Below are 62,270 nucleotides of genomic sequence, written 5' to 3'. Positions count from 1 at the left end.
TTATAACATTATTTGAAACACATTTGAATACCTTAAGATTATGTGAATCTCTCTTATAGTTTATAGCATTATTTGAAACACATTTGAATATCATAAGATTATTTTGAATCTTAATCGGAGTCCATACTTGAGATTATGTGAATCTCTCTTGTACTGTATAATATTATTTGAAACGTATCTGCAGTCCATGAGGTTTCCTGGATCTGTATTTCATACTGAATTCATATTCTTGGTTTATTTTCAATGTGTGAATGTTTGTGCAGAGTGACTGGGTCAATCGTATGTTGAGAGCGTGAGAGAATCATTGTATTTTTACACCATATATTTTTCTTTATTGATTCATTTCATAAATTTCCATCTTTCACACATTGTGTTTGTCTTATTCATTTAGTCCAAAAACCCACTCGGTTTCTATTCTGCGACAATCACGGATGCGCAATTCTTGTAAATATGATGCAAGATAAAGAAGTTACAGATGTGACCGTAAACTACTACATGCATGACACACAGGTACACAAACACTAATGCAATTTGAATGTAATGAACAATTAATAAATGGACTGTTGACGTATTTTATTAATGTTTTGCAACGAAATCTAAAAGAAAATGGCAGTTTTCCAGACGTAATATAAAAGTATGGGCTTGGTTGTAATTGTTATATTCTCAAGAGCACTTTAGAAAAGTTTTAAAGCTTGGATGGTATGAACCATTTAAATCTAACTTTACCCGTCTTATTTACACATAATGGAAATGTTGGGCCAACGTGATTTTCACAGGCACAGAACGATTGATTATTACGCATCAGCACTGTTAGACTATTTAGTGACATACAAAAGGTTATATGTATAATTAGTTAAAAGAAACCAAAGGCTTCTTACAGATCACGCGTAATTAGGAGATCGTAATAATTTATCATAATGTGCTTTAACAGTGAATAGTTCATTGCAAGAAACGCACTCTGGTGGTTTTCGGCTTTTAGCATGTGGGAATGGGTTATGCAAGTATGACCAATTCTAATTCTAGCAATGTCTACCTCATCCCTACGGATGGTTCTGTAGGAAGGGGCCCATTCTTCTAGGGTAGGCATGATTGCATGAAGTTTATTATTCATTGCATAATTCCATGATGCCTACCACTTTTGACATAAAGACTCTTTGATACTTGGTTTAAAATCAGCATACGGTATTTTCAAATCAGATGGTTCTAAGGATAGTGCCCTATTAGCAGCGAGATCTGCCTTTTCAATACCTTTAATACCAATAGGGCTGAGAAACCAACACTATACTATATTGGGCGAGGTACAGTTCAGTTATTTTGATGAAGATATTGCTTAATAATGGATGTTTCAGTTTTCTATTCTGTACTGAGAGTGAGTCGAAGAAGATGCTGCTGTTTAATGTATGTATGCTTTCGATATATTGCAGAACAAGGTCTATTGCTCTGATTTCGGCTGAAAATATCGATGTATCATTTGGTAAGCGAAAATGTGCTGTTTGTTTTCCTCCAACAAATTTAGCCTTTTCCTCATCCTTTGATCCATCAGTATAAATTCTTGTATAGATTTAAATTCGGTGAGGAGCTCATAAAAGTTGTGAAAGATAGAAGGGTTTGTCAAAAATTTGTTTCCATCGTGTAGCGTGAAAAGTAGTTTTGGTTGATTCAGTAGGCAGGGAGGTGTTTCGGAAATGGATGTTTTCTGAAGTTCAGAAAGATCAAATTTTATACTGTCAAGGCTGGTTGACATTCTAATTCCAAAAGATGGTATGGTGTTTGGTTTATTTTGGTATAAAGTGTTGTATTTGGGTTAAAAGACCGCCGAGAAAAGCAGGGTTCAGAGGGTTTGATCATAATTTGAGAGCTTACTGTGTGGAAAGCGTTTCTCTACGATGTGATAAAGTTGGTTAGTTCGTTTCAGTGAGAAGGCTTTCGCATGGGATGTCTTAAATGCTCCCAGAATGAATATTATTCCTTGATGATGTAATGGGTCAAGCATCTTCAAATATGACTTTCTGGCGCTACCACTTTAAGTAAATCTAGAGCTTTCAAGCATTTAGCTTTCAAGTTCATTATATGTAGAATAAAGGTCGGTTTGGAAGATAATACCTAGAAATTTTATTCCCTCAACAAATGGTATACGTGTTCCTTCTAGTGTGAGCTTAGGTTCGTCATGGTGTCTTCATAACTGACAGAAATGCATACATACTATTTTTGAAAATTTAAATCCGTTGGTATTGGTCCAATTTTGAATCTCGTTTATATTTTGTTATAGGTGTCTTTCAAATGTATGCATGTGCTTTAATCGGTAACATATTAAGAAATAGTCATGTATAGAGGACAATCCACACCAGGAGCTACACGCTTGGTAATGCTATCAATTTTGATGTTGAAAAGCGTTACAGATGAAAGACTTGCCATGGAGTACACCCATCTCTTGCTCGTACAAATCTGATAGGATATAACGGAATCATACCTTGAATTCCATGTTTGAGAGAAAGCTTGATATTAAAGAGGGCAGACTGCCTTTTAGACCCAGATTGTGCAGGTAATTTAGTATCCCGTACTTGCATGTAGTGTCAGAGGCCTTTTCTATATCAATGAACATCGCCACTAAATGTTCCTTTTTGATAATGTCGCGAATAAATGTTTCCAGTTTAACCAGATGGCCACTTTGACAATGAGATATTAAATTGTTAGCCTCCGAGTACCATACAAGCCGAGAATTAATGATTCGTTCCATTGTTTCGCACACACAGCTCGTCAGTGTAATGTAGCGATAGTTTGTAGGATCTGTGCTATCTCTACCTGGCTTGGGAACTGGTATTACTGTTGATTCTTTCCAAATATTAGGTCATCATCATTATAGGCGGCTGATTGTCGGGAGAGCATGCGAGTTGTGCCATTGGAGTGTGGTCTGTCTCTGTGGTTTTGGCATCGTCTGCTGTGTCTGTGCAGGCCTATGCGCGAGTGACAGTGCCTATTGCAGCCGTAATGGGTAGTCTTAGTTGCTGAGGTTGCTTCCGCACTCTCATTTCTCTCAAGTTTCTCTGCTGCCAGCTGACCTCTCCTTACATCAGCGACTGCTATGCCCCTGCCGACCTTCAGTCTCTAGGTGCCTCGGTCCTCGGCCTGCACTTCCCAGTCATTTGATGAAGTGTCGCATGCCTTCATGTTCCTCTTGCACACGTCTTTGAAACGGAGTAAGGGGCGACCGACTCTTCTGATGCCAGAGGCCAGCTTTCCATATAGGATACCATTTGGCAGCCTCCCATCCTCCATGCGTAGGACGTGTCCCAGCCATCGAAGGTGGTGTTTGCTCAGCAGGGAGTACATGATGAGGATACTTGCACGCTGCAGGATCTCGCTGTGTGGGGCGCGGTCTTGCAAGGTGATTTTCAAGATACGTTTTAGGCACCGTATGTGGTAGGAGTTGAGCCGGCGATCTTGCCTCATGTACGTGCTCCAGGTCTCACTTTCATATAGCAGGTTGCTGATAATGCAGGCCTGTAATACGTGGATCTTGGTGTGCTCTGTCAACGCGTTGTTTTCCCACACCCTCTGCGTTAGTCGGGCCATGACTGTGTTTGCCTTTCCAAGCCTTCTGTCCAGCTCTACATCGAGCGAGAGAATGTTACTGTTGGTTGATCCCCGGTAAGTAAAGTTGTTGACTGCTTCCAGGGTGATAACGTTGATTTTGATGGAGGCAGTTGCGGCATCTTGCGCGCTGACGTTTGTATTTTTCAGGCTGATGGTGAGCTCGAACAGCTTGCAGGCATCAGCGAAACGGTATCCATTCTCGGGAGGGCATCTTCGGTGTGGGTCACCAGAGTCACGTCATCAGCAAAGATCATCTCCCTGATGATAATCGACTTCACTTTGGTATTCGAGCGCAGTCGTGCCAGGTTGAGTAGCTTCTCGTCAGACATGTTGTGCAGATATACGCCATCAATGAATGATTCGATGGAGTAGGCAAGGAAAAGGGAGAAAAAGATTCCAAAAAGAGTCAGCTGCCGCAGGCAGCCCTGCTTCACTCCGGTGTTGATGCGGTAGGAGTCTGATGAGTATCCATCATATAGGAATGTTCCCTTCATATCGGCATGGAAAGATATTGCCATGCTGCGGCGGTTGTTTGTTATTTTTTTTGGGAGGGGGGAGTGAAGCCGATCTTCCTGAGAAGTTCAAATGGGCCCTTCCTGCTAACCAGGTCGAAGGTCTTGGTGAGGTCAATGGACATCATGTAGAGTGGCTGACCTTGTTCGCTGCTCTTCTCTTGGAGTTTTCGGAAGGAGAAGATCATGCATGTTGTCAACCTGCCTGCCATGAAGCCGCACTGGGATTCCGGGTACACACGTTCCGCAAGCAGCTACAGCCTGTTGAGGAGGATGCAGGCGTACACTTTGCCAACGCTGGTCAGGAGCGAGATCCCTATGTAATTGTTACAGTCACTGCGGTCAGCTTTGTTTTTGTCAAGGGTCACAATGGCGGCGTCGCGTATGTCTTGGTGAACTGCTCCTTCCTCCCATCAGGGACAGAGTCACTGTGGTCACCCTTGTTTTTGTCAAGGGTCACAATGGTAGTGTCGCGTATGTCTTGGGGAACTGCTCCTTCCTCCCATCAGAGACAGAGTAGCTGATGCAGAGGCTAAACCAATATTGTCTTCCCACGTTTTATAGATTTAGGCGGGATGCTGTCGCTAACTGGTGCTTTCTCGTTTGAGAGGGAGTCGATGGCTTTGCTGAGCTCCTCTAAGGTGGGCACTTTGTCGATCTCCTCCATGGTTGGCAATTTCTATATGTTGCTAAGGGACACAACTGTGACTGCCGTTTCTTGAGAGTACAGTCATCAGTAGTTCTACACCCATCTAGCCATCTGTTGGTCACGATCTGTGATCTTTTTTCCGTCAGAGATTTAGGTGGGTGTGGGCGATCTTTTCACTGTAGGGCCTAGGGCCTTCCTGATGCCACTGTACATGCCTTTGATATTTCAAGACTCGGCACTGCGCTGGATTCCGCCACACGGTTGCTCTCAGTACTCGTTCGCGCACTGTCTAGCGATGCGTTGGGCACTTCTGAGGACAGCAAATGTCCGTTTATTGGGGCATTTTTTTGTAAGCTATAATGGTTTTTAGTTTGTCCTTGATTCTTCTGGCCAAACGTGAACATGTCGGTGCTGTAGATAGCACCTACATGGCGTTCCACTTGGCTGTGACATCGTGCTCTGGTAGGTACTGGAGAACCTGGTCCAGGGCGGACACATACTCTTCGACCTTGGAGGTTACCAACATCTGCGCAGTGTTGATGCAGGGGCGACCTTTTGGATTTGTAGTGTTGGTGGCTATAGGCGCACCCTGCTGCTCACGAGTGCGTGGTCGGAGTCGCCGTCTGCACTATGGTAGCTTCAGGTGGAGAGAACGCTGTTTAGTGCAGAGCGCCTGGTGATGACAAAGTCAAGCTGGTGACAGCTACGAGTCCTGGGGTATTTCGATGACACTTTTTATTGTGGCTCACGCTTGACGAAGGTGTTTGCAACGCACAAGTATTGGTAGATGCACAACTGCAGCAGTATCTGACCGTTCTCTTTGGTCTTTCCAGTACCATGAGGTCCGAGGCATGTATGCCATGACTCGTGGTCCACATCTACTCTGGCATTAAAGTCACCGAGGAGAAATAGTGGCTCGTCTTTAGGGCATTCTTTGATCTGTTCGTGCAGCTGCCCACAGAACTGATCCTTTTGGTCTTCTGGAGACGTAAGGATAGGGGCGTAGACATTGAGGTTATTGACAGGACTTTCAGCAGTGGCAAGGCGGATGGACAAGATACGCTTAGTGCCACCCGAGGGAGGCACAACCGAGGCCAGAAGGGTGTTTTTTATGGCGAAGCCAACTCCGTGCTGGAGGACTTCTCAGGTTCTCGACCCTTCCATAAGAAGGTGTAGTCTTTCTTCTCTGAGGGAGCCGCTGAAATCGAGCATGGTTTCCTGTAGGGCAGCTATACTAAAAGTTAGTTTGTTGAGCTCTCTGTCGATGATGATCGTCTTCCTTGTGTCGTCCTACTCCATAAGGTCGTCAGAGATGCATGTGTACATAGTGGGCACGTTACAGCTTGCGAATCGAGTAGAAGGTTTCTTTTTTGGTTTCCTGTAGTTTTTTCTGGTGCTGAGTTTTCGTCTGTTTGTCATCCTGAGCAACACACTGAGCTCCAGGCACCCACTGGAGCAGGCAGACGTTGGCGGGCCAACACCTTACTGACTGGAAGCTGCCCGGCTTGAAGCGGGTGTTAGTCGGTCAATAGGACGCGATGATCCCTCACACCGTCGATGCTGTCTCGTGGCGCCCCTTCCCTACTCCAATCGGGTGGGACTTATAACCGGTAGACAGACAGCTTTCGTGTTGATTCATCACTCAGCGCGAGGCTGGAGTGGCCTCTCCAGGGCGCAAGCCTGGGCGTGGTTTCTGGAGATCCTGTGTTGCCCAGACGTCAGGATCCCCCTTTACTCCTTGTTAGTGGGGTCCAAAGGAATCTGAGCATGACAGTTGGCACCAGCTGGGATACAGGAGCTGCCGAAAGGACGTCGTAGTTGACACCCAGCCGCCTTAAGGGCTCCACTCCGAATTTTCCGTCTCTGTTTACTCCCGTAGCCCTTCCTTCTCCCAAAGATATCCACAAGTCAGCAGAGCAATCATTCAATAGACGAGGAAGGGATGCTGAATGCTCGAGGCATCCTTGGACCCAACGTGATCAAGCCCTAAGACTGTCCAGCACTCCTTGGCGCTTCATGGGTTTGAACTCAAAGTTTCCTTCTCCTAGACGAACTGCCTGACCAGGCTAACAAGCTCCATCTGCCCGGGTTTGAAGTCAGAGTTTTCATTCTCAGAGAATGACTGCCTACCAAGGCTAACGAGTCAAGTTTGCCCACTCATTTATATATCCGGCCACTTGGTCGCGCAACACAGCAGGCTCTGTGAAAAGAGGGACCCCCGCATGAAAGTACTGCTGTGGACACAATAGTGTAATGCGCGTAATCTCCCGCAAAGCACAGCCAGACAGGGGTCCTGCGGAGATCACTACACCTGGAAAGGAGAGGCTGTGAGAGACGCTTCAATTTCCCTTGGCGAGCCGGACATGAGGCCCAGACCCCGCACACCACCTAAATCTTAGATACATTACCAGTAAACCTTAATTCATGGAGGACTTTCAAGAGAGATGTTAATTATGGTTTTTGATGGTATTTCGTCAGGTCCAACGGATGTATCATGTGCCCTTTTTAAAGCCTCCAAAAGGTCCGATAGTGACACCAGTTGGTTAGAACTTTAAGTTGTTGGATGTGAATTTAAAAGGTTGCTTTTCTTTTTGATGCTTTACTCTTCGAAAGACTTCCGAATAAGTAGATGATGAGGATAGTTTCGAGAAACTGTAGGCAAGAATGTTTGCTATGACACGTTTTAAGCTAAAATTGTATTGTTCAATTTCAGATGTATGAAAAAAATGTTTTCTCTTTCCATTTATTATGCGGATAATGTCGCAAACATTAATAATAGAGGAACGAGAGTTCAAATACGAAACATATTTCTTCCATTAATCTCGTTTGTTCTCTTTGATCGTACGGCTAGCTTAGGCACAGAGAATACGGTACTTAATTAAATGTTCAGGCGTCGGACGGTTATTAAATTTTCTCAGTGCTGATTCGCGTTGTCTAATGGCCTCTCTACATTCTTTTGTGACCCAAGATTTTGGGGTTCTTTTACAGTTCGGTGAGGACTTGGGAATGTAAATTGTTCTGCAATCTCAATATAAATAGAAGTGAAATGCTCAATATGGTCGTTAACGTTGAATAGGGTATCCCTGTTGAGTCTAGTTTTACAGAGTGTTTCAAACATGGCCCAGTCGGTCTTCTTTAAATTCCACTGTGATTAATTACAGAGTGAACATTTTCAAGGGAGATAGGAAAGTGATCAGGAGGTAACGAAAATGTGCTTAATTAATTCAGTCGATTACATATTTATATAAGATAGCGACTACTAATGTATCCGAGGACAGCCATGTACATCGTAATACTTAGGTCTGCAGTCCTTGTGAAGATGCCGAAATTTTAAAAGTAAATTTCTCAAATGGAATAAATAAATAAAACATTGAAGATCTGAAAATTTATCGTGAAGTGATAATTGGAGGATAGTAAAATCAATTATTACTACAATATTTAACATTTCACATCGTTCTGTCCCGTTGTAGTGCAATAATATGTCATCGATAATTCAAATGGTGCTTTTCATATCACTCAATCTAATAACGACGTTGCGAAAATTGTATTTTTATTCGAATTTCTAACTGTATTTAAAAACTATTAGTTTGCTGAGTCATCGTACACAGACTGACTAAAGTAAAAATATCATGAAAATGCACCATAAAGACAGGCAAAAACAACTTATTTGTGTTTAAGAAGTAATTAATATCTGCGTCATACTTCAACTAGTTCGTTATTATTTTGCTTTGCTTTAGAGGTTTGAAATTTAAATGTCATTATCATTACAATTATATTAATTTCGTCGTTTATTTACAACAGCAATTTAAATTTTTCACGAAAAGGCAGGGCAGACTGATGTTGTTGTTTTTTTCAAAAAAAAATTCAATCACGTAATTTGCTAGATACTAGTATAAATTGATGCTTTTATTTAAAGATCGTAATTTGTCTTATCTTCGACCACAACCTTTACTTCACCCAAACTTAAAATTAAACAAATATTTTCAGACAATGGAGAAACCCACACCTTTACCTTACAAAAGGTCGGAAAATATTTACACCATTTATCGAATATCAATGATAATAATTTAGCTCATGCAATTCTGCTTTGCTGTCATTTCAGTAAATGTCGGCATAACCTACTTACCAGAATGGAAAGGAAGAATTAGTAGTAAATTTTTATAGCGATCCTGAAAAACATGTTGCTTATTCACAATCACCTGTGGGAACAAAGTAGACGTGAGGAAAGGAAAAATGAATACTCTGGTTTATTTTATGTTAGGCAGTGAAAGGAAGGATACAGTCTGCTCTGGACGGTATCTCCCTTCAAACAGAAGAGAGCAGCCAGTATCTTGTTTATGATACTGAAGACAGACAAAAACAAGACCAATACAGGTTTTAATGAAATAAATACAAGAATGTGCTGGATCATTGCAAATACTTTGAATAATGTTGTTTCTGTGATTAACACCAAACCCGGACAGTCCTTGGTTTAAAAATATTCACATGGATATCAATATGGTATATGGGATCATGGGTGAAATGATGGCTAATGCATGACTCTCTCCCACTGATATGCGTATAACAGGTAAATTCTAAATACTTAATGATGACAAGTATATATCATAATATTTAAAAAGAAGCAATCTAATTGACGTAATCGTCTTAAATTCAGGATATTTAAGTTAATATTTGCTAACCTGACATTCTCATCTACGCCTCATCAAAATATGAAGTAATAAATCTCCAGTAAGGTAAAAAGAGAACCATAGTAATAATGAAGTATACATGTATAGCAGGTACGTTAAGTCAAGGTGTGTAAGAAAGTAAAACTACTGTGGTGTAATCTGTGAACACATATATGGGTACTAGGACAAAATGTTTGCGGACAAAATGGTACGGACAAGATGGTATGGGACAAAATGGTACTAGGATTAAATGGTATAGACAAAATGGTACGACTACAATTTTATTAATACGAAAATGTAAAAAAGACAAATTTTGTTTTTAAAGCAAGGAAAAGTATGGAAGCGTGACACAAACACTAGATCAAGTTATTCCTAGGTTTCATGGTAAATGCTTAATTTCAATGCCAGAAAGCTAGTTTGATGAAGGTCATCATAAAGTTTTGATTATTTTTGATGATTTAAAAATGAGACCAACATAAACTCTATCTCAGATGATATGAATAACCATTGTCCATTAGTTTATGTCTGGGTTAAATGCACAGGTATAATGACATAAATTTCTTTTAGGTAATGTCCCATACCATTTTGTATGCAACATTTTATCCATACCATTTTGTCTATACCATTTAATCTTAGTACCATTTTGTCCCATACCATTTTGTCCGTACCATTTTGTATGCACCATTTTATCCATACCAATTTGTCCAATACCATTATGTCCACTTAACATTTTGTCCATATCATTTTGTCCGTACCATTTTGTCCGCTACCATTTTGTCCGGTCACCCATATATGTACATACCAATGGCACATATGTATGTATAATGTTTTCAATTTATAGTATTTGGAAACACTTCATCCAAAAGCTAAATGATGAAAGAATCCGCCAAGTCAAGTAATATAAATATCAGGACATAACAAACATTAACTCATTAAATAACTGCATCAACTTATTCCCCTGAGCAAAGTAGAATATTTCAAATATTTTGTCCAACGCACCTGCATTATCATCTGTCTTCCGCCCTGCCACAAGTGAAATAGACCCACCAGCGATTGTTAGCTCCTCTGTAAAGGAAATCACAATCAATTCCTGGTTATGAATTTCCTTTTTCTTTTGCAAAGTTTAACGGCGACGTCCATATAAATCTTCATCAAAGAAGTCAAACTTGGTCGCTATCACAGACAGCAGCCCAAGGAGACGTATTATTTTTCTTTTAAGTGACACCAATAGTGACTATAATAAACTCGAAATGTACAATATATCTTGTATACACGTTTAAACATTGCTTACCTGTTCTTATATTCTTGTCATTTTTGCCAAAACAGCTTCATTTACTCGCCTTTCGCACATATTCGAATGATCAAAAATGGTGCTTTGTCTATCTCACTTCGGTTAACTTTTTTGATATTCTCTACGCACTAGTAGGAAAACAACTACATTTTCATAAATCACTTGTGTTTTTCTTATCAATAAACCCTGCTATCCAGAAACTTGTAGTTTCTTAATATGGTAATTATTGTTTAATTAGTATTAATCTGATGAGGATTGATTGATTGACTGGTTGACTACTTTTACGGGACACCAGCACATTAAGGCTATTTAGCGCCATAAAAAGGTTATTCGTATAATTATTTACAGTTGATAAAAGGTTTATTATCGAACAGCGATAATAAAATCAAACAGTTAAAAGCAAAACGATGAGATCGTGAGGGTAATGTATAAAACTCCCCGATCAACGGGAAATGTAATGGTGAGTATCAATTGTTACTAGTATATTACTTAAAATAAGTAACAGAAAATATTGAAGAGAACAAGCTTTACAAAATTCGACAAATAATTGATTTCCCTAGAATACAAAGCAAAAATGAGAAAAAAGAATTGCGAATTAAATCCAAACATAATCCAAGACACAAGTCCTAGCAGTAAAACGTCCTGAAGACGATGACGTGTCTGTTATAGTCTACGAAGTATTGATGCGTCAACAGTTTATTTTTAAATCACTGAAATATTATTCCAGGTTTGAATTCAATATAAATTCCAATGAATGTCTTTATCCAAGAATTGTATCAGAAGACTTTGTATTTCCAGAGAAAATAATCACTTGAATTTAATAATTTGAAGAAAATAAAATTCAGCCCGAACTGGTTACAACATAATACTACTTAAAGTGCCAGATGTTAAAGCACGACTGGTTACATCCTCACAGTCACAAGGTAATATAGATCTCTGCTTGACCTCAGGTCACATTAACATTTTCTAAAAGCGACCATTACCTAATGGAAAATAACCTTCTAGAATGATCTAATGAGCCTTGTTTACTTACAAAACAATAGCCTATAAAATTCACATGGGAATCTCCAGAGCCGGGGATCAGTGAGTCCTGTGTATGTCATATGCATGGTGCTATAGTTATTGTAGTTATATTCACTGTGTATGTGTAACGACTGAATTAAAAAAGGATCGAATTATGCTAATAATTTTCTTTATTTATTCAAAGACCTATCTAAAAAAATTAAAAATAAATTTTGCTAGGGGCCCATGATGTGGAGCTGACATATAGCAATGTCGCAGTCTCTCTAATGGGCGAGGCCATGCTTCCACCCCAGAGGTCGATCCCTTCGTCCCCATGCAACTTATCCCTATCTAAACATTCTGTGATGATATGATAGACAAAAAAGAAAACTGAAACTAAAAATAAATACAAGAGGGAAATAAAATGAAAGCTGTTATGTTGTACAAGTGCGTGCTCTGTATGACGAATTTGCTTCCTCGCAGGTGTTAGTAAAGTGTTTGTGTACCTCGTTGCAGTTATTCTTGTTTGTTCCCGATCTTTCAGGGAGATCAGGTTGGTCTGTACTACATCGCGTTAGACACGTAGCATTAGCATCACACCATCATGTGCTCCATAATCATTTAGGCTCAACTCCCTGTCCCACATGGTTGCACTTGTTTGTCCCAATATGGCTATAGCTATGTTAGTTTCTGCGAGGTCGCATGACAATAGATTGTTTTTGTTAAAGTATGCATGGATGGCCTCCTTTCTCTGTACAAAGAAGGAGGGGAGTCAGGCCAGGGAAGCCAGGTCAGCCCCTCTCGGGAGCCAGCCTTACTGAATTGATATACCTATATTACTCCCTCTCCCCCATTCGAAACAGGCAAAGGATACCGTCCGGTAGCATTCAAATGTTGGTCCATTATTCCTACGCCACAGGTTTATATTATGCAATGGCTTTTCGATTTCATAACAAAAATGAGTATTGCTAGTGGGCATCCCTGTCTTACTGATCTCCCAACTGGAAATTACTGGACTTATGCTCCGTTTATAGATGAATTTCCGATACTAGTTTTAGCTGACCAAACCTATCATATAGCCGCATTCGGTACAGTCTTGCGCAATTAACGTAGGGGTAACTCAGTGACCTACATGGCTTACATGAATATAGAATTTGTCATTTTAGATCGTCAAAGATAGTACTAAACAGAAATATGCCAGCCCATTGTAGCTGTGTTAATTGTAATATCCGACAACAAAAGGGACGCGACATAAAAAAAAGTCAGGATTCCAAAGGGTAAATTGTTGAGGAATAAGTCTGTTGCTGCCATCTGCAGAGAAAACTGGACGCCTACCGAACACACGAGGATTAGCAGTAAACATTTTATAAAGGGTAATATATTTGTGAAAAATTTGCATAGAAATGAATGTGTATATGTGTAAACATCGCGTGTCTCTATCAGGTATTTTTTTTCTTCGTTTCCATCTTTAAAAGACCAGTTTAATCATTGTGCTTAAGGCGTGAGTAGGAGTGGCTGTTTTCAGGAATTATGCGTTTCCTCACTCCAGATTATATCGGCAATCAATACAATCTGGAGTGAGGAAACGCATAATTAATTTAAAAGAAAACAAAATTCATAAAACGTAAACATGCATTTAGAATTCATCAATTTATTTTGTCTATATTGTAGCAACATTTTCTTCTTTCTCTTTCTTATGCACAGGTGGTCCATTTAGAGATCATGGCTTTGTGCCACAAATATCCAGCTACACATCTGTGTGCAAATGTAAAGACCACATACTCCATGCCAAAATTGAGCGGCTTGGACGCATGGTTGAAAGGGACGATATTTTAAAAACGCGCTTGCTGCTCATGCTCTGCTGTGTCTACATAGTGATGATGTTGATGACGATAGTTTGCCTGGTACAAGGACTCAGAAAGGAGGAAGTTGTTTGATTCACCAATGTGGATATTGCTGTTTTACTTATGCAAAGGATATTTGCAACGAAAATAAATTTTAAAGCCCAGCTCGAGGGACTTAAGGAAGAGAAAGGTGTGCTTTTAAAGGAATTGGCATCAAGGTTACAATAAGTCAATGAGGTAAAATGTAAAATGAAAACCGGTTGAACTATTAAAGAAAATAGATGCAGAAGAAAAAAGTGAAGAACAAATCAATAGCATTTGAATATATGCAAGATTCTGGCAAGAAAATACCATTCTATACAGGGATTCCAAACTGACACCTTTGTTGCTTTATGTGATGAAACTTATATTCATGCCAAGAGGCACAAAACAAAACTAAAGCACAAGAACGAACCAATAATGCCATTATTAAGTTGTTTTGAAACATGGCAATGGAGCATTTAGTATATTAATTTGATACCAGTGTGTCTCAGATAACAAAGATGTTTCACGCCGGTTTAAGGCATTGTGCATTGCTGTTGTGGACTGATCAAGTGACCAGAAAGCGATGAAATGGAACTCCCTGAAGTATTTCAAAATGACCAACTTAAAAACGGTTCATTGGCAGGCCCAGTGGATGTATTATGGGCCTTTTTCAAAGCTTTCGTTAGTTCCAATAATGAATACGGTTGATTGTAACATTATGAGTTGTTTGATGTATTTTTGTTCTTTATGAGTTTTTAATCTTTGGAAGGCTTCTGAATAATTAGACGATGAGGAATCTTTAGAGAACTATCTGCAATTATAGTTGCGATGTCATGTTTCGAGTTGAAATTGTTATTGCTTTTAAATTTAAGATGTCAGAAACAATTCTAGTTTCCCTTTCCATTTATTGTGGATTGTGTCCCATACTTTCTTTATAAGGGAGCAAGAGTTTAAAGCAGAAAGGTATTATTTTCCATGATGCTCTTTAATTTTCTTTGATGCATCGGCGAGCTTTAGCCCGGAGAGTACGGTACCTATTTAAAGTGTCGGGCTTCAAACGATCATTATATTTTCTCAGAGCTTTTCGGCGTTGTCTAATGGCTTCTATATATTTTTTTAGTGAATCATGGTTCTTGGGTTTTTTAATGTTCGGTGAGGACTTATGAATGGATTCTTCTGCAATCTCGATTAAAATAGATGTAAAATGTTAAATAGGATCATTAACGTTTAAAACGGTATCCCTATAAGCCTAGTGTGACAAAGGGTTTCAAACTGGCCCAGTCAGACTTCTTTAAATTCCGTTGTGGAATAGCTTCATAAATTGTACAGTTAAAAGTCTTAAGAGAGCTTGGAAAGTGGTCACTGCTGGGAAGGTCAACAGCGACCTTCCAATCATAGACAAGAAGAAGCTAAGGAGAACATATTGTCAAATCAATACACTCGGATGTACCCGTTCCTGGATGAAAATAGATCGGAGTTTTGGTGATATAAAGACGCCAATCGTGCCTAGGAATGAAGTCTTCTACTTTTTGGTCTCTATCACCTGTTTGATTTGATCCCAATAAAATGTATTAAAAACCCCGAGTAGAACAAACGGCGCATGAAGCTGTTGAACAATGGCGTCTAATTCGTTTCGCAGTAGGTACGTGTTTGGTGGTATATAAACCAAAAAAAGGTAATCACTCGATGTAGAGTGACGCTTACAACAATCGCTTGCAAATTTGTGTTTGAAGGGATAACACTATGAGGGGCCCCATTGTTCACAACAAAAGAAACTCCACCTGAGGCCATGTCAATATATTTAGAGTAGATGTTTACAAAAGGAGTTGCTTTGAAGTGTGATGTTGTCCCCTATCTTTCAATAATGTTTCCTGCAATCATAGTACTGCACGATTATGTTCTTTTAAAATCATAGTCCAAAAGAAACGAAGGAGAACAAATTGTCAAATCGATACACGTGTTTGTACCCCTTCCTGGGTGTACGTATGCGTTTTTTGTGTTATATAGACAACAATCGTGCCTAGAAATGATTGTTTTAACTTGGAGGCTTCTGTCACTTATGTCATTTGATCCCCATAAAATGTTCTGGGTATTAAAATCCCAGAGTAAAACAAATGGCACGGGAAGCTGTTGAACAAGACTGTCTTATTTGTTTGGTACTAGGTTGGTGTTTGGTGGTATATGAATAGAGCAAAAGGTAATCACTCATTGTAGAGTGACACTTACAGTAATGGCTTGCAAATTTGTATTTAAGGGGCTGACGTTGTGGGGAGCAATATTGTTCATAACAACAGAAACTCCTGAGGCCAAGTCACCATTTTTAAGGTAGTTGTTAAAAAGGGAGTAGGATTTAAGTGTGATGTTTTCCGTGTCTTTCAAGAATGTTTTCTGCAGGCATAGCACTGCATGATCGTGTTCTTTTGAAAGCAGAAAAATAGCATTATAGTTAGTTGGTTGTAAGTCTTCGACAGTTCCATTGTATGATAGTGTTCTTAATTGTAAATGTAAGGTCAGGATGGTGCAATTAGGTTAGACCTTTCGCGAGGGGAATCTATGAGCCTATTTATCTGGAGGAAGGATGGGGTTGACATTTTTGCTCATGGAGCAGTTTCTTCTGCATCCATGTTCACGATGTGGCCAAACTGATTGTACAGCTTGATGGGTTCATCGGACCCCTTTCGTGTCTATTTGTTTGTGATCTTTCTTTACTGCCTGGTGACTTTGGTGGCGGAGTGTTGTTGAATGTTGTTTGAGTATAAATTGTGTTTATCTGAGCTGTATAAATGTGGTGTGTTGGAGCTTGATGGTGGAACAGGTCGGTTAGTCTGTTTTTGTGCGTCCTTGGTTGTTTTTCACAACTGTTGAAGAGGCTGGGCCAGGAAGGGATCTTCTAGCTTGTACATGCTTTCTGGCCTGGGATGTTGGAAGTGTATTTTACCCCCTGTGTTTTCTTCTCTTGTTTCCAGGTTTGATAATCTTTGGAATTTGCGTTACGCTCTTTTCCACAGTTAACGCAATGCGGAGTTGCTCTGCACACGGATTCCCGATGAGACTGGTCTGCACACTGGCCACATATTTGGCTTTTTGAGCATAGGTCTTCCTTGTGATTGTAATGATGTTGATGTCTTGCAAATCGTTGGAATATCGTGAAATGTATTAAAAAATTTTATAATATATTCTCAGCATGCGCTTTGCGATCACATTCTACAAGGAAACCACCTGATTATATATTTTTTACACTCTTGGGATTGCCGACTAGTCCAGGTATAGTCTTTCCAAATATAAATGGTGATAGTGCGGCAAGTGGTTGGCTTTCATCTTTGGATTAGATGACTATGAAGCGTGGGAAAGATTAAACGCCACATGGTTCATCATTAGAGTCTGATATGGTTATGGTTCTCTTGAGATAATTTATTTTTGTTTTGATTTAAATTGTGTTGCTTTTTGGGTATTTCATCATCTGTGCTCGCCCAGCCGATATGGACTCTAACAAGATGACACTTTTAAGTGCCAGAGATACACATGTGGTATATTCAGTAGGCAACATCACCTCTCGATTCATCCCTTAAGACCAGCTCAGTAAACAAAATTACCTTCCAATCGACCCGTTAAGCTACTGCCATCTAGGAAGTTTTTCTGAGAGTAGGAGAAAGGACAAAATAAAAGGGTAGACTGAAGGGCAACACTGGTATCAAGAAAGATTCAAGGAAAGAGATAGAGAAGGTGAGCGAGTGAACAAAGACCTCGTAGGTCTCGGCGTGACCAACCGAATTTTTGAGACCTGATCAATCCCGACCACCCGTCTAGAAGAAGCAGAGGCCAAATCCGTGTATTGCATTGGAAACCCTCTGCTCAACTACCAGGATCCTTTCCTCCCTGACACGAACAACAACCCACGGCAAACAGGTTTCCTTTACTTAGTCGCCTCTTACGACACGTATCGAGGACATGTCGGGCGAATTCTACAGCCCGGAACCGCAGTGAATGTCAGACTTTTAGATAAATCTGGGCTGAAGGAGAAGCTACTTCGTAGTGACACTCTCCATGCTGACAGTGGGTTCAGAATGGAGAAGAATTTTCTTTCAGAGGAGCAAATTTGATGGTGCCAGCTTGCACCAAAAGCTAAACAACTATCGGCAAAAGAGGTGGATTGTCTACATTTATGTCACGTTCCAGGATACATGTTGAACGTGTTATAAGTCCGATCAAGGATTTCGAACTTTTGCAAGAAACACTTCCACTGACACTAACCAAAATACCTTGCTGTAATGCAGAAACAACGTGTTTTGAAATTCTCATGGTAATCAGTGGCATCGTCAACATGCATGACCGCTTGTTGTAAATAGTTTGTCTACTGTACATAATAATTACCATGGTTTCTTTGTTATCTACAATTTGATAGTTTTCATTGTATTTTATATGACACCATATATTTGTGTTTCCAGTATTTTTCTTTTGTATACAATTAACCTGTGAAGAATACTTGTTTTAACTTTTATTTTGCAAAGAAAACTAACACAGTTGTAACATTTTGTATTTTTTATTGAACATGCTCTTATGTGATTTTGTGTTTCAACTAGTCCATCAACAGTCATATGCATTTACTTTGATCACTTCATTAAAAGATGGTGCAATAGATTAACATTTAGTTTCGCTCAGATGTTTATTTATGTACATACTTATTTTCTTCAAATTGCATACCGTGAACATAAGACAAATATCCATTATGAACAACAGTGCTGTAATATAACAACTTATAGGTGTAAAATAAGTATGTCACATTGAACATTAAAAATAAACAGATTCCAGTCAGTTATTTCTTTTTCCTTTGGATAAGTTAGAATCTTTACATTTTAAACAAAACCCATTTTCGTTTAGGTAGGACAGCTCTCGTTATCACATGCTATCATGTCATCATGTTTCCCATCAAAACCACAAAACAGTAAACGTTTTTCATATCAATTTCAATTCTGTCTTGAGTATTTGAGTCAGAAGTTCAGGAAAAACAATGCTGAGGAAATGTTGTCGAAAATCTTTCTCGATTTTGAGGAAAACATTCAGGATCAGCTCAACATGCAATTCACGGGTTGTCCAACACACAAAGTCACAATCGTCCAATTTAGTATAAGCCATTTGCCCATGGAACTGAGTCTAATATTTGTGTGAGCATTTCAGTGATTGGGGGCACACGTTTGTACATTTACAACGTTTTGTCAAGGAATATGATACGTCCTCAACACAACACTAATCAATCTCTCTCTGTGAGAGGGGGCACTTTACTTCAGTCGCTCTTTTACCGCAACAGTCACATGTAATAAAGGCATCAGGGATGCAGCGAGGAGTGGATAATCCTTATGTATAATTAGTCAACTGGATATCTGTACTTCTTGATAAAGTTTTCATGTTTAAATCATCACGTTGTTTCTATAAATGGTGAAGAAATCTCAAACCTTGATGTCTTTGTCAGAATCTTTATTCACTAACATACTCTTTTAATGACAATCACTTAAAAGTTGCCCTACGCTGATTGCGCATGCGTCAAAAATTGACATGGAAAACCCCAGATTCGACTTCCGGAAAAAGGTCTGTATTGCTTTTTAAATAATATTTATGTTCATTGATTTCAACCGTCTGCAGAAGTTGTGCCCAAACCTACATGTGTTCAAGATAGTTTAATGAAGCCATTAATCAGGCCCCCTTTTACCCATTGCTGGTTATTAAATCAATAATGGCACTTTCTTTAAGAGTATTATTTAATATATTTCTAACCCCCTCACCGCAACTTTGATGTTAACGAGTGATCCTATACTTGTTTTAAATCTATTTGTAATAACCTTACTTAGAATGTTGTAATCAGTTAATTAATAATTAGGAGGGTGATAGGACGCCAGTTCTTAATACCTTCACACTCTCCTTTTCCCTTACAAAATGATAATTCCTTCTCTTATAGATTTCGACATTTCACCCTTAAATATAATATTAAAATGAAGTACAAGAAAGTAAACTAGTTTATTTTGAAACTTATTTAAACTTTAGTGGTTATGCAATCTGACCCAGGGGATTTCTCTATAGATAAGCAATTCACGAATTTCATAAATGGGCATATAAAAGTCGATAATCAAAAAGCTGATTTTCCACTGCTCCGGTGGCCTAGTGGTAAGAGCGTCCGCCTCAGATGCGGAAGGTTGTGGGTTCGATATCCGGCCGCTTGTACCAAAGACATAAAATTAATAATAACAAAAACTCTTTTGTTTGTATGTCTCTGTCAAACAAAACTAAAGAGTGATCGTATGGCGAGTATTTTCCAGAACAAAACATTGACATTATATTCCCTTCTTTAGATTTGTTGAACAACTTTACGTTGTCTTTATTTTAATCTTGCAGGTATGTTTGACATTCAGAATCAGTTTATTGGAATACCGTAGAAAAGACACACATGCATATTGTGCAGCATACAAAAGGCGTACACAAAGCAGGAAGACAATAAATATGGAGGATAAAGAAAGAAGAATTTTGCACAAACTTGTTCTTGATCTCTACCATCAATTATAAATGTCAAACACAATAAAAATTAAATATGCATAACGGTCAGCAATCAATTCATTTTTTACTGACAACAAACTAGTGTTACATGTACTTTTAAATCTAAAGTCTGATATAATTTTAGGTTTTTCTTTCTATAAATGTTTGCGGTTTTTACTTCTGTTTAGTGTCAGCTATGCTTATCATTTGTAAACTCGTACAAACTAAGACCCTATAATGTCTCAGTTTATGTGCTACATTTGTATTTCAACTATGGTTTGTTCTGCGTACCACTTAACACAAACTGTTTAGGACACATATTTTCATCAATGAAGTTGACACAGTGGTTGTATGATGAAGGACAGCAATTATAAAACTATGTTGTTTTCTTTCGTGTGCTTGTTTGGCATTCCTTATATACAGTAAGATACGCACATTTTATGTATTCTTATTGTATCACAAGAAGTGTTTCCTTGTACTCATTATTTTATGTTTTTCTTGTATTTGCCTTTGTATATTTGTATTCAAATAGCCGTAATAAATTTATTTTCTGACAGTCTAAGACTTTTTTGAAAATGTCTCGGTGCTTGATAAGAATATTCCCTCATGTTCTGAACACTGTATGTTGGATATCAAAACAATCATCATAAAACATTTGATGAGAATATCGGACAGTCATGGGTTTTCCATTTTTTTTTTGTTGTGTAATGACTGAAGTGTTGATAGCGAATGGGAGATGATAGTGTTTAAAATATGCTTGATTTCAGTATATTGCAGGGCAAGATATATTGCTTGACCCAATTCACCATCAAGCAAAACAACACACTCTGGAAGAATTTAGGACATACACATGGGCAAAGTGCAAGCATTTTGGCTGAAGAAAATGAGCCACATCTGTCACATCGTAAAGAAATACTATTTGTCCAATATCTCCCTCAAGTTAACATCAGCCTTTTGAACCCTCAATTCCAAATAGAAAACATGGCAAAAACATACCAAATGCCACACCTACCTTTGGCATTAGAATATCATCCAGCCTTGACAATAAACAATTGACCTTTTAAAAATCCAAAACACGTCCGTATCTGAAACACATCCATGTCTACATAAACAACCCAAAAGAAATTTAAGTTGCACCACGGAAACTAATCTGAGACGAATCCTTCCATTTCTCATAACTCGTATAAGGAACTACACCAGAGAATGCGGAAAAGGTTGTTGCGGTTTTCAGTAGTAGAAATAACACTAAAAACTTGCACTTGCCAGATGGAGCATTGATATTGTCAACCGAAATCAGGACAATATACCTGAAATATATCGAAAATAAGCATATTGAATCTCTATCGTCTCCGATTCACTATCGGTATGCTATACTTTAGACAATGGGAAGTTGGAAAACCCTTTACGGACCAATATTTTATCAAAGATGCCGGGCTGTGTACCTCTCTCAATATAGTATTCTAGTGCACTCGTACGACTTAGCTTTATTTGATAAATTCAACTGTCTATGATTGATTTTGTAAAGGTATTTTGTCAAATACCTCATCAATAATCAAAATAATGAACACAAAACATTTATTTTTTTATCGCTGGAGGCACCACGCTTCTAGCCGATTCCGCACTTCACAACTCTGAAGTGACGTGCTTTTTACTTTAATTGTAGTTGCGTTGAATAGTTGGAGCCGTGTGAAACAAAATGGTAAAAAGGTGTATTGCAAAGGTTGTAGCAATAGAACAAGAGAAGAATAAGACTGCACTAATTTCCTACCAATCATGTTACAAGGAAACAATGGATTACGAAGGACAAGAAATGACAGGACTGAGCCGACCAATGAGAAGTCAGATAATAATCCAGTTGTCTGTAGTGACCATTTCAGAAACGATGACTTTGATACAACCTATAAAAGTAAACAGTCAAATGGTATTAAGACCATCAGACGACTGCCGCCAAATGCATTTCCTAGGTTTCTTGCCCGATGACTCCGTGCACACCGGATCAGAACAAGAGAAGGGTTACGACAGGCATAACAGCATGTAGACCTAGAGAAGCTTTTCAGAAGCGATGGTTGGCAAAGGTAAATAGTTTATAGATTTGTTTTAAAGCTATACTTAGTTTATCCCCATAGGGGTGCAAGACTGAGAGTAAAAAATCTCCTTGGTGTCAAAACTGGAGCTCAGACTGAGTATATAAAAAAAACTTTGGTATTAAAACTGGGGGTCAAATTAAAATTCTTGGTGTCTCTGAAGCGCAAATGAGGGTAAAGGGAGGCATTGTATAATATTGGTTGTCATCCACTACCTTTGTACCCCAAAAATACCAAGCAAAGAAGGATGAATGCGAGAGGGTTGTTTTAATGGGAGGATGTTTGCAAATCATAATAGTTCCACCACTACCCGCATAAATGAATCCTGCTTTATCATGCCTTTAAGTCTGGCTTTGCCCACCCTCCCTTATTATTGTTTGACCTTTACCCCAGAAAAATGAATGTAGATACCTATGCTTGTTTCCTGTCTGTTCTATTTTCACCAATAATAATAATAACTATGACACAAATAAAGGTTTCTGCTCATGCTGAAATTAGGTGAATAGTTTATTGTTTTAAATTGTAAAGGCTAACTACCCGATAGTATTTATGCACTGGGAGTAAATTACTTTCCTTGTCTAGATATACACCGTTTCGTTAATGGATGCTGGTCTATATCAGATTCAAACCCACAACCCATTATTTGTGAATCTGATTTGTAATATTTGTTCATTGTGTAAAGAATGGTATTGTTATTCACAATGTTTACAGAATCATAGAAAGGGATCTTTCGTTTAAAATACCGTTTAATGTTGTTTGTGTAAGGATTTTAGCTTATAAAGGTGCTCTGTTTATACATTTTTATTAGGTATTGAAAGAGAATATTGTGAACCATCACCCAGAAGATAATGCACTATAGAGAACCCAAGAGACACCAATCAAAACAGTTAACAGATTATTGTGTGGCATATCCTGCTGTGCATTTCTTTGTCATCGAGTACTTTCCAAGTGTTCCCGAAGATTGTATTGGTATGGTTTTTCCTAAGGTGTCATACCTGATATTAGCATACAAGTAAATATATGAAGACGAAAACTTAGTTATTGCAGAAAACTGCAATATATTGGTAATATGTCAAACTTTATGATCAGCAATAGGTTGCAAAAGTAATGAAAGAGGTTTGATGCATTTGTCAATATTGTTCGAAAATACCCAAGACTGAATGTGTGACTCATATCTAATGCAAAGACACGCACTAGAAAAACATATTTCAAGTTATGCTTTTATTACAGGGACTAGACACACCATCATGCAGTATTGCTGTTCAATGTCAGACTGACATGATACTTAAGAGATCAAAGAGAGTTCAAGTATTAGTGAGAATAAATCGAATTGACTTTGGTAATTATTGTACATATATAACTATTTCAATGAATAAATTAACAACTCACCTCCAGATATTTCAATTCGTCCAATATAGTACTTCTTTCATTGATGCTATGCACGTTTAATGCCGCACTTCACTGATGTAAAGTGACTAAATATTATGTTAACCTCACCATTAAAAATGAACAAGCGGACGAACCGTAAAACGTTTTATTAACTAAGTTCAGTATCAGCATGTAAGCGTTTGACCCAGTAGACGAAACACTTGTCGTCCTTTTATTACTGAGCAATAATTTGCCTTTATTGATAAACGTGTTCATGTGAATTACTTATCAGTGTAAAAACCATAATGATCAGTATACACGTGTCTCTGATTGCACTTATTTTGCAGGTTGCGAGGTAAATGTCCAGCAAGTAAGCGAAGGAGCAAAGGATTTAAGTTTTAGAGATCCCAACTGATAGTGAAGTGGAGGACACAACAGATAGCTTTGATGAACCTGATAATGGCATTGTTACAGATGTTTATGAAATTGATAATGAGTGTTCTGTAATAAGGGATTCGGATGATTCAAGTTACAAACCAATTGCGAGCGACCCGATAGATTCCAGCTGCGAGTCAAATACCTCTCAAAAAGTTAATGTAAAATTCACAACTCCAGCACGTATAAAATGACTTCTGATTTCATAATGCTTTACTATTCTTAATAGTGTTATTAATGGCCTATATAATTCAGAAAGTTTATCCATATACATATTGAACAGGTTATTGTTATGATATAAATTATTCCTAAATACAAAATTTATTATATGTTTCAACAAAGGATTTAATGCTAGAGTTCTAAAAGCGTGTCCCCATTCCATTTTAACTTTCCAGTTGAGAATAACCATCCACCATACTTCTGACTGTGAGAAAGGTGTATGTGCTTGAGGAACAGCAGTTGTGATAATTCCAGACTTGTCGCTACTGCCTTGGACCAGCCTAGTAATAGTGACCCACACATATGGTACTTTAATAAGTTATACAGGAGTCACACACTTTGACAAATCATGGACTTGTAACAGCCATCATTACCTTAGAGACATACCAGCTGGTAACAATATCTTGTCAGAAGCCATCATATTTGCAACTGCAACTCAATCAAAAAATCTTCGGTTGATGCACCACATATGCATAAGTGTTACACTTTTCCACATTTTTATGACCAGTGAGTGTTTCTCACACTTGCTATAGGTATAGAGAGAGCACGAAGGTACATAAGGATCGAGACTTTGGAAATTACATTGTGTTCAGCAGCCAATTGATATCGCTGGGGGTGGTAAATGTGATAGTCCAGTCCACAGTGCAAAGTATGGAGCCAATAATGTGATTGCGGTTAATTTGCATCATGTTCTGGATATTGAGCTGATACAGTTTAGTTTTGTGCTTCTTTACCATTTGGAAATTCAGATATTTATATACCAGAATATTCTGAAAAATCCTTCCATTTTGCTACAGTGCAAAGTTGTTTCTTGTACATTTAAGCATTCATACATGTCACTCGTGCAACAAAATGAGCATACTTTTTTAATGTTACTTCTGCAAACGTCCATAATACAAATTTTGGTAAATACATTTTAGCTATGCCTAAGTGATATTCCTAGAAATAAAAGTAATGTTACTTTTGCTCAACATAATATGTTTTTCTCTTTTTCAGAGCAATGAAGTGAAGAGCAGTTATTACATGGAGAAAGAAATTGTTTTACAGCCTTAACACGTATGGGGAACAAATCACATAAGTGACAGGCCAAAAGGTAGAAGTCCTTATTGCTAGACACGACTTCTGTCTATGCAACACACCAAATCTCCGACGTACTTACGCCAATGAACGGGTACATAACGTGTATCGATTTGACAATTTGTTCTTCTTCGCTGCTTTTGGACTGTGATTGGAAGGTCGCTGATGACCTTCACAGTAGTGTTCACGTTCCAGTCTCCCTTGAAAATATTAACTCTGCAGTTGATGACGCCATTCCACAAAGGAATATTAAAAGCCGACTGGGCCAAGTTTGAAACATTCTTTAAAACTAGGCTGAATGGGGATACCTTTTGCAACGTTAATGACCCTATTCTGCACTTTACTTCTATTTTAATCGAGATTGCAGAAGAATCCATTATTAAGTCCATGCCGAACTGTAAAAGAACCCATAATACATGGTCACTAAAGAATGTAAATAGGCCAGTAGACAGCGCCGAGAAGCACTGAAAAAATGCAGCAATCGACTGACGCCCGAACATGTAAGTAAGTACCGTATTCTCCAGGTCCAAGTTCGCCGCACCATCAAAGAAAGCAAACGAACATCATGTAAGAAATATTTTTCTTCCTTAAGCTCTAGTTCCTCCATTAAGAAAGTTTGGGACACTCTCCGCAAAATAAACGGAAATAGAAAACACAATTCTTTCTGACGTCTGAAATTGAACAATAAAAATTTTAGTTCAGAACGTAACATAGCAAATATTCTTGCTGATATTTCTCGAAAAAATTACTCATCATCTAATTATTCAGAAGCCTTCGGATGATTAAAAGAATTATAAAGAAAACTCACGTTTAAAATTCACATTCAACAACTCGGAAAGTTATAACCAACTGTTCTCACTACTGGAGATTATGGGGGCTTTAAAAACGGCCCATGATATATCATAAACGTCTCATTTATTCTGGAGTTCCGGAAAGAAATAAACATGTATTCTAAGATATAACGTTTATGCTATCACTTTGAGTATTTACATGTAATGTAAATAACGTCGTTCATACTCAATACCTTTTCATTTTAGTCTTCAATAACACACCATTTATATTTCCCTTTGATCGGAAAGCTTTATAAATTACCCTTGCCATCTTATCGTTTTGCGTTTAACTCTTTGATATTTCTATCGCTGTTCGATAAGAAAAACCTTTAATATATTTTAAATAATCCTACATATAGCCTTTAGTATGGCGCTAAATAGCCTAACCGTACTGATGTGCCGTAAAAAATACGACCAATCAATCAATCCCTCCCCTCAAGTACAAACACATAAGGGAGCAAATAAATATTTTGAATCTTTTTATTTACAGGTGTGAAGGAGAAGCTAGAACACATAACCAGAGAAAGGGAATATGAGGATATGGAGAAACTAATTCATAGCATTTCGAATAAAAAATACTGGTTCGCAGCTTCAACCGAACGAGGAGATAGGTAACTAAGTGTTTTCAAGTGGCAGTCTGCAGCTAGCCATATCCAAAACAGGCATACACATGAAAATAGTAAGTTTCCGTTCTTTCTGCATTGTTGCTTACCTGAGGACAATGCATGTTACAAATGGTTAAAATCTGGTATGAATTACATTTCATTTTGAACTGGATAATCTTCAAGACCTTTGCAATACTATATTTGGATTGTAATTTCAAATTTCCTGTTTTACTTTTTTAAAAAGACCTTTATTATTAGCTTTCTTTATTTGGGGAAGCTGGTTTTGTTCCTATAAATAACAAATAAGAAGAATTAGCGTCTGTTTTGTTATGATTTTTCAGACTACAAACTTATTAATCTCTCTTCAGGTAGAAAGACTTGTGTGATGATTGAAAAGATGTACTGCGTAAGAAGCTAGCAAAAGACATCCAAATATTGTCACTCTTTCACATGATTTTACATTTAGAAGCAGTGTTATTAACCATTTTGTACCAAAAAGAGTGGCCTTTTCCACATTGTAGAATAAGGAACGGGTAAATAATGTGCTAGGTATGAAACTTCATTAAAACTGATGCATTCAAGCATAAACATTTGTGCATATTATCGTTGTTTTTCATACTTTATCGCTCTTTAATAATAAAACTTTTTTGACTATTCTTTTCTCTCAGGTAATTTTTTTGTGACGCTATACAGCCTTACAGTGCTGGTGCGCCAGAAAATCCACAATCATCCAATTAATTTGATCCTCTCGCATGGTATATACTGATTTTCATTCAGGTCGAGGTTTACGCTTAGCAAGAAGAGGATCTGTTAGGCAGGGCTTCTTGCCACCAGAAGTACGACATTTCCGACTCAAGTATTATAAAACACATGCTAATTAATATGCTGATCTTGGTTAATGTTCTAACCACTGACGAAGCCCAATGCTTGAATTGTCATCAAACTTGGTAAATAACATCAATATTGTCATGATGTCTGGTTGTGATCAAACAAAAAAATAGTAATGAGATGATCTTGCATCTAATCGACTAAGCATGTCAGCACACGAATGACTTGATTTCTACACCGAGTTTGATCACAATTGTTGAATCAGCATCTATTATAATGATGTTCGCTGACACTGAGTATGAGTAAGATTGATGATTTCAACCATGTTATATATTAAGTGAGATGCGCACATAGTAAAAAGGTGATATTTGATATGATCGGTTGAACGTGTAACTTCTCTAAAGGTTATATTTCTCCTTCGACGTCAACAAGGCTTTCCAAATTTGGTTTCGTATCACATTAAACGTTTTGTATAGTCAAACCCTTGACTGAGTTCAATTTTGAGATAGATTTACGTATAATAAATATGTCATTATCTTTGAAAATATGTTTGTAATGGATAAAATGGATAAAATAAAGGTTGAAAGATAAATTACATAGTTCTTGCATCCCTAAATGAGCCTGCGTAGTGACATGGTTTGCTATTCAGCTAGTCTATTCTAAACTCCTTTATATCATCGACGTCTCCTGAAATTGCTTTTCTTCTTTTTTCTTCATGACATATAACTGCATATGATCATTTAATCTTAAAATATAAGGACTTTATACATAACTCTGCTAACAAAATTTCATTTCAATCACTTTGCCAAAGTCTCTTTCGTCAGGTATCAGTCATTGTCACATATTGACATAAGATGAAGGGGGTATATATGCCGTAGAATTCCTAAAATCAAGTTCCTTATAGTTCCTGCTTAGAATAGTATCTTCCATTAGACATCTTTTGACATTCTCCCTCTAAAGGCAGAGTCATTCAGTATAAATAATTGTAAAGACAATCGTGTACTAATCATATGTGGGGATCCAAGACTACTGACCTATAGAGAAAATGCTGTAATCTAAATAATCCTCTGTTTGAAAGATTTATTAAGATAATTTAATTTACGACAGAGATAAATATGAATACAGATATGTATTGCAGACTAAAAATCTAGTCTTTTGTTGTCAACACAAGTTTAAAGACATGTCGATTGTGATTAATTTGATCCATGGTAAGTTAAAAAAACACTTTTGCCAGCTTCTCTGTCACAGTTGTGGTTGCACATATAGCCGCATCACGAAGGATAACGAAGGTAGCTGTCTTCAAATTTCCAGACTTTCGTTTTGGTAGTATCTGGCTTGTATTCTGCACACTTTCTCCACCATCTAAAAGAGTAGAGAACCTTATTATCTGTTTGCCTATAAGTACGTCTTGGAAAACAAATTATTAGAATCCAAACTAGTTTAGATTTCCATACAAATGCTGTTGCATCATCAACTATTTCCCAAATATGAAGGGTACGTCTGAAGAGTATAGTTATTTACATGCCGTGCATACTTTTGTACTTGCTGTTAGTTTCTCTAAATATTCCTTATGGTCTAATTACTCAGACGCCATCCGAAGATTAAAACTTCAAAATGAAACTGCATAGTTGAAATTCACATCGAATAACTCTGAAAGTTATAATCAACCGTTTTCACGTTTAAAGATTATAGAATCTAGATTATGAAGCGATTTCGTAATATATTATCGATCAAAGCACATGCATACAGTTGAAAGACAACTACAACAAAATATAATTAAGATTTAAAATTGGGCCTATGCCAACGGTTTCAAATTTTCAAAGTTAAATACGGTATGCATGCATTTCTCCCAATTATGAAGACACCATGACGAATCTAAACTCACGCTGGACAGAACACCTATACCAGTTGTTGAGGAAAGAAAATTTCTAGAATTTATCTTCGACCAAAAATCGGACCTTCATTCCACACATAAAGAACTTGAAAGCTAAATATTTGAAATCTCTAGATTTACTTAAAGTAGTAGCGCACACTGACTGGGGTGCTGATAGAAAAGTCATCCTGAATTTATACAGAATGTTTATTTTGCTCGAAACTGGACAATGGTTACGTTTTTTATGGTTTAGCCAGAAAGTCATATTTAAAGATGCTTGACCCAATTCATCATAAAAGACGAAGACTCGCTCTGGGAGCATTTAAGACTTTCCCATGTGAAAGCCTTCTCAATGAAGCGATCGAACCACCTTTATCACATCTAGAAAAATGCTTTCCGTACAGTAATCTCTCAAATTAAAATCAAACCCTCTGAACCCTGCTTTCTCGGCTATTTTTCAAACCAAATACAAAACCTTATGCGAAAATAAATCAAACGCCATACCTTACTTTGACATTAGAATATTATCCAGCCTTGACATTATAATATATGAATTTTCGAAAACATTTCGAAATTCAGAAAACATCTATCTCCGAAACGCCTCCCTGGCTACTTAAGCATTAAAAAGTACTGTATACGCTACACGATCGAAAACTCTAATAGAAACCCTTCCATCTTCCACAACTCTTATCATGAACTCCTCACCGAATGTAAAACTACAAATGAATTTATACTGATGGATAAAACAATGGGTAAAAGGCTGATGCAGTCTTTGTTGGTCGAAAACACACAACAAAAGTTCGCTTACTACTGGGTACATCGATATTTTCAGCCGAAATCAAAGCAATAGACCTTGTTCTGCAATATATCGAAACCAAACGTATTTTAAACACCATCATCTTCTCCGACTCAATATCAGAACTTTAGTCACTACACAATAGAAAACTGGAAAATCCATTATTAACCAATATCCTCTTCAAAAATACTGAACTGAGTACCTCCCACAATATAGTATACTGTTGGTTACCCAGCCATAGTGGTATTAAAGGTAATGAAAAAGCAGATCGTATTGCTAAAATAGCCCTATCCATAGAACCATCTGATTTTAAAATACCGTATACTGATTTTAAACCTAGTATCAAAGAGTGTTTATGTCAGAAGTGACAGGCATCGTGGAATGATGCAGTGAATAATAAACTTTACGCCATCAAGCCAACCCTATGAGAATGGACTCCTCCCTACAAAACCTTCTGTTTGGAGGAGGTAGTCATTGCAAGAATTCGAACTGGTGATACATATATAACCCACTCCCACATACTAATAGGCGAAGACCCACCAGAGTGCGTTTCTTGCAATGAACCATTCACTGTTAAGAACTTTATGATAGAGTGTTTCGATCTGCAACGTACGTGCGATCAGTATTACAATGTGCATGACATGAAGGAAGTTTTTGATACAGTGAATGTGACTTTTATTATAGAATTTCTGAAAGAAGTAAACATAAATTCTAAACTATAACTTTTATGCCATCACCTTGAGGAGTTTTATGTACTGTATATATCGTCCCTTATTTTCAATACTGTTTCATCTGTCTTGATTAACATACACCATTTACATCCCCGAAATCGGGAAGCTTTATTTATTACTGTTACCATCTTGTCGTTTTACCTTCAACAATTTGGCTTTATATCGCTGGTCAATACGAAACCTTTTACCACTTTTAAATGATCCTACATATAACCTTTTGTATGGCGTTGGATAGCCTAACAGTGTTGGTGCACGGTAAAAGTAGTTTGAAGAAAGAAGATAAAACGAAAATAGGAAACGACCTAGGTTGAGAAAGTAGCTATCGGATAGATCTTACCCTTGTTTTATGCAGATACGCGGGTAGTCCTGTTGCAGACAGTTTGGACTGATGACGTTGAAGAAGAGTTTCCCCATAGTGTTTGCCGTCGATTTATCTTTTTCGGCGGTCGTAGGCGACTTTGCTGCCGCCACCAAACAATCCCGAAACTTTTCATCGCAATCACAGCCGACTACAAGAATGACAATAAGTTTGCTTTAATATTGTATCGTTGATTTCAGCGCGAGTGGTCAGACATTTGTAAGTGGTAATCAATTTTTGTATGCAGGCTCAAACTATTAAAATTACATATGAAATCTATGACAAGTTACATTGAATCTTTAAGACTTCAAACAAGGTACTGGTTTGAAGCTCACACAATTATGATAGTATGATAGTGATGGATATATCTGGAATTCGTCTTTATTTTTCGTAAAGTTTGATATCGAGCTTGTTTGACGAGAAGCGAATAGTTTATCATGAAGGGTCAAAACGAAGCTTGTACAGACTAAAATACAATCTGTTTAACCCTTTTGCATGCAAGGAGAACAAGTGCAGCAGTAAGAAGGAGTATATTATTATTTGTGTACGTAGTAAATATAGAACCTCATTTATCATAAAATGCCTTTATTAACATTACATATTCCTTCCTTTTATTTTTTATCTTGGATGTCCATAGACTTGAGATACAAGTGAAAACCGTGGAAAACGTAGAACTTGCAAAATAGATAGACCAAATGTGAAACGAAGAGAAGGAGTTGTACTTTAATTGTTTAATTTTATTTACAGATATTCATTGAAATGTATGGATAATGCAATAATATGCGTTGCAATCTGAACATCAAGATCCAATTTAATAAGACGACATAACAAGTAAGAGAAGGAGAGGTAACATTTATGCAGTCCCTCATTTGACTTAGAATGATTTCATATGAAATCCACACACCACACATACATGATTGCTTCTTTGCTTGATTCCGTTGTAAATTTGTATGTAGGCCAGGCAGCTATAAGTACACAGAAAATATTATCCGTGGTAAGCTAAGGAATAGAAAATAAAGGCATTCGTATAATTATGTTCGCAGTTGTAATTTAATGCTGCAGAGTCTCTGATAACTTACATCGTATAGAGGGCGTAGTTGAAGAGATTGTATTTAGCCTCAAATGCACTTATGAAGATGTCACATTTGTCATGAGCTCTACAGCACCGATCCGTCTGTATGTATTCTCCAACATCACTGTCATTTTTCGCCCGGTTTCCAATGCCACACCATTTAGTCCCTGCAACATATTTAATATTGAACGACACATTATTTCTTTCAGATAATGAAGACACTTAAAACAAAATTAGAGACATTTTGATTACGTCGTTTGACTGTTATAATGACACACTCAGCAATCTACTCAGAAAGGGGTGGGTAAGGCAAATAAATTATAGTTTATGATGTACATACTACTGTTTACTTAAACGTTTTTCTCAGTAGATTTTGTACATTCAAAATCTTTTACAGGCCTCACTTTATCAGATGTATCTGATTTCCAAATCAGAGCAGGCCAGTAACTACCCAGGATTTCTGTGCTGTTTTCCAAGCGTCAAGTATAATCTAATTCGTACTGCTAGGAGGATATCAGCTGACATATTCATAAGAGCTATGCACAATTTAACTACAAAGTGAGTCATGCTGGTTTCTCTGGCAAGCGCATACTTGCGAAGTGCGTGCTTTGTCGAATCATTCCTGTAAAGAATAAACTGCATGTTTAGACTGGAATATGTTTACAACTAATTTGATTTATAATCTTAGAATATTTTCTGCGTGTATCATCAGTCTTTTCCCATTATGGATATATAAGCAACACATAAACACAACATGTAAGTTGTCAGTGCTTTGTAATGCATTATCGTATGACTCAATTTATTCTACTTATTGTAGATAGTATATTTCATTATATGGGGCTTTCAACTTTCAGGTGTGCTGGTAGCCAAAACAGATAAAATGCTGAGGATCGCGGACCGCATGAACATGAACTCTTCCTTATCACCACGTAAGCAAATTAATTAAAATGCATATTCTCAATAAGAATGCTAATATGGCCATGGGCCACACAATGTGAAGGACTAGGCCATATGTGGCCGTCAGGTTGGACATGCCTGGTATATATTGACCAGATATCTAACAAATATTTAGCGCTCTTACGCCCCGCGACGAACGTGCTTGGGAGATGGAATGTTACCCTTATCGGTATGTTTGTCTGCTAAAGTTTTGTCAGTTTCTTAGTCATTGTGGTGAGGCATCTATGTGATCAAAAATATTGGTTGTGTTTCGACTTTTGGGACTTATTCTAGCAAGCTAGGCCTAACCAGATGGTCGTAATGCACAGGGTTACCTGGAAAAATCACAAACTGTCTTTTCCCTTCAAGTGCCTTAATTATATCAGGTCCATAATGATTGAACTCTATACAGTTTCTCATCAGATCTGCCATTAACTCTTCCGATGCAGTCACAAGAAAGCTTCCAGCTTCTGCCATGTTCGTATCGTACTCAACACTTCCGATCGAATAAAACATTATATGAATATATATATATATATATATATATATATATATATATATATATATATATATATATATATATATATATATATATATATATATATATGGAATTTATAAACTTAATCATTTCTTTCTTAGGAACTTACTAATGGTTTTTCATGAAATATATAACTGTCAGGGTAAATTTTAGTTAAGCGAAAACTAATAGATAATTGGTATTTTGGTATTTAAAATACACTATATTTACCGTTGCACAGTTTTAGTGAGTATTAGATGTTGCTGTCATGCATACGTCTCTTTTGCTACAGTGTAGTTACTCAACACTCATTTATCCAACATTTGTTATACTAACACAGTAGTGTTGAATGAAAGAACATAAAAAATCTTGCTAAACTAGCCTATCTCTATTACCGAATATTTTTAAAATACCATGCACTGAATTTAAACATGGCATTCAGAAACCTTTGTTAGTAAATGGCAGATATCATAGAAGGATCCTCTCAACAACAAGGTACGTGTGATCAAACCAACCTTAGGCTAATGACCTCCATTATAAATTTTCGTAGTCATTGCAAGAATTGGAATTGGTCTCATATATATATATATATATATATATATATATATATATATATATATATATATATATATATATATATATATATATATTCCACTACACGTTAAAGGGCAAAAACCCAAAAACCCACCTGAATGCGTTTCTTGCAATGAATCATTCACCGGGAAAAACTTTGATGTTTTGTTTCAATCTCCAACCTTCACGAGTTCGTTATGAAGAACTTGTTACAGCAAAGGGATCTTGCAATTTAAATTTCTTTAAGGCAGTTAACACTTATTCTAAAATGTAGCTTCCGTCCAGCCCTATTTCCTGTGAATATTTTTAGTCAATTAATTATTATCGAATTACCCTTTATACACTCTATTTACATCTCCCTGGATCAGGAACCTATTTATTGACAGTGACACGTGTAATATATAATGAAAACCTATCGAAATTACAAACATTCAATAATAAATACTAAAATTATGTCGTTACAAATACATATCTACATTCTCAAGCACACTCATTAATGCGTATATACACATGCACCTTATATATGTAGATGCATATACCCACACACATGCTTACATAGACCCACATACGTATATGCACATAGTACATAATCACTGCGATATTGTGATAGGCACACACTCGCACATAAACATCCATACTTACATTCATGCATGCATGGTTTTTTATACGAAGAAAGAATACAACACGTTAATGTATGACCTGTAAAATACCACAGAATATGTTTATGGAATCAAATACTTGAGCTCCAATACAAGCTCCTTCGTGTCATCGATATACAAACAGTATTCAACATGCTTTACTAAATATATCATAAGCACATTATACTTGAATCATAATATTGTAATGCATGTATTGAACAACGAAAAGGCGAATATAACTCTAGGCAGTATTCGTCATGTTATTACATTTGATTAGTGATCTCTGAATACAATTCCCTAGATTTATAACGTCCGTTAGTTTTAGTAGAATGTAATAATTTGAAAAATTTCGACATAATCTGACCTCAACGAAAATCAGAGTTTATATACTTCTGCGAAAATCATAGTTCATATACTTCTTTCTTATCTGCAAAAAAGATAGCCATTCTAAAATAAAGTGAGAATCATCTTCCATCACGTTGCAATAAGCACAAATTCTTTGATTTAATGATGTACTGTGTAGTCTCTTACATCTCCTTGATTCAACAAGTAAAGCATGAGCACACATTCTTATTTGTAAAGGTATTTTCTAATCACTGTTACTATATCTACACACTCCTGTATAACCAAACTTTTGTGGCAAAATCCAAAATAATCTGGCACTTGATGATTCAGCGATTCTAGATTGCCAATGTGGAAATCTGGTCAGATAACCCTTTTTTGTTTAACTAATGATCAGAAAACCTTTATGACACAAACAGCTTCATCCAGGCCCAAACTATTTCATATATCCCGGACTAACGGTACCCCTTTTTTTCTTTCCACGATATATATATATATATGCAATAACCTGACAATGAACAGTGCGAAACAAGTATCAAGCTAGCCTGAGCGCTTTCGACTCTTTAATGAGTCTTTTTCAAAGGCAAGTACAAAACATAGACAAGACAAACAAATAAAACAGAAAAACGGTTATGTTTGCGAAATTACGTGGCTGTTTCTGCAGGAATTCAACCTTTTTACTTTATTATGTTTCAGCTAGTTTATTTCAGCTTGTTGCTGATACTGGAAAATATTTTGTATTGACCTGGAAATTCATGAGCGATAACGACATGTCTTTTTAATGCTGTTGCGCTGTAAAGAACATAGAATAGAGACATGTTCATGTAAAGGACACGAACTAGAATTGTTGACATTCTGATTGATGTTTATGAAACTTCAAATTACAGTTCAAGTAATGATTGTCTTATAAATATTCATTACCCGAAAAAAGAATGTAAATTTGTAAACCAAATTTACCAGAATTAGTAGGTACGTTGAAGATCGACTGATTGGCGATTTACTCCGCCATATTTATTTTAAGTGAAGTATAAGGTCACGATGTTCCATGCAGCTTAATTTGTAAACGGACAGAACAAAGAATCTGGGGAAAAATGAAAATAGAGCACTTTTAACATTTGTATGCATATGATTTAATACTTTAAGCCTCGTAAAGTTTGTAATGAAATTCGTTTACAGTAATGTAGTTAGTATGTGACGATTCGTAATCAACGGGGAATGTAAATACTGTATTAAAAGGAATATTAGATAGTAACAGATATTTAGGGTGATTGACAACGCACAAGTTGGTTAAAGATACACAAAAGATATAAATTACATACGAACTATATTTTCGAATCAATTTTACTTTCTTCAAGAAACTAAAAACGTTTACTGTATCAAAAAGTTCTTTTATCTGCTGAACACTGCAGTAACGGTCTCGTGTAAGTTGGAGATCGAAGCAAACTGGGGTAAAATGGTACGTTGCCAGTAGTGCACTTGGGTGGATCTTCATCCTGTTATATGCACGAGTAGATTATATAAATATTACCGATGGTTCTGTTGGAAGGAGGACGTTCGCCTAAGAGGGTTATGCAACATGGAGCTTATAAACTTTATATAGATTGCATATTACTTCTTTGTTATAGTAAAAATCACATTTTAAGAATAATGCATTATATGGGTATAAATTCTTGCGAATCCAACTCTCTTATTGTTACTGTTTTTGCCTTACCCCTTGTTGTAGACGCTGCATGCAACCGTTGCGCCAACAGAAGGATCACGTGAAATCACCAGGAGCTGTGATCCTGAGCTGAAATACAACATATCCGACCGGGCAATGGATAGTGCTGCATTTTCGATGGAAATTAAGGCAAACAGAAGACCTGCTACTGAAGCAATAGACATCTTGAAATAAATGCTTTCAGAACGATTTTCCACTGCCTGATGGGTTAGTTATCCTCACTGAATAGTCAAGATGTTTTAGACTGATTCAGTGTCATATTTAACTTCGCGGTCGTTATTTTAGCAATAAGTAAGTTAAGTAACTTACATAATACTTGCTTAAACAAACAAACAAAGCAAACAGGATAGTTACCATGATTTACTGCACAAGCGTTTTAAAATTTACAACTGAATTCGAGTTGCCATAAACCAAATAATATATATATGAAGCACTTTCTCTAGTAAATTGTTTCTAGCAAAAACCGACATGCGATCGTTCCTACACTGCTCAGCACATGAAGTTATTATCTTATGCTCCTTTATACACGCCATTTACATCACCTAAAAATAGATAACCTTATTTTGTTTCACCATATCATCGTCTTGTTTTTGTACTTATATCGCTTGTTGTTATTAAACCTTTTTGATATATACCTTTTTCTCACACCATCTATAATTGATCGATCAATATATCGATTGATTGATTGTATTTTCCCTGCGCATCAGCACTGGTAGGCTATTTAGAGCCATACAAAAGGTTGTATGTAGGATTATTTAAAAGTGACAAGAGGCTTTTAATCGACCAGCGATAATAAAATCAAACAGTTCAAAAGCAAACCTCGGACCCGCAGGGGGAATTAAAAGCGGAAGTAATAATAATGTCAGTCGCACTGAATGTACTATTCTCAGGAAATTGTTTTCAAATGATTGTCTCATCACAAAAAAAGAATCTATGTTACTGAGCTGAACCAAACGTGCCGTTAATAAGATATCATCCAAATTTGAGGTCATTTCCTTTTGCTGTCGGGGTGGAGAATAGTCAGTATTATATCTACATATCGCTCCATCTTTATTATTCTACGTTCTGATTTCCAAATTACAAATTATTTAGATCTCTGTCAGAACACAGGCAGCAGTAGTATGATGGGACGGTCTAGGGACTAGGGGAGTTCCATGTTAAAAAGGTAATATCCACTCTGGGGACTACGTAAATTTAACATGGGAAGCAATATCCACTCTGGGGACTATATAAATTTAACATGGAAAAAAAAGGTATCCACTCTGGGGACAAGGGAATTTAACATGAGAGAAAGGAAATATCCATTCTAGGGGCAAAGGCAATTGAACATGGGATTTTTTTTTAAAGAAAATAAAAAAATAAAAAATAAAAATAAAAATAAAAATAAATGGGGTAGGCAATGGAAAGTCAATGTCTTTCGAGAAATGTGGGTGGCCCTGAAAAGGGCCTTTGGATTTATGTTAATATGCCCTTAACATAAAGGGCATCTGCGGCATCTTCTTGTCCTCAAGCTGCGTCTTAGTGTAGGGCCATAAATCAGAGTCCTCTTGAGGCAACCTTGTCTTTCCACGTACACTCTTCGTATCCACAGACTGGTGTCTGACTTGTGGACAACGGTCCACTTGGATTGGACATACATGAGCATGTCCGTCCTAAACATCATTGAAGACACAAGGGTGGATGATTCGACTGTGGTCTACATCTTGAGGCGACGAGAACAGGTGAATCAATGCAGTGAACTGCGCTTATTTATAGGTAGAGGAAGGATTGAAACGGATTGAGTTCATTGACCAATCCAAACACGCGTTACAAAATTCAGTCAGTCCGCATCCAATCCGAAGAGAACAGTCTGTGACGTCACTTGGTCTATATAGATTCGCTAGCGCCTGTGTGCAGTCAATCTATGCGACAGTGATTCAACATGACGGAAACTCAGAAAACGATTCATTGGGGTGCACCAGCAGTGGAGACCACCCAAGGGAACCCGGACTTAATTTCAGAAGTTAAATTGGGATTTTGTGGATTTTCTTACCTCGCAAGAATTTGTTCCGGAACCTTCGTCACCTTCTTCATTACCGCAATTGGAGAATTTTAGACAGAGACAGAAAGAAGAATTGGAGAAATTTATACAAAGACAAAAGGAAGCGGAACAAGCTTTTCTCCTACAGCAAAAGCAGCAAGAAGAAGAGGTAAGAAAAAACAACAACAAGAAGAAGTAGCAGCAAAGAAACAAGAGGGTGAAAATCAAACGGTCACGGTACTGTTGGACATTTTAGCGGAGTTAAGAAGTCTGAAACAAATGTATCAGACTTCTTTATTACGACCGAAAAGAATACGACCTTCCCGAGCTAAACACGTTAACCCTGTGACTATGCCTACCGTACCACCCTTAGTGATTTCAACCCAATCATCATCAACAGTACGCAGTCCAGAAGTAGGCCTTGGCCGTGGCAAAGGCTTAAGGCAGTTAAAGTTGATTGCTTAAACTCACCCCTACACCAAAAAGGCCCTTTTCAGGGCCACCCACGTCTCTCGAAAAGAGATAGCCTTTCAATTTGCCAATAACTCAAAAATCAACAAAAAAGTACCATTTTACCCCTATAGTACGTGTATATGAGTGCGTGAGTGTAGCTTCTTATTTAAAATCAAAACTCAAAGACACTTACCTCATATAATTAATGTATTCTTTTATCAATAGTTACAATCCCATTCACAATTCACAACAGAGCACTTTAAAAAGTTCATACGCTTCTTCTGTCTCATTGTTTAGTCTCTCTGTTTTTTAAATTTCTTCACCGTCACAGTCTTTTCCTCTTCTTCCTCCTCACTTTCTTCCCTTCTTCTTTTCTTCTCCTGTTTCTTTTTCTTCACCTGGCTGCTTTCTTCCTCTGAAGAATCCCTCTCTTCTTCTGAAGAATCCCTCTTTTCTTCTGACTCCTCTTGTTTCTTTTTTGGGCAATCTGGAGACCAATGTCCTTTTTCTTTACAATAATAACAGGTATCTTGACTTTTGTCTTTTCTAGCCCCTGTTTTTCTTTTTTGACGGTCTGGACACTATGAAGACCAATGCCATTTCTTCTGACAGATATAGCAAGTATCTTGACTTTTATCTCGAAAGGAAGGAGAGTAGTCCGTCGGCTGGTCTGAAGAGAATTTTCTAATGACCCCTCGCAAAGCTCTGATGAAACGTTCGATTTGGCTAGTCTCTTCCATCGTTGTGCTCGGTTAGAGAGTGAAATGAATAGTGAAAGGACAAAGACACACACCCTTTTATATACGCTGGTCTGCCATGACTATAAATTAGCCCATGGTGTTTAAACTTGAGTCATTTGACGTTTTTCACTCAAGATGAAACGATCCAATTCTTTCGAGAAGAAAGAAGAAGAAAGTAAGAGGCAGAAACGTGATCTATCGCTTCGTACCAGGGCTGAAGTCTTGGCACAAATTCATGCCAGTGATTTTGAAGAGGACATGAGTGAACCAGAATCCGAACCCTCTAAATAAAGTTCACCACCCTTAGTCAACCCTGAAAAGTACTATTCCATTCGAGAGACGGAAAAGCGCTCCTCTTAGAAAATTTAGAACTACGGCTTACAAATACTCAGTGAAGTTTAAAGATTTCAAGGCTGAAGTTCCGTTAGAAAAAGCAGAAGGGTTTATTACTGGGGTGTGGGATTCTTTGCTCACTGCACTCAAGCGACAATGTCAACCCAAAGAAGACGATCGCTTGAGACTTTCCATACAACACGACGGTTTGAAATCCCTTGTTTGGATCGAGTGTAGCAGACCCGCAGAATTGACTGCTTCCAAAGTCATGGACAAGATTCAACACGTGCAACAATCTAATGACAAGTTCGACATCACCGATGGAAAAGCCACACTGGACATGACCCACGTCTCTCCTCCTCAAGGGACCGGACAACGCAATAAGGTGTTATTGGTGAACGACCTTCGCATCACCAAAACGAGCCTCGTCCGAATTCACAGCCCTCAAGACCAGATGTGTTTAGCCAGGGCTATCGTAGTGGGACGAACCTATGCCAACAAGAACGACACGGTAGAATGGAAAAGAGCCTGGGAGAACATTCGAAAATCGGACCGAGCCAAACAACGAAGTGAAGCAGAACTCCTGTTACAACAAGCTGGCCTTTCCAAAGACACACCCTGCGGTATTCCTGAAATGCGAACATTGCAAGATGTCCTAGCTCCATTCTACACCTTGAAAGTACACCCTCAAGAAGTGCGCGGGCCTCTGTTGTTTCGAGGCCAAGACTTTAAGGATGGAAAATACATTCACCTTTATCATCACGATGACCATTTCGATACCATTACCACCATCACTGGATTCCTGGGATACAAATATTACTGTGAGAAATGTCACTATGGCTATAATAATCGAGAACAACACAAACATTGCGCATTGAAATGCTCAGGATGTTTGGCCTCTCCACCCTGTCTGAACAAAGGACAAGAAAGAGTACATTGTCCTGCTTGTCTGCGCACGTTTGTCAGCCCTGCCTGTTACCAACAACATCTGAAGACACAAGGTTCACAGCAGAAATGTGCTTGTCAACTGCTGAGATTGTGCCCTACGTGTGGACACGGCCTAGGTACCAATAATGCAAAGACACACGTATGTTCAGGAAAGAAAAAATGTCACATTTGTCACCACATCGTGGACTTGGAACACGAATGCTACGTGCAAAAATATCAACGCCCACCAGAGAAAGAGGACGGTCACAAGAAGAAAGGCAATTTCATCTTTTTTGATTTCGAATGCATGTAAGAGACCGGCATTCACATTCCTAATTTTTGCGTGGCTCATCGAGCGTGCAAGAAGTGCATTCAAGAACCTATCTTCAGTCATTGCCCTCACTGCAGCAAGATTCCCGGAGGGCGTGAAAAAATCTTTCAAGGACCGAACACGTTAGCCGATTTTGCCCAATGGGTCTTAGACCCCATCGACAAGACGTGGAGCCAAGAGGACATCGAACGTTACGGAGATTGTCATCGTCATGCCACGGTGATGGCTCACAATTTCTCCGGATACGATGGACAGTTTCTTTTGAGGTACTATACGGAACATGGCACCGAACGTCCTAAAGTCACTTTGAACGGAGCAAGTGGGACAAGTGCAGTTTAAAGATTCGATGAGTTACTTGGCCATGCCTTTGAGTCGAATGCCTAAAACGTTTGGAATGACAGAAATGGCTAAAGGGTACTTTCCACACTTTTTCAATACGGAAGCCAATCAACACGCCGTTCTACCCCAATTACCTGAGGCTCACTATTACGACCCCGACAACATGCGTACCGAACAAAGAGAAGCTTTCTACGCTTGGTACCAGGCTCATGCCTCCGACCCCTTCGACTTTCAGGACGAAATGTTAAAGTATTGTCGTTCCGACGTGGACATTTTACGGCGTTGCTGTGGAAAATTTCGAGAACTGTTCATGGAACACGGAGGGGTCGATCCTTTGAAAGAAGCTTGCACCATTGCCAAAGCGGGTTCCTTAGTGTATCGACAACGATTCATGCCTGAAAACACCGTGGCTGTCATCAGTCCTCAAACGACCCACTATGTCAAACGACAATACTCGGTCAAAGCCCTACGCTGGTTACATTACTTGTGCGACAAGGAAGACAAATGGATTCAGCATGCCCGCAACGGAGGGGGCGAAAAGACCATCGGAACGCATACGGTCGATGGCTGGGACTTAGAAAACCCCAAGATCGTGTACGAGTTTAACGGTTGCTTATTTCACGGATGTCCCGTCTGTTACCCTGACCGTGGCACTAAAAATCAGTTTTTACAACGAACCATGGAAGACCTGTACCAGGACACTTGTCAGCGACGCCTAAAGTTAGGACAGCAAGGATACCAAGTGGTGGAAATGTGGGAACACGAGTACGATCACCGTATGAAAACCGATCCCGAGCTTAAACGTGTCGTGGAAAGTTACAAGCTGATGGACCCCCTGAACCCGAGGGATAGTTTGTACGGAGGAAGGACCAATGCCACCTGTTTGCTGTACCAAGCCGACGAAAAGAAAGGAGAAGAAATCAAATACTTGGACGTGTGTTCGCTGTATCCCTACGTGTGCAAATATTGTCGCTTTCCTGTAGGGCACCCACAATTGTTAACGGAACACATCGACCTGAAATACATTCGACAATACGAAGGCTTGATCAAGTGTAAAGTTTTGCCTCCCACGAACCTATACCGTCCCGTCTTACCTCACCATTGCCAAGGCAAACTGATGTTTCCTTTGTGCCGTACTTGTGCCGAAACGTGCAACCAAGACCAACCTTGTCAGCACACCCAGGAAGAACGGGCCTTGACGGGAACTTGGGTCAGCGTAGAATTGTTCAAAGCTCTGGACATGGGATACCAACTGTTAGAAGTGTACGAAATTTGCCACTTTCCCAAGACACAACAATACAACAAGGGTGACCCCACGCAGAAAGGCATTTTCGACGACTACGTGGATGCCTTTTTGAAACTGAAGCAAGAAGCCAGTGGCTATCCGTCCTGGTGTCACACTCCCGAAGACCAAATACAATTCAAAGAGAAATACTATGAACAAGAAGGCATCTCTTTAGACCACATCGAGAAAAACGAAGGCAGGCGACCGTTTGCCAAAGTGATGTTAAATTGCTTGTGGGGTAAAATGGCACAACGACCGTGTTTACCCAAGGCGGAATATTTGACAGAACCTTCCCGCTACTTCCAGATGATTCACGACAAAACCAAATACATGGAACACGCGGACGTCGTTCGAGAGAAATTGGTATTTGTCAATTACGAAGAAGATCTGGACTTTGTACAAGACGACCCCTTTGGAAATGTCATCATTGCGGCTTACGTGACAGCCCATGCTCGCTTAAAATTGTACGAAGCTTTAGAACTGTTAGGGGAACGGGTCCTGTACTTTGACACGGACAGTTGCATTTACATCCATCACCCGAGTGAACAGCACCCTGACATCGAAGGAGACCGTTTAGGAGCCTGGACAGACGAGCATCCCGACGACAAGATTCTAAGTTTTGTCAGTGGTGGTCCCAAAAATTACGGTTACGAATACCGGGACAAACAAGGAGAAGTGCACACGACGTGCAAAGTGAAAGGATTGACTCTGAATTATCGTACCAGTCGAGTGGTCAACTTTGGGGTATTGAAAGAAGCCTTGCAGTCGGGAGAGGATGAACACTTTAAAGTGTCCACCTATCAACCGAACAAGATTGTACGTTTACCCACTCACCACATCGTCAGTCGAACCTTGGAAAAAGTCTATCAAATCGTGAACCAGAAGCGAGTGCGACTTCCCAATCATTTCACCTTACCGTATGGACACGTCGGTATTGGTCTGTATATAAAAAGGAACCCTAGGCAAGATCGATAGTTCATTGTGACTACCAAGACCAAGCGAACAAGATGAATACTTTCAGAGAAACACAAAACAAGTTTAGACAGGCACAATTCAAGTGTGGGGCTTCGGAAGTGGAATGCGATTGTGAGCCTTGCGATGGGTACGATGCTGTACGTTGTGACCTTAGCGATGCCGTAAAGCATCATGGGAACTTTGTTCTCACTACACCTATCATGGAAAGGGATGCTGTGCGTGTCAAACCTGAGGGATGCGAAAGCGATGCCGCTCGTCCTCTTGGACATTTTACTGGGTTTCGTTTTAAAGGGGAATGTTCACCTTCACGTCTACCCTCCTACGGATGTCATCCAGCTCTGAGCAAACTCCTGTCCATGTCACCCAACCCTCATCGAAACGAACCTGTGAAAGACGAATATTCGTTTCCTGTGCGTTTGTCGGAATACTGCGACTTTGAAAATCGTCTTCAATCGTTCAAAGGAAAATGGCCTAAGTATCTGGGAGGACCGACCCCCGAAGAATTATCCAGAGCCGGATTGTTCTACTTGGGCGAAGGAGATAAAGTCAAGTGTTTCAGTTGCGGTGTATCACTTCACCACTGGGAACCGCAAGATTCGGCCTACGAAGAACATGCTCGATGGTCACCGAATTATCATTACTTACCTTTTGTGGGACCGAGACATTGAAGTAACTTACCATGTCGTTGACGAAGAAGAAACCAGTTTGGCTAGGAGTCAAATGTTGGACATCACCGAGACCAGTATTTAAACTTCATTCAAAAACGATATTGAATCATTACCTAAAGAACTGCAAGAGAAGATTTACAAAGAAGTTTGGCAGGGACTTGCCAGAGTGAAATCTCAATGGGTGACTGTAGAACTTTTGTGCCGAGAAATTCACAAGAGGAAAGTGAAAAAGTCAACCAGTGTGTTAGATTTCTTTGGGTCAAATGTGCATTCGTCCTATTGTATTACTCTAGACCGTTTACATCAAAAGAGTTCAGTGAGATTCTTGGACGTTACCCTGAATGGCAGTGGTCAGAAATTACTCACTATGTGGATTACTTTTGCTCTAGGAGAAGATTGTGAATTGTACGGACTGACCTATTCATGGATACTTTACAAGAGAACATTCGTGCTTTGCCTGTGGAGTTGAGAGAAAGCATTTACCGAGAACTGATCAAAATACAAGTGAAACGCAAACGCAAAGTTATTCATCCGTTTTTAAATTATGCTCTGTTCCAAAGTATAAGACGACTGATTATGAGTGGATATTACATCAGGCACAAAGGTAAACGAGGCTATTGGCCACCACCCAAGGATTTCAAAAACAGTGTATATACTTATGGATACTTTACAAGAGAACATTTTGGGCTTGCCTGTGGAGTTGACAGAAAGGATTTACCGAGAACTGGTGAAAATACAAGTGAAACGTAAAGAACAGTTGCATCCGTTACGTCACCAGATCTTTAACCACTGGTACCTGAATGGTATAAAAGAACTGATTCGTCAGAAATTGTTTCAGTGGTCAGACCTTGTTAGTGAGTTAGTGAATGAACGAAATGTTCATCATTTTGGTTACTTCGAGATTAACCTAGAGCAACGCATTGAGGAAGACGAGTTACAGGATTACCAAGATATGTTACGTGGAATCTGCTTAGTAGAAGAGAAAACTTCTAATCGAAGTTTGAACTGTAGGTTACAGTATTCTAGATTTCCTACTGGAGAACGAAGATGTCTGGATAGAATGTACGTGTATTGCTTCCGAAAAAAAGAGAGCATAAAAACAGGAATCCATGCCACGGCTTATGTCACAAGTGATTGAACAGATTCCGTGGAAGGAACTCAATGACCATATTCAAACCGATTATCATTACCATCGATTATTACAAGAACTGTATCCATTCAATTTGAGTCGACAAGTGGTGTGTGTCTTAGTGACTTTGTTTCTAGGATTTCGTTTACGAGCCGATTCCTTGTGGACTCTTTACGATCAGTACTTACCACACCCCCATGGCCTTAAATGGTCACGAAAGACTCCTTTTGCTCAAAGCCTTGCGGTTTCATCTGGATGCTTCTCGACCTCTACGGGAAAAAAAGATTCGTCAACTTTTAGCTACCCAAGACGTGTATGACGATGTGTGTGTAGCTTGTGACTTACACCCCCATTGGACAGATGTCCGTGCCTGGAAAGAATGGGATTTTGAGGCTTGGACCCAAGAAGTGGCCCTGTATGCACGAGAGTTGTTCAAGGAAAAAAGTTACTTTTCAACCTGTGTTAGTGACGATGCCAGAAGAACCCGTCACCCAGGACAGGACTGTCGTGGACAGGCCTGAAAGACACTTTCGGGAGGACACTTGTGTGACCTTACCCCCTATAGGACTGGTCAGAACTTTACCCAAAACATGTTGTACAGACACTTGTTTTTATTCCACGTTAATGGTTATCATGTGCCTTTTATCCTTGTACTTAAGCCTTTGGCTTTTATGTATTTTTGTCTTTCGTATTCATGTTTAAAACATTCAATAAACGTGTTCTGAAAAAAAGTATATAAACTCTTGTCTTGTTTGTTTTCGTGTCACAAGTGACATTCCTGACACTATGCCTACCTCTGCTGTCTCTTCTCCCTCTTCCTCCACTGTCAAAGTCATCGACGAACACTTAGATCGTGCCAGTTGGGAGGCTTTGTATCTTCGCCATCCCTTTAACATGCTCATTGCTGGACCTAGCGGTTCAGGCAAAACCGAATTCGTCAAACGTTTGATCGAACATAAACATCATTTGATCGATCGACCACCTCAGCGGATCGTGTGGTGTTACAAAGAGTGGCAATCGGCGTACAGCCTCTTGCGAGAAAGTCAAGGCGATTCCATCGTGTTTGTGGAAGGCATTCCTAAAGAAGACGACGGTATCGTCTCTGACTCCGGTCAAACCCATTTGGTCATTTTCGACGACATGTTAGGAGAAGACGAAGAAGAAATTAAACTGTGGTTCACGCGCAAAGGGCATCACCGTAATGCCAGTGTCGTTTACATCACCCAAAATTTGTTTCAACAAAGTAAAGCCCATCGCACCATCAGCCTCAATGCACATTACGTGGTCTTGTTTAAAAGCCCTCGAGATAAATCGCAAGTACAAGTCTTAGCCAAACAGTTAGGAACGCCTTGGCTGACTCAGGCGTACGACGATGCCACTCAAACTCCACACGCATATTTACTCGTCGATTTGAAACCTACGACCCCCGAGGATTTGCGATTTCGTACCCACTTGTTTCACCACTGGTGCCAAGACGGAGGGCCTGTCCTGTACACGTCTCCGTCCTCGACTTAATTTCACTCCACAAAAAAATCTATGAAAACCTCAGACCCTTTTTCGTCTGTCTCACACAAAGTCAACATGACGTCCCTCCACTCGCATCTTCGTGCCTTGTATGGCATCAGTCGAGAAAAAAATCCACAAATACGAGCTCGTGTCTTAGAAGCTTGTCTCAAAGAAGTCTTACGATGGTTCACGGTGACGGCACGTCAATTACTCCAATGAATCATTCAGATTCCTCATCAAACCAAACGCTTTTTTGATCGAAACAAAGTCGCCTTGACCCAACTGGCCGATCCCCGCATTGACACTCAAACCAAAACACAAATCATTTTGAAACCTGGAGGGAGCGGTACTCTAGGAGGGGTCATCATTCGCTCTCTCTTTAGATGGGATCCTAATGCCCCCAAACTTCTCCCCAAGAAAAAAGTCAAACGAAGCTCCAAGAAGAAGAAAAAGACCAGGTCCCCAAGGAGAATTTCTCCACTAGCGGGACCCTCCTCTTACCACACACCACCCCGGAAAAAGAAAAAAAGCCCCCAGAAAAAGAAACAGAGAAAAAGTCCCCAGAAAAAGAAAAGTCCACAGAAGAAAACTAGTCGCAAGAGAGGCACTTCTTCGGCCAGGACGCAACCTTACACTCACAAACCACGACCTGCTATGGCGGTGACTGCGTCTCCGGCAGCCTCACGTTCATCCACTTCACCGTTGATGACACCAAGAACTGAAGAGTACTTGGAGACGTTGATCACACCAAGAACTTCTCCGTTGATGACCCCAAGAAGAACTTCCCCGTTGGCTGGACCCTCCAATTTAGTGGCAGTGGCTGCTGCTCACAAAGTACCTTCTCCCAAAATCAAAGTCCAAGAAAGTTCGGGAATGTTACAAAGTTTACTGGATTTGTCCAAGCAAGAACTGGCTCGATTTAGTCCGTTGCGTACCCCTGCACGACGTGTCATACCTGTCCTCAAACTGATACGACGTAAAGACAATCAGTGGCGACGCGTTCCAGTATAAAAAAGGTCTGTGACCAAGTCGGGGTATCAGTGTTTTTGGTGCTGAAGACTCAAAGATGTCACTCTCCAGAAAACATCCCTCTTCTAAACAGCCCCAAGGAAAGAAAAGGAAAGGACTGCCTCCTCGTTTAGTCAAACATGGGGACATGTCATCTGTCCTGTCCAAAGCTTCTCCACCCCTACGAAAAAAACTCATTCAATCAGCCTCCAAAGAGGTCATCGATACCGTGTGCGAATGTTGTTTGAACGTCTTGAAAGGCATGATCCCTTTGTCCAAACACCAGAAACAATGCTTAGGCAAACATCGTCACGTTCTTCGCCAAATGGTTCAAAAGAAAATTCCCATTCGTCAAAAGAAGAAGATGTTGGTCCAACGTGGAGGCATTTTACCCCTCTTGTTAGGCTCCTTACTGAAAGGAGTCTTGGGAACCATGTTGGGAGGACTGGTGGGAGCAAGATAAAAAGGCCCTCGGAAGTCCCAAGATCTCAGAATCGACCCCTGACAACCCCATGGAAGGACGAAAACTAGCTTTAGTGCCTTACAAACGATGGATGGAATACAATCGTTGGCAAGAACAACGCACCCCGCATTTCCCTCCCAATCCCAATTTGAGCGAGATGTCCCAGTTACAACACGAATTGCAGTCCTTGATGGATCGCCAAGATTTGTCCGAAACAGAAAAATCGCAAAAGTACGGTCAACTCTTGCAACGACTACAACTCTTTCACCAGAAAGCTTTAGACGAAACAGCTCTACCCACTCTGAAAGATTTTAAGACCTTGATGAAAAGTCCATCACCATCATCACTACCACCACCACTACTACCATCCCCATGGGTCACCAGAGATGTTACCCCACGAAGACCTGAGGAAGAAGAGATGCGAGAAGTGTTTCAAATACCGTCAGCAGCTCCAATTTCGAGTAAGATTGCAGCATCCTTGTTGACCCCGTCCCCCACACCCCAACGAGAAGAAATTAAAGCTTGGGTTAAAAAGATGATGTCTACTCCTCCTTCGACAGAAGTGAAAAAGAAAGAAGGGAAACCAGAAGTGAAAAAAGAAAAGAAGACCAAAGCCATTCCATTGCCCCCTCCACCACCACTACCTTCGACGTCTACTCCCGTAGCTCATCGGACACGTAAATCCGTTTCCAAACCACCCTTTCGTCCCACCCAAAGTAGCATCATCTTGGAGTGGGTGACTTATTAACACACCAAAAAAATGGAGAAGGTGTTAGCCAGCATTTACTACGATCCCTCTCATCCTGCAGGTTACGCAGGAGTTCAAAAATTGTATCGTGCTGCCAAAATTCGACTGAAAAGTCTCCGATTACCTCAAGTGCAACGATGGTTACAAGAACAAGCTACCTACACTTTACACAAACTCATTCGACGCAAGTTTGCCAGAAGTCGCACCCGAGTGGAAGGCATCGATCATCAATGGCAAGCCGATTTAGCCGATGTCTCTCATTTTGTCCAGCTACAATCGTGGCTACAAATATTTGTTTTGTGTCATCGACGTCTTTTCCAAATTTGCCTGGGTTGTGCCCTTGACTTCCAAATCGAGCAGCGACTTAGTGCGAGCCCTGCAACGGGTGTTGAAACAAAGCGGTCGTCACCCTCTTCGATGGCAAACGGACAAAGGTACCGAATTTCTGAACCGAGCTTTCCAAAAAGAATTAAAGAAACGTGACATTCATTTTTTTACCACCGAGAATCCCGAAACCAAAGCCAGCATCGTGGAACGTTTTCAACGCACTTTGAAAGAACGCATGTGGAAATATTTTTCGCATCACCACACTCTGAAGTACATCGACATCTTACCGCACCTAGTACAAGCGTACAACCAATCTTACCATCGAAGCATCGGACGTGCCCCGCAAGAAGTGACTCCCGACAACGAAGTGATGGTGTTTGAGCGCCTGTTTGGTACGTCCCCGACGAGGGCTGTCCCCAAGAAAAGTGGAGAGTTGACCGTATGAGATTGAGTGCGCATTGGCAAAACCAAACGCACTTTCGACAAAGGTTACTTACCTATCTGGACGACCGAATTGTTTCGTGTCACTGGACGAGTGTATGGCCGTCATCCTGTCGTCTATAAATTGGAAGACATGAACGGAGAAGTGCTCAAAGGAACGTTTTATTTGCCCGAGTTAGAACGTGTCACCAAAAAAGAAGACGACGTGTACGACATCGAAAGCATTCTCGAACGCAGAACCCGTAAAGTAGGCAAACGACGTGTCAAAGAAGTCAAAGTACGTTGGAAAGGATATCCACCCAGTTTTGACTCTTGGATCGACGCTTCGCAAGTCATCGACTATAAAAAGAAGTGACCATCATGCCCTTTCACACAGACGCAGCTACTACGGCTACCAATCCTTCACCCAGTTCTTCTCTACAAGATTTGTAAAAACAACCCTTGTGGGTGTGGTGCGGAGAACGTGTGCCTAAGACGCAAATCGTCTTTTTCTGCCAAATCTTCGTGGTGTACTGTGTCATCGGTGCAGCCATTGCCAATTTGAGTTTGCAACAAGGAGACAAACAATTGTGGACCATTTTATTGAGCAGTTGCATCGGTTACCTGCTTCCCAATACCTCCCTGAAATTATCTTCGAACGGGAACCACAGGAACCTTGTGTCCAGTGCCAGTGCCAGTCACCACTCCAATAACAACAACAACGACCCCATTTTGGGCGGAGACACGCCTCTGACGTCCAGTAACCCTTCGGACGGCCACAGAACTCTGAAATTATGAGTCACCAAAACCAATTTTACTTAACCTTACCCAGTGACAGTTCTATGGAGGTGTTTACCAACAACACGTTGTGCTGTTACACGGCCAAATTACCTCAGGCCATCCCATTAGATCACGAAGCCCATTGGGAAGTGGCTTTAGTAGAAATCATTCATCCAACCCAAGTCCTCAATGTCCTTCCCAATCAAAATGTTTTTGATGTGGAAGTTCATGACGAACCATTGCAACAGTACTTGGATGACTATGGCAAATATGACAAGAAAATCCCTAGCACAAAAAATCAAAAGTACACCACCTATCACTTGTTCATTCCTCCAGGCTATTATTTTAGTGGTCAACATTTGGTCAGCACCATAGCCTCCAGATTTAATGTCGTGTTTCTGAAAGCTTTGGAAAGTGTCAAAAAACGTGTCACCATGGAATACACAAAGCAGCTCGTCGCTTCTTGATGAAATTTGACGGGAGTAAAATCCTGTCCATTTTATTTTGTCCTGAATTGTTTGACATGATGGGCGGAGACATGGACATGAGAAAGGCCATGCTCAAGAAAAACGAATTACCAATCACTTACCAAGTTATTTCGTGCCCCGGTAGAACTGAACCAAGGACTGAATTTGATGTTTGTGTATTCCGATGTGGTGGAGTACAACGTGGTGGGACACACCTCCGTGCCGTTACTGCGTGTCATTCCTTTCAAAGTGGATTCTGCCACGAATGCTGACGAGGAAGGTGGAAACACTTGCCACGTTCACCGCGAATTTGTACATCCTCACTATTTGCCTGTCAGCAAGTCGTATTTGGACACGGTCAACATTGCTATAAAAGGAGATCTGGGACAAAATATTCCATTCACCAAAGGAAAAGTCACAGTGAAACTCCATTTCCGAAAACGGTTCTCTCAGAAGTCGTGTATCCAGTGTACCGAGGGGTTGCTCGACAGCGAGGACACGGTTTAGGAGATATGTTAAAATCGGCCTTTCGTTCGGTGGCCCCGGTGTTGAAACCGATGGTGACACGCGGAATGCACGCCTTGAAAGATGCGGCACTGACACAAGGCAAAGAATTTCTCCAAAATGTCATCATCGACAAACAAAATCCTAAAGAAGCCTTCATCAGGGCAGGCAAAAATGTCTTGCTACAAACGGGGAAAGACCTTTTGGGCCGACGAGAAACACCTATAAATGCCATGCACGCTAACGAGTCAGGCATTCAGCAAGGACAAGGCAGAAAGAGACGACGAAGAAAACACCCTTTCACCAGACTTCACACGTCTAAAGCTAGAAAGACAAAGAAAAGAAGAACCGTTCGAGACTTAGACGTTTTCGATTTTTGAGAAAGAACAAAATGATGCACCGAGAATCTTGCGCTTGTTCCAAGTCGGAACTGGATCTGTTTGCCATGCCCCCCCCATGATTACCATGCAAGAATCTCACCCCGTCTCCTCTTTGACAGCCTCAGCTCCCATTGAATTTGAAATCAAAGGACAGCCCGAAGATTACATCGATCTGAATAGCAGTTACTTGTACCTGAAAGTCAAAGTTGTCGATGCGGATAATACGTCCCTAGATGGTGATGAGGTAATAGCTCCCGTCACCAATTTCATGCATTCCTTGTTCAGTGGAGTGGACTTGTACTTGAATAACAAATCAGTCAGTAGCAGCATGGATACTTACCCTTATCGAGCGTACCTGGAAAATCTCTTGACGTACGGAATAGACGCCAAGAACACTCATCTCAATGCCTGTGTGGTATGGGAAGCTGACGATGCAGGCCAGTTTGAAGAATTCGAAATTAATACAACCAAAGAACACAATGCGGGACTTGTAGAACGAAGAGACAGAATCAAAAGTGGAGATAGCTTAGAACTGATGGATCGTTTGCATTTGGACATGTGGTTGCAAGAGAAATATTTGCTGAACGGGGTGGATGTTCGCCTGAGACTGAATGGTAGCAGTGCAGCTTTCCATTTGATAGGTACTACTGCTTGCAAAACTGTCATCGAGGAAGCCAGGCTCTACGTACGACGCGTGGAAGTGTTACCTAAAATGGGAAACGACATCAGTCAGACGTTGAGCAGAACGACCGCCAAGTATCCGATCCGACGCGTAGAAGTGAAACCTTCACCATTCCTAGGGGACAGCGATCCATGATCGAAGCTCATCTGTTCCAAGGACAGCTACCCAAACGTTTAATGCTTGGTATGGTCTTGAATTCAGCCTTCAACGGAGTCTTCGCTGAAAATCCTTTCTACTTTCGACACTTTGGCGTGTCCAAGATCGAAGTCAGTCGCGATGGCAAGACCTTGTGTACCAGACCTTTCGAGCCTAACTTTGACAAGAAGAATTACTTGAGATCGTACTTGTCCCTCTACGAAGCCACCGGACAGTTAGGAACCAATACCAGTCACGGCATTACGTACGAGGATTATGCAGGAGGCTACGCTTTGTGGGCTTTCGATTTCACTCCAGACCAAGGCAGCGACGAGGGACATTTCCACCTTATAAAATCAGGCCAGATTCGTGTGGAAATTCAGTTTGGAAACCGAGTCCCTGATGAAACGGTGAACGTCATCCTGTATGCAGAATTTGATAATACGATAGAAATCAACAGTTTGAGAGAAGTCATTCTAGACTATTAGAAGTCATGGAAGACTGTTATCCCTCATTACCTAGTGGAGTAACTTTGGAGATGGAATGTGAGGAGACCGTGGAAAAAGAAGAAGTTATCATGATGAAGTCAAGATGGTCAGAACAAGAAGCCCATTTAGTCTCCTGTTTTGCCAAACACTTGGTCGAAAAAATGACGGAATTGATCAAAAAAGATTGCTATGGATGTCAAAACAATCATCCCAGTCAAATTCAACACGATAAATGCCTGATGCTGAGTCAAGAAGAAAAATTGGACGAGTATCTGGACGAAGCTTGAAGTCTCATCTCGGACGAAGTCGTGTTGCATCAGTGGTATAAAGACTTGCGTTAACATTCTTGTCCACCATTAACCACTCAAGAGATCCATCGTATCGAAGCTCTCCTGAATCCGAGTGAGGAGACGAAACGAAGAAACGGTTATTTGTCAGACATTTTCAAGCAAAAAGTCAGGATCCAATTGATGACTTATTATTACCTGTGAAGAAGAAAAAAAACATGGATACCTGGGAACTTTATTACCTTTTGAACCATAGTTCGTATACGGCTTCCTGGAATCCTGTCGTCTGTGCTAAAGATGAACTCCCTCATCGCAAACCTCAAGACCATCTAGCTTATGTCATCAACACGGATGACAGTCATCTCCCAGGAACCCACTGGTTACCGTCTACTTTCCTCAAGAAGGATGTGTGGAATATTTTGATTCGTACGGATTGCCTCCTTTGGAAGACGATATCATTGACTTCATGAGAAGAAATGCTCAGACCACCCGATTCAATAATGTGAAATTACAAGGCACAGATTCCTTGGTGTGTGGACAATATTGTGTGTATTTTCTGCATCATCGCAGCCTGGGCTATTCCTTAGAACATTTAGTGACTCATTTTGATCCTCGTTCTTCTTCTAGAAATGATGTGAAAGTAGATCGATGGTTTTGTGACCATTATGCTTATCTTTTGTCTCAAGCTAGGAAACGTAGTGTCCATCAATGGCCTAATGACTTCCAACAGTGGAAATCACAATTTCATTCACAACGTTGTCAACCCTGTTTAAAGTAGAGTGTGAATTGAAAAAAATGTTTGTGATTTGAAAACAAATGTTTGATGTTATATGGTTGGATTATTGTTAAAAATGTTAGAGTTGTTGGTTAGTGTTAAGTGATTTTGAATAAAAAATGTTGTGTTTTGAAAAAAAAAATGCCTTTGTGGTTTGTTTGGCTATAAGAATGTTGATTCATGCTCTTTGACTTCTTACTATCCCTCTCATGACACTCATTGAACGTTGCGGCTCGAAAACCGTAGAGGGATGTTTTCCTTCACGTCCGCGCTTTGACTTTAAAAACCGGGGGGAGTTTCCAGTCTAACCATCCATTGTCGACTCATCCTCCCACGAAGATGTGCTCCAAACTAGCTAAGCTAAACGAAGCCTACGTGAATTTGCATAGGGTCAGACACAGTCTGATACCGAAGCCAGAAGAGATAGAGAATGTGAGAATGCTAAAAGTCACTGAAGACCTGATAGAAGAGCTCTTCAGAGAAGAAGTGAACAGGGAGAAAGAAGAATGGACAGAGAAGTACAGACTTCAGAGACAGCAGCAACAGCAAGAACAATAACAACAACAGCAGCAGCAGCAGGAACCTGAACCTGACAGAGGCTATCGACACCAAAGAGTTCTTCTTCTCTTTCCGAAGAAGCAGACCTATCGTCAGAAAGTCTATCCTCAGAGGACGTCGCATTCTTTGAAACTAAAAGATTGCCATAGCAAACAAAAAAAACAGCCCTTTTAAGGGCTACCCAATACTTTAGAAAAGAAATAACAATCCATTTGCCAATGTGTGTAGGTAGAGTAGTGTGAATATAAACACTAACTCTTTTTTATAGTGTGAGGGTATGTGTTTGTGTACAGGATTGTGTGTTTGTAAGTGCTCACGTACGTTTGTGTGGATAGTAGATTAAGATCATGTTTTTTTGCTGTTTGACGTGTGGGGAGAGTAGATTTAGGGTTTGATTGCTTTGCGTATGTGGATAGTATATTGAAGTGATTAATGAAAATTTTTAAGAATAGTAATGGGTAGTATAAAAATGTGAGTGAGTGTTTCTTTTAGGTCCGCGCGTTGTTTGGTCATGATCTAGGTCACGTCCGCGCTTTCAGTATAAATTGAAACTCACTGGGCAGTCTAGCTACCCTGTTCATTCGTTGAGAAGACAATGAATACCAGAATTGTGAAACTGCTAGAACTCCAGATGCACCTGGAATATGCCAGGCGCATAGTAAATGAACTGGCCGCGGAGGCCATAGTAGAAGAGGCAAGGATAAAGAAAGAAGAGGAGGAGAGAAGACAAAAGGAAGAGGAGGAAAAGAAAATAGGAGAGAGGATGGCTTAAAAGATACCAGAGACAGAGGATTGGGGTGATGAAGCTAATCATCCTCCCTCTGCGCTCCCAGTCAAACGAGTCAACTGGAAAGATTGGAGTAGAAGATGTGTGTGTGGTGCCAGACCAGGAAGGTGCCAGCATTAACCAGGTGTCCTGGAGTTCAAAAACAAACAGCCCTTTTCATGGCTACCGAATACTCTAGAAAAGAAATAACAATTGATTTGCCAATGTGTGTATGTAGAGTAGTGTGAATATCAACACTGACTCTTTTTTCTAGTGTGAGGGTATGTATTTGTGTTTGTGTTTGTGTGTTTGTGTTTGTAAGCGCTCACGTACGTTTGTGTGAATAGTAGATTATGGGTTTGTTTATTGTTTCTTAGCGTATGTAGAGAGTATAGTTTGGGTTTTGTAACCGATCACGTGCGATTGTGTGGATAGTAGATTATGGATTTCTTTTTAATGATTTGCGTGTGTAAATAGCAGATTTGGGGTTCGTTTATTGCTGGTTCACGTATGTGGATAGTAGATCATATGAAATGAGAAAAGTAGGGGATGTTTTCCTTCACGTCCGCGCGTTGTTTGGTCATGATCTAGGTAAGATCAATTTTGTTTTAGGGGATGTTTTCCATCACGTCCGCGCTTGAACTATAAAACTAACAGTGTTTGCCATTGGAGCCCATTCCACGGAGTAAGCAAACAAGAAGATGCCAGCAGCTTCAGCTTTGTATAACAACCTTATGGGAAGTTGGTATTGGATGGTGGATGGATTGAATGTAGCAGAAAGGCTTGAACAGGAATGGAGGTATGCAGTGACAAAAGACTTCGTCTCAAGACAAGTAACCAGCCTCCACTTAGCAATCGATATTGTGAAAGAAATGATAGAGAATGAGGAGAAGAGAATCAGAAGTTTAATTAACCCACCGTATGTGAAAGTGGGTAAGTTGAAAGAAGCCATAGTTTATGTGACGAGTGTAAGGTGTTTTTTAGAAGACATTGTAGAATGGACAGATTGGTCTTTTGTGAAGTGGGGCTTAGACAAGCTTAAGAAAGCGGAAGAAGTAATGAGGAATGTGCTGACCGAAGAGGTCAAGAAGATCAAAGAAAAGTGGTCAAAGGAAAGAAAAGAAGAAGAAAATAGAAAGAAAAAGGAAGAACTAGAGAAACTGAACGCTAACTGGATGAAAATCCAACAGAAGTTCCGAGGCATGGGTCACCCGGACTGGATACCGGAAACAGAAAAGAAGAAGAAAGGAATGATGGAAAAAATAAGAGGATGGATAAAGAAGTTAAGGAGTTAGAAGAAGAAGAAGAAGAAGAAGAAGAAACCCAAAGCCCCTTTTCAGGGCCACTCATAGGTCTCGAAAAGAGAATGACTTTCCATTGCCTACCCCTTTTTTTATTTTTTATTTTTTTTTAATTTTTTAAAAAAAATCCCATGTTCAATTGCCTTTGTCCCTAGAATGGATATTTTTTTCTCCCATTGTTCAATTGCCTTTGTCCCTAGAATGGATATTTTTTTCTCCCATTGTTCAAATGCCTTTGTCCCTAGAATGGATATTTCCTTTCTCCCATGTTAAATTCCCTTGTCCCCAGAGTGGATACCTTCTTTTCCCATGTTAAATTTATATAGTCCCCAGAGTGGATATTGCTTCCCATGTTAAATTTACGTAGTCCCCAGAGTAGATATTACCTTTTTAACATGGAACTCCCCTAGTCCCTAGACCGTCCCACCATACTACTGGCAGCATTTGAAATTGAAGGACAAATTTTAATATTTTAATTAGGCTATTTATGTTATGCAGTTTTTCTCTAATGCTTATTTGAAATAATTTCATGCACAATTGCATTAGAAGTTATCACTTGAAAGACAGCCACAAGGCACTACGTATTTATTACAAACGACAATTCTTCAGTGTACCGGCAGATTAGATTTCATTTTTTATGGCAGATAAAATAACAATATTTTTGCAAGTTCAAAAACACTAAATCTTATGTTCACAGCAACAGTTATTGACGTGACGTGCGTGTTAAACCAACAAACGATAAAATATAGCACCTCTTCTTAATGTCATCACAGGGAATCCGATATATACATACATTATGTACTTTTACAGTAATTATGCCTATATTTATACATTAAAATGTCAATATCCCGATGATTCGCTTCCACAGATTACATCCGTAATCTTTTAAATTTATACTTACTGCAATGTACATGCATTTTAATGAATTTAATTAGACAAGCAGTAAGTCAACATCGAACAGAGTGGCTGAATTCAAAATGAGCACAATCGAATATAATCTCGTACAATTATAATTACAGGGTTTTCAGAATTAAATAATCTTGTTTAAAAAACTTATGAAAATGTGATTTGGATAGTGTGAGATACAACGAGAGAACGTGTATTTTTTTATCAGATTGTTGCCATGTGTGTGCAATTTGTCATACATAAATCTCTAGCTAAGCAAGCATGCTTAAGAATGATAATCGACCGATCAAAGCACTATGTAACCGACATAATTAATTGTCAACAATCAATCAAAGGTGATATAACGCGTGACTAAAGTTACTGGCACAACCATGAAAAGAATCTATGTCAGCTGAGTTTACTTTACGTACTTCTGACATTATTTTTGCTTTCTCTCTTAATTCCCCCTACGGGTCCGGGTCTCTTTTGATACCACCGTTACCCATACAGTCTATCCCTTTAGCGTTCCCTTTCCCAATTCTTAGAAGACTTCATAGAAGGCGGTGGCTTAATGGGTTAATCGGGAGGTAATTTTACCGACTGAGTATATCATTAGAGATGAATCGTGAGGTGATTTTGCCTACTGAGTATAACATATGTTTATCCCTGACACTTCATAAGTCTCCCCTTGTTGGGACCCGATGTGGGCGGGGAACACGGGTGCTGAATTTTAGCAAACCGACATGGATAATTCAAACCAAAATCAACACAAACGAACGAAACCTTTATCGGATTTGGATGACGAGCCATGTAGTGTGGAGTCATTCCCACGCTTCATGGTGATACAATAAAAAGATGCTTCAAGACCGCTTCTGTACAGTCTCCGTTTTTTACGGGATAAATCGCCACCCCAAAAAAGTGTAAAAAAGTTAAATTCGGGCTCTCTTCTGGTTGAGTGTGAGCAACGAGGACAAACAGAAAATATCCATAAAATTAAACATTCTTTGATATTCCACTAACCTCATTCGCTCACACACCATTCAATACGTCGAAAGGCGTGATTCGCTGTCCTGACTTGGTTGGAGTCAGCGACACAGATATCATCGAAGAGATGAAAAAACGAAGTTATCACTACATTCCGTAGTTAAACGTAAACTTAACAACGTATTGCAGGACACCAACAGCAATATACTCGCCTTCAACAAACCAACTGTACCCAGAGTAGTCAAAGTTGGCTTTTTGCAAGTTAACGTCGAGATATACATACGGAACCCATTTCGATGCTATGAGTGTCAATAATTTGGCCATCATGAAGACAAGTGCTCCAAACGTCAAGTATGTGGCCGATGCGGAGACCATTCTCCTCGGGAATCCAAGTATAGAGCTACTCCGCATTGCGTAAACTGTGGCAAGGAGCACCACAATAATTCTAAGGATTGTGAAACATGGAAGCAAGAGAAGGAAATATAAATGGTAAAGTACACTTCACCATCAAGCTCTACCACACAACATTACTAAGCACAGAAAAACACGGCATCTACTCAAACAACAGATGATCCCACAAAACTATATAGTACGTTTGGAGACATTGAGAACATGGTTGCAGAAAAAACTGCTCCATGTGCTCAAGGTTTCTCCAGACATACCACCAACAAATTTATCCTAGTACTTCCTCCAGCAAAATAACCCCATAGACAGCCCCCGCGAAAGGTCTAACCTAGCTACACAATCTGCACTTTAAACATATAATGAAGAATACCAACATACAATTGAACTGCCGAGGCCTTAAAGCCAACTACAATGATATTATTCTGCTTATAAACGAACATTATTCTGCAGTAGTGTGCCTTTAGGAAACATTCTTGAAAGATATGGATAATATCACACTTAAAAACAACTATTTTTATAACAGCTACTTTCAAAATGTTGACAGGACCTCTGCAGGAGTTTCTGTTCTTGTGAACAATAGGGCCCCTCACAGCGTCATCCATTAAACACAAAATTGCAAGCCATTCTACATCGAGTGATTACCTTTCGTTATATTTTCATACCACCAAACACACCAACTTGCTATCAAGTGAATAAGAGAAAACTATTCAACAACTGCCTGTGCCATTTCTTCTACTCGGCAATTTTAATGTCCATATCATTTTATAGGGATCAAATATTATACGTGACAGAAGACAAATAGTAGAAGACTTCATTTCCAGACACGATTTGTGTCTATATAACACCAAATCTCCGACGTAAATACATACTTGAACGGGTACAGACACGCGCATCAGTTTGCCTATTTCTTCTCTTTAGCTGCTTTTGGACTATGATTGGAAGGTCGCTGATGACCTTCACAGCAGTAGTCACTTCCCAATCTCCCTTTAAAATGTTCACTCTACAATTTATGATGCAATGCCACAATGGAATTTAAAGAAGGTCGACTGGGCCAAGCTTGAAACACTTTGTACACGTAGGCTTAACTGGGATACCGTTTCAAACGACAATGTCCCTATTCACTATTTAAATTTTGTCTGAATCGAGATTGCAGCAGAATTCATTCCCAAGATCTCACCGAACTGTAAAAGAACCCAAAAACCGTGGTTCACCAACGAATGTAAAGAAGTCATTAAACATCGCCGAGAAGCACTTAGAAAATTTAATAATCGGCTAACGCCCGAACATTTAACTAAGTACCGTATTCTTGGGGCCAAGGCTCGCCATCACGATTAAAGAAAGTAAAACAGCATCATGCAAAAATATGTTCTGACGTTGAATTCTCGTTTCTCTATAAAGAATAGTTTGGGACACGATCAGCAAAATAAAATGAAATGGGAAAACAATTCTTTCTGAGATCTGAAACTAAACAACAAGAATTTCAATTCCAAACATGACATAGTTAATATAATTGCTGACAGTTTCTCTAAATATTCCTCATGATCTAGTTATTCAAAAACCTTCTGAAGATTAAAAAATGAAAAGAAAAGAAACGGTTGAAATTCACATCAAATAACTCAGAAAGTTATAATGAACTGTGTTCAGTTTTGTAGCTTATGGAAGCTTTGAACGAGGCACATGATACATCCGCTGGGCCTGGCGAAATACATTACCATTTTTGGAAACAGTTCTGGAAATCTTCAATGATTTAAGGATTACCGGTAATGTACCAATCTTTGGAAAACTACAGTAATACCAATTCCCAAACCAGGTAAATATAGCACAAATCCAACCAACCATCGTCCCATTTCTCTGACGAGCTGTGTGTACAAAACAATGGAACGAATGATCCATTCTCGGCTTATATTGTACTTGGAGACTAACAATTTAATATCTTCTTTTCAAAGTGGTTTTCGATTTGGACGGAACACCAATAATCATCTAGTTAGACTGGAAACCATTTCTTCGAGACGCTTTTATCAAGAAGGAAAATTTAGTAGCGGATTTCTATGTTTAGAAAAGGCCTATGACACGACATCGAAGTACGGAATACTG

General features: G+C 39.3%; 1 protein-coding gene and 2 long non-coding RNA genes across 5 annotated transcripts; 2 read left to right on the top strand and 1 right to left on the bottom strand.

Annotated features, from left to right (window-relative positions):
* The first annotated feature begins 10,660 nt into the window (after positions 1-10,660).
* LOC149773024 (uncharacterized) lies at positions 10,661-28,480 on the top strand. Of its 2 annotated transcripts, XR_016417501.1 has the most exons (4): positions 10,661-22,180; positions 22,998-23,158; positions 23,420-24,517; positions 25,208-28,480. It is a non-coding gene; the product is annotated as an uncharacterized LOC149773024 (long non-coding RNA). The 2 variants fall into 2 exon arrangements; XR_016417500.1 differs by having other exon boundaries at positions 22,998-24,517.
* A 136-nt stretch (positions 28,481-28,616) lies between these two features.
* Positions 28,617-37,535, bottom strand: LOC149773022 (phospholipase A2-like). 2 transcript variants are annotated; one of them, XM_089946942.1, is made up of 5 exons: positions 37,099-37,533; positions 33,653-33,813; positions 32,390-32,548; positions 31,289-31,463; positions 28,617-28,913 (listed from the first exon to the last, which is right to left on the bottom strand). In XM_089946942.1, exons 1-5 carry the CDS (start codon positions 37,269-37,271, stop codon positions 28,823-28,825), a joined length of 759 nt encoding a protein of 252 aa, XP_089803068.1. In that variant the 5' UTR covers positions 37,272-37,533; the 3' UTR covers positions 28,617-28,822. The 2 variants fall into 2 exon arrangements, with proteins under 2 accessions (XP_089803068.1, XP_089803069.1); XM_089946943.1 differs by lacking the exon at positions 28,617-28,913 and having other exon boundaries at positions 31,318-31,460; positions 32,389-32,548; positions 37,099-37,535.
* Positions 31,486-37,248, top strand: LOC149773023 (uncharacterized). Its single transcript, XR_016417502.1, has 3 exons — positions 31,486-32,155; positions 33,236-33,310; positions 37,111-37,248. It is a non-coding gene; the product is annotated as an uncharacterized LOC149773023 (long non-coding RNA).
* Positions 37,536-62,270: the final 24,735 nt, after the last annotated feature.

The sequence above is a fragment of the Sinohyriopsis cumingii genome, unplaced genomic scaffold, assembly GCF_028554795.1.
Source record: "Sinohyriopsis cumingii isolate HCF-2022 unplaced genomic scaffold, ASM2855479v2 utg000913l, whole genome shotgun sequence".
Classification (NCBI taxonomy): Eukaryota; Metazoa; Mollusca; class Bivalvia; order Unionida; family Unionidae; genus Sinohyriopsis; species Sinohyriopsis cumingii.
The sequence above is the reverse complement of the archived record's forward strand: the minus strand, read 5'-3'. Positions and strand labels throughout refer to the sequence as shown.

Bases quoted from the DNA above. Each gene is read 5' to 3' on its own strand.
- LOC149773022 (XM_089946942.1), bottom strand. From the start codon at position 37,271: ATGTCTATTGCTTCAGTAGCAGGTCTTCTGTTTGCCTTAATTTCCATC. The intron at 33,814-37,098 runs GTAAGGCAAAAA...TTCGATCGGAAG, and splicing joins TGCAGCGTCTACAACAAGGG to TGTTGAGTACGATACGAACA. The intron at 31,464-32,389 runs TGTAAGTTATCA...TTGTCATTCTTG, and splicing joins CAACTACGCCCTCTATACGA to TAGTCGGCTGTGATTGCGAT.